The sequence below is a fragment of the Passer montanus genome, unplaced genomic scaffold, assembly GCF_014805655.1.
Source record: "Passer montanus isolate IOZ18808 unplaced genomic scaffold, ASM1480565v1 scaffold1, whole genome shotgun sequence".
NCBI classification, from domain to species: Eukaryota; Metazoa; Chordata; class Aves; order Passeriformes; family Passeridae; genus Passer; species Passer montanus.
The window spans coordinates 1,610,630-1,682,718 of record NW_024356504.1 but is presented as its reverse complement, the minus strand read 5'-3'; the positions used below and the strand labels follow the sequence as shown (position 1 = coordinate 1,682,718).

Sequence of the window (72,089 nt, the reverse complement as noted above, 5' to 3'; positions counted from 1 at the left end):
ATGTGGCTACATTCTTTCTCTTTAAGTAAACAGTGAGCAGCAGAGTAGTCTGTAACCTTTTGGAAAAAAAATCACCATTGGAAAAAATTACTTAGTAGATGGCTTCATGCAATTGTGGCTACAATTCATTATGCCAAAGATGAGAAATAAAGAAAATAGCACAGCAGTCCATCAGACCCTGCTGAGGCAAACACATGAGAATCATTACACATACACATACACTCCTAAAATAACCTCAGAGCCTAGCTTCTGGGTGGGGAGGTGGTAAATTCAAATTAAGGCTGAATCCCTGGACAAAGTCCATCTCTGATGTAACTCACTGGGGGCCCCTGAAACCATCAGAGCCAAGTAAGCAGAGCAGTCTGACAGCACAGATGGAAGATGCTGCTCTGCAGGCAGGTGCAGACAGTGCTAGCAATGTCACCCCTGCCTATGGCTGAAAGGATGCCAGCACCGAAATGCAGACAGGCTTTTGAGTACCTGTACCTTGAAACATTTTTCATGATCTTCCATCTCTGCAACATATTAGAGCTCTGAGTAAGCAATAGCTGCAGACAGCAGCTTGCAGTCTCAAATCCAAATTTCCTTTTTGCAGAAGGTGAATGCTTTTCTCAGCTAAGTCTTGAACAGACTTTCTGCCGTCTTGCCTGGAGTTACAAGTTCACCCATCAAGCCGAAAGAAGCTATTAATCAAATGTTAATTCCACCATTTTGTCTCAATGCCCACCAAAGGAAAAGAGCATTATAATGTACTTTTTTTGGTTGTTGTTTTGTTATGAAGAGGCTTCAGGAAGATTCCATACCTTCTAGGATAACCCTTGTTCTCTGTATACTCCACAGCAATGTCAAACACATGGCAGCACTTGTAATGGTGAGGTTATCTGGGCATATATTCACTAACACCTCTGTACATAGGAGATCTTTGGAACACCTTGTATCCAGGAGAGAACTAAGATGTTAAAAAAAGTGTGATGGACACATTAAGCCTGAGGACAGTTTAACTAGCATAGGAAGGCTCAATAGAGTTATATAATAGAGTTATATGATGCTGGCCAAAGTATTTGCTTTTGTAGAACTTTCCAGATCACTGAAATGTATATTTTTGATCAGACAATACCCTTAAGTAAACCAACCTGTTGCTGCCAAATAGGACAGGTAAGGACTGGAAGACATGACACAGCTGAAACACTGCAGAGATACTGCCACCTGTGTGGGCAGCCCCACCTAGACCTCTATTTTTTATTGTGTCAGGTGCAGCAATTTAAAGGGTGATAGGCAAGCAGAAAAAAAATATTAAAAGAAAATATAAGTGATTTACCTGCAATTTGGCATCAAATGATAGATATGGAAATAGGACCTAGGTGTCTGGCCTCTCAAAATTCTGTCCTCTCCAGCCTACCTTTCAGTTTTCTTGAAGTAGGCCACTGAAATTTTTTTCCTCTCTTCCATATATTTCTGAAATGGAATGAAACCAAAGAATCAACACGCAAGAGTCCCAAGACGTCATTCCTGAAGAGAAGGACACCAAGTCCTTGACAATGGTCTAGTTTCTTTCAACACAAGAAAGTTGGAAATAAGTGGAGAGTAATTTTTCAAACTCTCTTCAAACTGCAGAGAAGTAAACTTATGTCCCATCCCATTCCATCTCTACCCTCCTCAACATACAAAATATATGTCCTTCTGGTGAAGAAGCCAATTGAAAAATCCACCCAGTGGATTGCATTACTCATTTTCCTGCACAGAAAAATTAGGAGATTTAAATTAAGGTGACAGTAGTAAAAACAGCTGTTGGAAATGTTACCAGGATGTGGAAGTCAGACAGGTAATGCCACATCCAAAGGTTCTCATATTTTATTGGTGATAAAAGTAACACCCCCAAGCCCACTGTGGAAAGTCAGATGCTTGGAGACAGTTTTCAGCCAGCTGCCACTCTCATCCAAGGCAAATGCTTTGATTGGGAAAACAGCTGCTGACATTGATTTTTGCAGTGTCTGTTGTATCAAGAACAATGTCAGCTAGGAGTGAAAGGACTACCTTGGAAGCAAAATTATACATCTCTTCCTTTTCCCTTCATGCTTTCCTTGCAAGGGTGGAGAGTCACAGGAGACAGCCACAGCCACAGCAATTACACTGCAGAGGCCAACTCCTGGCATTGCTCCAGAGCAGAGATGCTGCAGCAAGCTGTGGCATGGTAAGTGGTGGCAAGTCCTTGCTCTTCTCTTCCAGGGAAGGGAAATGGTCTTGCCATTGCCTTGCCAGGGCCCAGACTTCTTGTCTGACAGCTGCTTAGTGTCTGGAGGGATGTTAATTTTATCAGCAGGTTCTACAGAGAAGCTAGGTGGGTGATAGTGGCCAACAAAAGGCCAGTGAGGATAGGCTGGTTACTCTGCCTATCTGCTGAGTTGTTTAAAAATGTTTCACTCTCTGAACACTCATGTAAACAAACAAGATCTATGGCAACAATAAACATACAGAGAAATTTCCTTATCCTATTCAATTTCACCCAGATGCCTCAATGATGCCATTTTAAAGAGCTGGTAGACAAATTCTCTGCACCTCACATGGGAAAATGAAAGACTAACATATAAAAGAATATTAAAATGAAACTTATAAACATTTCATAAAATAAGTAAATAAATAGAAACTTGACATCTGCTAACTATTGTCGCTCAGTTGCTAATTTTGAATTTGGCAGAAATTTCATTTCTAGAAGTATTTTGCTGTATTTTTACAGCAGTCTTACTCAACTCTGAAGCCAAATAACTCATTTCAGTCAGAAATGCTGCACAGTGTGGGGCCCATTGCCTCTACTTGCAGTGTTTGTACCTTTCTGTTTCCTATTGAAGATTTGCTGTCTCAAAGCAGTTCTGGGTCTGGAGCTGCAGCAAGTAAGCTTCATCCAGAGGGCTAAAACCCATCTGAGCTCTTTCACTGAGCAGCCAGAGGCAGCTGCAGTTGTTCCTCCTGGCTTGGCTGCCTATTCTTGCAGATATCACTGCAGCAAGACAAACAGCCATGGCTACTGCTTCTTGCCAGCACTCAAAGAACAAATTACTCTGAAACTTTCATATATATTACTCAAGTCCAACTCAGTTTTTGCTGGATGACTTTCATGATCTGTCAGTTTCTTCACTACCAACACTTCATAAGGTGAAATTCACTCTGTGTTTCTAGTTATTTACTTGGCTGCTAAAAATCAGACACACTTTGAATGTGCAAGTAGCTGATACTCTTTCCAAAAATCACTGATCTCTCAGACTAGGCAGATATCTGATATCCCCATTCACAGAGATTTTCTATGAACAGTGAATAAGGGGCGAGGCGTTTGACTCTGCATCTTTTCCTTTTCAGTTGTGATTTGAATTGCTTTTGGCAGAATCCCTTAAGTAATGTGAATGTGTCAGATATTAAAACATAAAATAAAAATCAGTAGAGCCTTCCAATAAATTACAAGCACATTAAATACAGTGCTGGCAACTCTAAAGGTCAGAAACACTGTTTTCTGTTGAATGCTTTTAACTTCCAGGCACAGAAATCCTTCTGATCCATGCAGCTCAACACCTTAAAACGTGGCAGGAGAAATATCACAAAAGTAAATTAAATGACAAATCATTTAATTGGCATTTGCCAGAAGGTAATCTTCCTGCTAAATGCAAGTTTCACCCTTTGGACAGGACCATATTAGCAATCACTGAAATCCCAAGACAGGAACACAAAACAACTCTCCACTTTGCTAATCAACAGACAATACCGTCAAAACTGTCAAAAGTCAGGATTTTGAGTAGGTGAACATTCATATAAGTACTCATGGGATTTTTCACAAACACAAATTCCCATGGAAGTTAACTAGCACTAAGCACTAAATGAGACTTTCTAATGCAATGAGGGATTTACCTGCCATTTCAAAGTGCCCGAACAGCTTTCAAACCTAAATAAAGTCCCCTGTGAAACAGTTTTCCAGAAGTGACTCTGGGTTAGTTGTAAACTCCAGTTCAGTTACAGTGCACTGTGCAAACTGAAGTTAGTCCCCACAGGACAGGAACTGCTGAAAACTCTTCACAGGGGATTTGTGCCTGTTGAGGTGAGGACACAGCCCCTGGATCATATCCTCAGCTGATGTAAATCAGTGTCCATCTGACCTTTCCAAGGTGTGCCTTTATGTGGTTAAATGAAGGAGTTCAGAACCCAACATTTGGAATCCATATATTAATATTTTTATGTAAGGTCAGGCTTGAGGGATCCATGTTCCTATTAGTAGCCACTGAAGAAGAAACTGGAAACTAATGTTCCTTTCAGTGTTCACCTAGCAGCAACTTCTGCTGCAAATTCATCTTCCAGCTTGATATTACCTAAGCACTTCATTTTGAATTGATTTGTAAGTTTGTGTGTATTGTCCCCACACTTGAAAATGGCACAAGCTTACATATTCCTGCACATAAAGAACATGTATATATGTTTTTGAGTTTTTTTTAATTAAAGAGAAAATGCAAGCCTTTATTTTGTGACTGATTTATCAGTTCCTGCATATTACTATGCATTTCTTAGCAGAAATGTGGGGGTGGGTTGCTCATATATAAGCATAAATGCAAGTATTCCCTATACAGGAGAAGCCAGACACTGGTCATTTAGATAATATCTTTGTAGAAGTGCAGATTAATTTTTTTATAGACATATTTCTTCCTGTCCACCCTAAACTGAACTCCCTTAAACCCTCATTGTAGAGCTACTACATGCAACATATATCAAACATTCCAGATGCCTGAATTAAATATAAAATGTAAAGCTCACCCGGAAACTTTCTCACATGAGAAAACGCCAGGGAGGCATACACAATGCCCAGCCCTGCTTCATGCTGCAGACACTTAATGTTCCTCTGAGAGACACAAGCACAAGGCCAGTGTGCCCTCCAAACACCCAGTGAAGCCTTTTCCCTGGTTTTCCCAAGGCCCAGTTCCTGCTCACATGAATGGAAATGCTTTATAACTATTAATAGGAGTGAGTTCTGTATCACACTAGCACCTCTGAGGACATACTGTACCAGGTGCTACACACAAAATGAGTAGGAAAGAGACAGCTCTGCCTGGAAGAATATATGTGATCCTTACAGAACAACCAAACCAACAAATCTAGGTAAATGACCGCCCTTTTGAACAGATGTACTTGAGACACAAAAAGATCAAGTAAAAGGAGACCAAAATCACACAGGAAGGCTCATCAAGTCCAGAACTGGCTATTCCTTCCACTGCACGAGCTGAACAATTACTTTTACTGCTTGACTGTGTAGAAAATGCTCTTCTACATTCACCTCAGGTGACGTCCCAAAAGGTGCTGCTTTGTTTGCTCAGACAGTAGTCTTTCACTAATTAAAATTAACATTTCAGTACCAGTCTGGTAATTAATTACAGAAATAAGTAAATAAATTAGATGGCAAAAATGTTATCATCTTTGAAATTTTTTTTTAAAAACAATGCATTACCAAACACAATAACTGAACACAAAAATCCTCTCTCCAGGGCAAAAGTACACCAACTACTCCAAATCCTCCTCAGTTATATGCAACAGGGGCCTCCTCCTTTAATCACAGACATCCCAGATCCCAGTCTTTAACTGAGCCACAGAGAAGTTAGATGTGCTGGAAATGCTGAAATGACCGTGTTAGTCTGAATCCGTGACATTTTCAGCCAAGTTTTGATTCTTAAGATCACAAAATAACTAAAACTTTTTTCTTCCCAAGCATGCTGCTAGTACAAGGGTTTGAGTCAGCAGGAACACATGCATATTTTTCAGAGGGTAATTTTTCCAGTGACTTAATGTCTGAATGAATTTATCATGAGACATGGAAGTGTCATTAACATTTGCCCCAAGCAAAAGAGTAGCTTTGAGTGTGTCCACACACATTTGCGTCATTCCAGCTACGGTTCACTACCTTGAATACTCATTCCACCAGACTGTTTGGTCCTGGTAAACACAGAACAAGTTTTCCTGGCTCCTGTACTTATTAAACCAAAGGATCATTTTGCTGACAAGTGTGTAGCTGGTGTATTTCAGAACCCCAGAATGCAATCATAGGTGATCTCTGAAAAAGTCTCTTTCATACAAGATCACAAACCTGGCTGGCACAGTAAAGAACAGAACTTTGGACTATATAAAGCCTTTCAATAAACCAGCAAAATATTTTGAAGATGGAAAGAGTGAATCTACAAGAACTTTCCAAAGCTGAAAGGAAGCTATGCAGAAGGTGATTTGAAATGAAATTCTCCTTCCTAGGAATACTTAACATCTATGCCTTACTTACAAGGCACTGCTGCATCTTTCCAAACAGAAAATGAACACAACTGAGACATTTCTGTGAAGCCAAGTTTGTCAACTTTTCCCAGACCAGGATAATTTTGTTCCCATCCAATTGCAGCCAGAGATCTGTTCTGCATCAAGTGCAGATTCTCCCAGAACCTTCCCAGCGCTTTTCCCCCAAATGTCAATGGCATGCAAATGAATTCCACATGCAAATGAGCAGCTCGGTGAATATGACAAAACTGTCCTGTTATTCCAGTTCTGTGACTCAAGAAAAACAAGGCAGCTACACTACCTATGTGTTATCCTTTATCCAAAACCCCTGTTAAGCACATAGTGCCCAGATGCAGAATAACGCACACAACCTGATCGTGTCCTAACCCAGGAGCTCACTTAGTGCAAACCTAGGATTTATCACTGTGTTAGGTGGAAGGTAAAGGTAGCAAAATCCAGTTTCTAAAAGCAATAAAGTATTGTATGAGTACTGATGATTCAGTTTCTTCACTCTGTGTGAAAGCCCGAATAGGTTTTGTATGAGTTTATATCAGGGTATTGGAATACAGAATTCTCCTCTCCCTGCTTGCTAAGAGTCAAGTACTGATGGTTCCAGTAATCTCCACAGCCTTCCCCTACAGACCCACAGTCACGGGCTGGGAAAGTCCAACCTCATTGCCCCCACACCTCTCCATATCAGAGACGTGCACCATGGAAGCTCTGTCACAGTCCATATACAAAGCATTTCATGACAAAGCTTTAAATACTTTGTGATGTATCACATTATGAACTAACACTTTATTGTTTAGTTGTACCAAAACTTGTGGTACATTAGAAGCAAGAAGAGCAATCTCAGATCCCTCTCTTGGTTCATAGTTTTAACTTCTATTGGATAAATGTGAATAAAGAGGCTGTGGATATATCAAGAGAGGACAGACCATAATTTTTTTAAGGAGACCACTGTCAACACCAAATGATGAAAATTTTGAAAAACTGAACCACTTTGTGCAAGAGTTTTAAAAACTACTGGTAATTTATATCTAGATTCTATTCCAGAAACTTTACAGCTCCCCCTGTACAGTAAGTACACACTGTACTTTAACATAGTGGGCTTATAGCTCTTAGCAGTTTAATAACATACATTCCCATTTCACAGAGTTGTGCCACTGTACACTGCAAAAATCCAGATATCTTGTGTAAGCTCATGCAAAAAAAATTTTTCTCCTGTCATCAAGTCCTTGCAGGAAACTTATTGGGTGACCCATAAAACACATCCTATATACAAACAGTGCTCTACTGATTTCAGTAGGCTGTCAGATAGACCAAACATACTGACAGTTCTCACAGTAAGAACATTAATAGCATGTAAAACTGAATCACTCTGCCCGTTATAAAAATCCTTCAACACTAGTGTTACCAGTACCAGCCCTTCTCTTAACTAATCTAATAAGTTCCTGCAATTAGCCATTATATAATTCATTTTAAAGAACAATTTACAAGGGCAGCATTTTGTTTTCCATCTAAATCCTCAACAATTATTAAAATTTCAGTAATTCTTAGATGTTAATGTCACCTGTTTAGAACAAACATCATCTGCTAGGTGACAGAGACAACAGAGTTAATTGTGTTGCTGCAGAACTGGGGCACAAATTTTACTAAATTAAGGAATCTCAAGCAGCTGCAACAATCATAAGGCTCAAGAGCAATTCCTGTACTTTAAGAATGCAAAATCTGTGCCAAAGTATCACAGATCACTGGACTTCTGCCCATCCTTCTCATAAGAATTAGTAAAAATCCCACTGCATATGTCAAAGTTATAATTGGAAGTGGGAACCCACAGAGAAAAATGTTCGTGCATCAGTCTGATTTAATTTTCGTGTTAGTAAGAAAGATGTCATGGTCCCAGTTTGTATCTATGTAATACTGTTACAGAAAAAGCAAATATTAATATTTGCTTTATATGATTCAGTTTGAAGAAATCCTCAGATATCATGATCTAGAAGTTCCAGGAAAACATGTATTGATTTCAGAATAACTTAGCTTAACAATCAAAAAGCTTTTGCTTCCTTCACCTATTGTTTTTTAGTAAAGGTTAAAGGTTAGTATCTACTCAAGGATAAATCCACTGCAGCCACAGTATCTAGCTGGAGTCCCCTATCAGAGGCTGATTTAATAGAGAAGATCTGAGAAGGTTGTCTCTCCCCCTCAGCTCCTGTCACAGAGGGCACATATTCCTAGGACTGCTGGTGGACATGCCACAGTGACAATGCACAGCTCTCCTGTTCCTGCATCCACACCAACCAATGCACTTATCCTGGGAAAGCCTCCTGCCCCACAGACCCCCGTGGGAGTGGCCCTGCCACAGCTACACAGCGATCCAGTTCCATTTCTCCACACAGAGGGTGTTTGTGTGCATCCAACCAACAATCCCTGTCTCAAGTCTCATCAGGAGCCAAGGACTCTCCTCTTCAAAAGAACAGCTCAGCTGGTAATAAAAGCTGCTTGGTCATCAAGTTCAAGAGTGAGACATCAATCCTAATGGTCTCAGAGACAAGTCTGAAGCACTCTGACTGCCAGGCTGTGTTAAAGCATTCAGCTCCATATGGCACAGTACAGGAGCAAAGCCTCTCCCTCGGGAATATTTGGAGCCTGCTGTGGACAGAGCGCTGATGCTGCACATCAGTGAGGAAAACACACTGCACTGAAAGCTCTGGGTGACCTTGGAAGAGCTTCGTGTCCCTGGGGAGATGCACAGCAGGAACACATCTCCCAGAGACCACAGCAGGATATATTTGGAACTATAAATACAACCTAATGTGAAGACATTATAATACTTTTTTTTTTTTGTAGCTGTTAGGAACTTACTTGTATCTCTAAAATCTCTTGGGACTGTTCTTCCACTAGCCTTGCAAAATGGACAGGAGCACTCTCCTCAGTTACTAGAAAAACAGTAGGAGCAAGCCAGACTAAAAGAGGCTCTTGATACAGACTGCTGGTTAATCATTTGCTTGTTAAATTAAACATGTAAACAAAGCTTCATAGCAGAGATGCTTGTTAGGGAGTATTTATTAGCTCTTTTATGTTTCCCTTCTTAAAAGGTCTTTTATTTTTCAGAATTGTATCTCGATGCTAATTTTATTACATTCAGCTTCAGCAATATAATCTTGTACTATAAAGCATCACCAGTGGTTATGCAAGGAAAGGAAATTAAGAAAGAGCTCAAAGGCAGATATATGTCTGTTACAAGGTTTGTCAAAACCATGCAAGTCCTGACAGATGCTGTGAGTTGAGTGGCAATTACACAGAGCTGAGATAATCCCTGGGTAAGCCTGTGCAAAGTAATCTGGTGAGCCCACCTGCATATGGTCCTGTTTCTATTACCACCCTAAGAAGCAGAACTGAGGATGGACTTTTGCCACCCTGTGGTTCCTGTACTTTGATGTATCTTTATAAATCCTGTGCCTGGCTTTTAGTGGCAACTTTGCTTTTTCTGTCACTTAATAAGACCCACGCTCAGTAACTTTAGAAATACTGCAGTTAAGAAGATATAAATGTTTTGACGTAATGGTCATGACTACAGATGAATTTTTTTTTTTAATTTCAGCAGCTGAACTGCAAATGTGCTCAAGTGAGGAAAACATTTAACAGTGGTGTGTCAAGAGGATAGCTTAAAAAATTCCCACCAAATGGTTAGGATTGAATAAGTACATTCCAGTTCATCAAAGTGGAGAACAAAATAACACGCAGTTGTCATTGATGCAGAAAGTTGGAATATGCTCTCTAAAATGTTAACTACATATAGTTCAACCTAAAATTCTTCAGCCCACCCTAGCAAAGACTGCAAGGTAAGGTCCTTTTCAGTTATAACGCTGACTATGCCAGTATGACAGATGTTTCCTGTCCCACTGGCTCCATTACTGCTTCATTCAATTTCTGTGTTTCCAGAAAATGTTGGCTAACTGATAGGTTTTAATCTTTCTCATTCATGCTATTGTCTCTGTATCAGGCCAGTTCAGATGCCTCCAAATTAGCTCAGAGCATTAACATTCCAGATTCTTCATCATTTCAACAAGACTCATGCATCATATTTTCTTCTGTGAGTTCTCAGAGATGATTTGAAGATGTTTTTCTGTTTAACATATGCTTGTGACAAGAGCTAGATGCTTTGAGATCTCCAGTACTTGCTTCAATTTTTCCTATTTTCCACTTCAATTTTCCAAATAAGCTTTTGGAATTGTCACCAGGAGGGAGGATCGAGGAAAAAGCCCCATAACTAAGTGCTGAGCTCACTTCACCATATGTGAAGTTGCAACTAGAAGCCAAGGCATTTTTTGTATCATCTAATCTATTGCAGAAAACACCAGAAAATGGAGGAGCCAAGGACTTACCAGGTACTGGGCCAATATGAGAGCACTGAAGGCCTATCCCAGCTGTCAGCAAAAGCATTGGGAAGACTGGATCTGGGCCTAAGGTTTTAAAATCTGAAGCTGGAAGGGTCTTGCCATAACAAGAAAAACATAATCTCTATTTCAACACTAACAGTAAACTTTTAAAATTGCTCCCAACATAAACAGCCTCATGAGACAAAGTTTGGTGCCCAGGGAAGAAGCTGTGGTAAAATAAGACTATTAAACAGTATGGAATACAGAGTTCTGTCTCTGTGTGTGAGTGTTGATCCATCAGATCACATAACAGACATAATAATGACCTTGGACATTTTTGCAGATGATTTGGATGGATCCTCTACTTCTATAGGAAATAGAGCCTGGATAGCCCAGATATTTACAGCTCTTTGTTCAGCAATGCCTTCTGTAATCTTATTCTGTTTAAATAAGGGGACAGACAATCACAGAGCAATGGCACCAAGCAGCAAGTAAAATAATGTGTACCTGTTCACAGGACCCAGGCCTTGTGGTACAGCTAGACAAATTCATAACAGATTCTCATACAAAAGGTTAGACTTACACACAGCAGAAACTGGTGCAGCTCTTTATTAGGAGAGCTCATAAGGACTCCTTTATGCTGTCAACTCTCTCTAGCCAATGCTATAGACATTTAAGGTGACTTACAAGGATATCAAAAGGAGTCAATTCACTCTGATTTCATGGCGTTTTAACGGATTTCATTTGGCAGTTTAGGGGAATATGAAAAGGTTGCAGCCTTCTGCAATAAATAATTAAACTGAGTAAAGGGGAGCACTGTTGTTATGAATATATGAACTGTCTATTAGAGCTATACACCCCTACAGAAATGAGGGAATATTTTTGGTCAGTTGAACAGGGAAGTGGAAGGCAACAAGCAGAAAGGCAGGTAACAGCCTAAGAAGTAACCATCCAATAAGCCAACAACAGGACTCAGGCCCTCACAGACAACAACATGCACCCAATGAGGACACACACAGCAGAGAATAGTCTATGTCTAGACACACAGGATAAACACTGTACCTCTCATGTTGATAAAGCCCCATCTGGGATCTCCTGTTTGTTTGGGGGTTTTTTTTATAATCTTTTATTGCTCTGCTTTCTAGTACTTTTCTCCATCTATATACCTTCATACTAGAATATGTATTTAGGAAATTTTAGTTTGGGATTCCAGATACTTCTCACCTGACCATCATTACATGCAAAATACATTGGTCTTTCACAGTTAAAATCTTGTGATATAGTCCTCACTGAAATTGTCTAGCTTTAGCTTCCTAATATTAGATGCTATATATCATCCTCTACTAAACTAAAGGCTGCTAGAATTACCTTCCCCAGTTATATATTTGTTAGTAGAAAACAAGTTCTCTCTAAATTAAGACTGAAATGCAGTAAGTCTTAAACATTTATTTTCTACATGTATTCCAAGTGTCCAACTGACTTTTCAATGCATGGACACCCAAGAGACAAGGCAAGTTACAATGTGGAATGATTTTGCTAAAGCTGTTTATAACTTTAATGTCTTCTCTACAACCACATGATGTTCCTTGTTTATGTGTCCCACAAGCACTCCACTGAGCTGCAGAATTGCACTGGGAATGCACATGCACCTGCTCATTCAGATGGCCCCCAGTCCCTGCCAGGGTTACTGTATGCAGTGCTCTGGTAATTTGGACCAACATTCACACCCTGCATTTCCCTGTATAATCTCTTCCACCCCATTAGGTAACAGAATGACACCTGTACATCTCAATCCTTGCCAAATGCAAGAAAACTTATATGGAAAAAATGTTCTAGAGCAACACAACATAAGGACTGGAGATCTAACACAACTCCTACTTAATTTCAGCATTCAGTCACCTCCACCCCTTTATCTCTTCTTGCAAGCATGGTGAACTCTTGAGGTTTACACAGGGAGTCAGAAGCAGGCAGGAAATCAGGATGTCCTTTTCCAGGGGCTGCAAGGCCTGAACTAGTCCAAAACCAATCACTCCACCATATTACCTACGTGTTGTTATGCAAAAGCAATAAAAAGACAGAAGATCTCCACATGGAAAAACAAGACCTGGGATTCACTTAACAGAAAGATCTAACTACCAAGCACTAGCAGAAACCCCAGGTGTTGGCTGCTGCCAACACCTGTCAGCACCACTGAGATAACATTTGTTTCACACATGTGCTGGCTTGGCAGGCACCTGATTTACATTTTCACACTTTGTATCAGCTTTCTACACACTTGCTTTCTAGCATAGTGTTCATACATCAGACACCACTGTGGTCTCATTTTTCAGTGCCGTCATAGCTAGATTATTGCAGAGGACAAAACTCTTGTCCTGAAGTACACCTGCATCAAAACACAATAACCTTCAGGTAGCATGAATTAATGACACACAAATTTTAGGTTAAAAAGCCATTAACCTGTTAATAACCAAGGCTATTTATTTTTAACTTCTCCTTACTGCACTCTAATAATGAGCTCTGTAAAATTAAAAACAGTAACCAGTAACTATGACTTCACTTAACAGAATTGCACCCATTCCTAACAGTCCTAAATTTGGTCCAGAAGCCACTGAACTCACTAGTCCCATTTTCTCAAGTGCTAAGGCAGGATAGATATGTGTCAAAACCCTCTCTTTTTAACAGCTTATGGTGAGCTGGCCTCCAATTACAAGTGCCAAGAAAACTGTAAGGTATGTGTTTACCTGCCCTGAAGAATGCAGTGGTGGTGAGAATGCTTTGTGTCATTTGCAGCTCCATGGGCAAAAATGATGGACTGAACAAGCAGGCAAAGATATTTCTGGCAAATCTCTTAACTGAAGTTAACACTGCTTTTCTCTACATAGGATAGATATGTGTCAAAACCCTCTCTTTTTAACAGCTTATGGTGAGCTGGCCTCCAATTACAACAAGTGCCAAAACTGTAAGGTATGTGTTTACCTGCCCTGAAGAATGCAGTGGTGGTGAGAATGCTTTGTGTCATTTGCAGCTCCATGGGCAAAAATGATGGACTGAACAAGCAGGCAAAGATATTTCTGGCAAATCTCTTAACTGAAGTTAACATTACTTTTCTGTGACCACTAGAGATGTATCACGGAAGGAATGATGCTAAACACTTATGGACTGTGGCTTACTTGCAGTGACTAAAAAGTATTAATTAACTGCAATAAGGCAGAGGCATAAGTCAGAGAACATATAAAATACAGGACCACATTCCTCAGAAATCTTGGTCTAAACTGACACTAGGACACAGAGAACCCAAGGGGCAAAATGATCTATCTCTTGCAGTGATTGTAACAGTACCAAGGTATTTTGCCATTCAGACCCTGTCCTAGTTTTTCTCCAGAACTCTTAAGTCCTACACTACAGACAGGTAGGGATGTTAGGATTTTTCAGAGGCATCTGTCTAGTGTTATCAGCAAAGCACTTCTGAGTAATATTTAAGCCATACATGAGTAACTTAGTTGTAGCTATGATTGATAATACATAACAGAAAATATTAGCAACTTTTTCTTACCAAGTAGCTCTTAACAAAGGAGGCTCCAAATCTGCATACGGGGTGGTCAGCAGAGCAGTGCAGAGATACAGCAGATTGCAAGAACTGCAGCTGTATATCTTGAGTACAAAAACCCTGACAGTCTCCTACAAACAGAGATGTGGAACAGATTACTGAATAACATCCAGACAGATTCCCAGAGAATTACACAGACAGATCTCCAATTGCATGAGTTCCTGCACAGCAGCGTTTTACTGGGCAGCAGCAAACTTCTGGGCCCTCCAGAGTAGCCTGATCTGAGCATTAGATTACAAACTCTGGGAAAGGTTGTCACTGACCAATGAAAACTGTGTCCTTCCACCAGCACGATGGATGTTGCTGTCAGGGCTAGTAGGGAAATTTCTCATGTGTTTCTACCCTTGTGAATAAGGTTATTCTTATAAGAAACAGGTCTGGAAATGCAGAGAGCTGCACCCCTATTAGCTTGCATGTCTAGTACAGGGATTAGCCCAGAAGGCTTAGATATTTGTGTGGAGTTTGCAGTGGATGTTTATAAGAGATTTGTTACTCTTTCAGCTTTTCTGACGGATATCATAGCTGAGGTGTTTTTTGTAAAGCAAGCAGAATAACCTAACCTGTGAGAGAAACCAGCGAGCTCTTTCATGTGCTATTTTCACATGTGACTGTACTCACATGAAGGTATCCTTAAAGCAGTGTGCAGTTATGACTCAATCCTTAGCCCACTTGTTTTGTTAAAGCAACAGAGTTCTAGTAGTGAAAGTGTTGGTACGGCCAAGCAAAAGAAAAAGGATGAGTGGGACAAATGAGAGGAAAAAGAATAATCGAGCAGAAAAGCTTGGGTTCAGTGGCTTCCCTTCAGAGGCACAGAATCAGGAGTACAGGAATTGGATGCTGCTCCAGAGGCCTCACTATAAGGAAGAAATCTATATGTGCCCTGCTAGAATGGTGTATGTTAGTAGATTAAACAGTTAATAAATTAATACTTTACATCTCCCTCTGTGATGCTAGGGCCAACAGACTCTCAGTTGGATATAACTGATATTAGAGCTTACAACTTTCAAAAGTCTCTTAATTCTTAGCACAATTTTGTGATAGCAGTAAGAAAGTTCTGAAAACATCTTACCTGGAGAGAAAATGGAATTTTACTTAAAAACAAGAAAGGAAAATGACTACAAATCAGGATATAATCATGTTATCAGTCCACTGTGTGGTGGGAAGGGTGGCCTTTCAGACTTCACACTTCTCTTGGACCCATGTTTTTTAGTAAGTCTGTTACAGGATATGGACCTATTTCAACAAGCACAGAGGTGTTTTCTGTACACCACCACACATCTTGCAACCCAGACTTCAGACAAACAAAAAAAAAAAGACTGACCTGTCACTGGCTGGTAATGAGAGCCCAAATTTGCCAAGCTATGTGAGAAAGTCTAGCCCTCGGCTACAAAGCAGCTCCTGGCAGGTCAAGGAATTCTGTTTTGGGTTAATCAGCTGCTTCCCAAAGGAAATGGTACTGTGACAGTCACAATGGAGGAGTAATTTTTTGTGCATGTAGGCTCACGTCCTGTGTGACTTGTAAATTTATTATCAGATTTCAAACAAAGTTGACAGAGGAATGGGCAATTCAGACTTAAGAGGAAATAGGCAGCTAAATAGAGGACACTATCTTCAGCATCTGGCTGAGGGAACAGCTTTTGACATCAGAGAACATAGTTGGAATGCTACTCTTCTAAATTTGCAACTATAAAAAAGTCAAAGTTTGCATAAATCATGAAGCAGGAATCTATAGAAACCAGATTTGTTACTTCATTTGCTCTTTTTGTTCTGAAGGAAAAGTTCAAAGCTTGTCTGGATGGGATACTATTCCCACATTGATTTGTCAGTGGTACACAAATCCCATTACTGTATCACAGCACATATAAAACAGGGAACTAAATGCTTCCCCTAAGTGATTGAATGGTAGACAACAAATATAGTATTTTGCTTAAGAAGTTAAGAGGTTACTTTGGTACAAACACTGGAGCAGAAAAAGATTATTAAAGTATTCTTGGCACCAGCTTCCTTTCTCCCTTGAATGGTTGTTTTAACTCAGTTTTCACTTTAACCTTGCCCTTCAACTTTATGGAATTTCATTGAATACAGAAGAAAGCTTTTTCTTTGCTGCCTGTGCTAATGAAATCTGTTGGTTTTGCTCACTCTGAGATGTAGGTATGTCACCCACAGAGGATTTTGCTGCCACCCTGACAGCAGATATTGCTGTCAGTACAGCTGGACTCACGTTCCAGAAGTGTGTCATACAGAGGCATCTAATTATAACAGAAGGCTGCAAGCTTTATAGAAATAATAAATTCTACAAGCAAGAGGAAAACAGGAGCATTGCACAAAGGGCTGAGTAAATGTTACTTTGCTGATTTCCACCAGATACTGTGTTTCCAGTGCTGAAAGTGCCATATGCCCTTCAGACTGGGATGATGCATCTCAAGCTTGGCTGAAAACATGTCAGAACCCTGATGGCTTTCACCTGACTGCAGTGCTCAGGGTGCTGCAGTGGAACAAGAAATCTGGAAGCATAAGGGAGAGATTGTCATTCTGCAGTCTTTAATAATATAACATTTTAAATTTAATTTCAGGGTTATAAAACAACCTTGAGAAAAGGCTTTCAGGTCTCAAACTGGAGTTTATGGAGCTGATGTGCTTTACTATCATTCTCCTAGTGTCAGGGGTAGAGCTTAAAGAAGATGCTGAAAAGCAAAAATATTATCCTGTCTCCTGGTCTCACTGATCTCCATTCTCCTCTAAGTCAGAAGATGCCAGTCACAACCCCAGACCTATGAAGTTCTGGAGAATTTCCTGTGAGGAAATTATTTTGGTGGGTCCTGACTGAGTGCAAAGACACTGCTCTTGGAGAATCTGTGTTCTGTACATAATTAACAAGATGAAAGTAGACACAGAGTAAAGCAAGTCATTAAAGAGGACAAATAGGCTTTTTTCACCCAGGTTTATCCCAGCACAGGAAAGGATGTGAGCTGTGAAGTGTTTTCACTGGAGAGATTTGCATCAAACACCCACTACCTTTCCTTCTCCAAACAAATGATGAATCCAACACGGCCACATATGGCACACTCCTTTCCTAATTTAACTCCTGTATGGTTGTCTCATGAATCAGGTGCTCTGTTGAAAAGATTGTGCTTTGATGCCGATGGAAAGGACTGAGATACAGAGCTGTTCAGACACTGGCTCAGCTGAGAATTTAAAAGAAAACCAAACCTCTAATGACACACGGGCTTTAATTTGCCATCCAGCATTAGACACGTGAGCAACTCTCTCCAGTTCTCCACTAGGGCCAGGGACAAATGGCAAACAGAATCAATCCAAGGAAAAATGCAGTCTTTCTTTTGCTTTAACCAGCAATTTCAGGAAATGCTTAACCTTCTTGCAGTTTGTACAGAACAGACATTTATTTAAATAACAGTAGAGCAACAGTATAGAAGCTGATTGGAAAAACAGACCTTGATATTTTAAACTATTTAAAAAATTACCACTTACAGCAGTTAGAGCTCAATGTCCCAACAGCAGTACAACATATAAAGCTCCTGTCAAATTATTTCTATCCAGCATGAGTTTTTGAACTGATACCACTAATCATATTTTAGCCTCAGTGTAAGATAATTTTTGCAGAACTAATATTATTTTGCTACTAAAGACCTTTTCAAAATAAAAAGATACCTCAGTCTAATTATCTTAATGCCATACAAACTCTAGTATCAGTATTGACCTTTTTACTTCCTTTAGAAATCACAATCAATATCCATCCTGCAGATTAATCCCCTAAATTGTTTCCTTGTCAAAGTGTCATGCTTTTTCATTAGTGATTATAGCTAATTGCAATTCTCTCCAATCTGCTATGCAGCTAATTATCGAAAACAGACTTCACTGCCTGAGTATGCATGTTGTCTCTGTTATGTGTACCATCATAATTTGTATCACCATAGTACTTAGATGTCCCAAATGATGCCCTGCTTTTCATCTGCTAGGTGCTGTACAAACACAGAATTCATCTAGCACTTCAGTATCAATAAAGCCACGTTCACATCTGAGTGCCCTGGTGCTTGGCTCTGAGCACACGTGCAGAAAGCACTGGATGAAAAGCAGACTAGTCAGTCCTTACTGTCTGGAGGCAGGAGGGCCATACAAATGAAACCATTTCATCCAAGATCATGAAAAACTTCAGAAGAGGCAGAAACTGAATTTGGAATCTTCGGATCAGTGAAGATCAGTTTTACAGCTTCACAAATAGCTCACTTTCAAGCATTTATAGTTCATACATGCCACAGTCCAGACTAGGAAAACCTTAAACTGAGTTGTGATAAGACAGCCAGCACTTCTTAATTACACAGTCAAAATACAGTCCTGGTCTCCAGAATATACTTGGACTATTTTCTCTCTAAAGAGAGAGGAAAAGATGGGAAAGAGAAAACCTGCTAGCAGCAACATGGAAAGAACCTGCTGTATTTATACATTTTTTTCATGTATGTGATTACAGCCAAGAGAAGGGCAGTGAACTGACAGCATTATCCCCTTCATATCAGTGGTGGGCAGAGAGCAGCAAGCCAAGATTCTGAAAGGAGCTCCCAAGCAACTACCTGAAACAGCCATTTTAACATCCTCCTGAAGAGGCACAGAGGTGAATTACAAAACACAACATTCAGGAAAAATATTCCCAAAAACCAGAATAGGTTGAATTTTAAAGACTTTGAGAAAACTCACACAATCATTTCAAGGCACAAAGTAATTTTAAAAAATTAAATGGAAAAGTTCACCTGAGATAAGTGTTACTGCTCTTTTCACACAAAGCAGGACAAAAGCAGCAAGACTTGTGGGATTCTGATGGGAAGGGAAATTTAAACAAGAAAATATTAAACTGTTCTTCTTGGGGAGTTTAAATTGGTATAAATTGGAGATGGAAAGTGATTAAGACTGCAATAGATGCTGATGAGATTTTGAAGGGAAGCAGATTCTCTGATATGTGCTAAGCCAGGCCATGGCTTTATGAAGCAGTCAGCATCATCCAGTGTGTAATTCATCAACATTTCTGGCTTCTTCAGTAAGCTTAGGGAATTTTTGTCAACATTTGTCTGAATTTCCCACTATTCTCCAATGACATTACAGCCCCAAGAGATGGGCCTACTAAGGGCCCCAAATCTCTGCTTGTTCATTACCTCCATCATCACTGCAACTTGCAAACACACCCTTTCATGCCAGAAGGGGCTTTTTTCATTACCATCTGCCTTCTCTCCGTCCTCTTTCCTGGCTTCTGTACCACCACCAGTGCACAGAAAGTTACAGTTTATGGTGATTTATAACCAAAGGAAATTCTGAAAATTATTTGTTGACTGGCACAGCAGGTAAGAACTTCCTGAAGAAATTTACTCAGGTAATTGGACTGTTGTAATCAAACCATGTCCTCACCTACTTGTGCAAGTTTATCTGTCAATAAATGATCAGTAACAAAGTTAATCCCCATTTTTCTACAGTTAAAATGGCCAGAGCTATTTAAAAGACTTCACATTCAAATATTGCCATATTATGAAACAGTGCTATAAAACAGAAGTTATTGATATATACTCCTAATTACAGCCAACCTAAAGACCTTTCTGAGTGGAGATTTATATAATTATTACCAGATTGCTCTTGTATTTTTATTTCAGTAAGTCACAGTGCTGTTGCCAATTCATAAAGCAGCTTCAAGATCTGTTTGTGCTGAAAGACATTAAGATATAAGGGCAAGAAAATATTCACTAAAGTTTAAGGTCAACAATATGTCATGTGAAATATATACTGAAGTGAATTAACTGCAAATACACCACATCAAATATTCCAGGAGCTTTATTGTTTATGCCTGTTTAACTTTTATAGATATATACACACACATATATACACAAACACACTCATAAACATATACTTCCCAAAAAAATAAACTTCAGATCCCTGGCAGTATTATCAACACATTACTATTCAGATATTGCATGTACCTCATTCTTTGGCCTGATAGCTATCACATGAACTTTGAAAGAAACAGACTCCTGTTTCTAATTAATAAGAACATAAAAGTGTTTATGTAGGAGGAGAACCTAGAGAGTTTATTACACTGAGGCCTGTCCAGAGCCAGTGTGGTTTTGTCATGTGCATGTTAAAACTGACACGGCCAAGTCTGGTTACAGCCCGTAGAGCATCTGCAAGTCATTGACATACTTTCAAATGCTGCAATGATAAACACACAGCTCTGTGAACATCTGATGGCTACATCTCAAAGTGAATGAAGAGAAAGCATTCAGAAAAGGAGAGGATAAATTGCTTGAACTGAATTTGGGGAACGGTGGGAATCAAGAGGAAGAAGCACAAAAGATATTTCTAAGGACCTGAGCAGAACTTATTTTGCACTCCTTATTCTACAGAGTTACTCCTGCCACATTTAGATGGTGGAGACATAGCCCAGGGAAATATGGCTATTCAGACAGATAGGAAGTGAGTTTGCTTATCACACAGCTGCCTGCCTGACCTCATCATAACTCCCCAACGGAAAGCTCATTTTGGGCAGAGACTGATCCCAGCACAGATTTTGTCTACTCAAGACCAAACTTCTGACTCCAGCCTGAGCTAAGAGTTTATTTCCTGTCATACACTGGACAGGGCTCCTTCTCAGACATTGATTTTAATTACAAGAATTAGCCTTACTAGCAGTCACAAATCAATCACTTCAATGTAAGTATTATTTAAACATACCCAAAGAAGTCCTTTTTGTCCGTTTTGCTTTGAAGTTAAGAATTTTTCACTCTTATTTCAGATTTCTAAGGAATGAGAAAAATGTCCAAAGTTGGATCTGCATTCACACTCTCACTACAGACAACTCCAATGAATAGTCTGGGTGGTAGAATTCTAGTTTAAGGTCTTTCTGAAATAGCTTGGGGTGTTGGTGACCCTCTAATCTGCTTTATCCATTCATACAAGATCTATTAAAGGACTAACAGGATGTGGTGTAAGTTAGAAGGAATGTGTTTGGACAAGCACTTTGCATTATGTACTTCTTGGCTGTGGCTGTCAGCTTCTTTATAATTTTTTTTTCTTTTACAAGCAGTAAAACTACTCTAAATTTTCAGTGCATATAAAAACCCAGTAACAGCCTCCTTTGAAACACAGAAAAATGTGTGTACTTGAAAGAAAAGTTTAAATTTGGAAGTTCTACAAGTTTTATTGGTACTTCTGACATTCGCATCAACAGAGACCATCTGCTTACTCCTCATTGGTGACACCTCTTCAGAAAAGTCAGGTGATCTCTGTAGAGTTTCTATTTAGTCAAAAATTTTCAGTATGTTTTTAGGTCTGGATTTATACAGTCTACCCTCTTTAGCTCAAAACATTTCCTATTAAATCCAGAGGACAAGTGTTCCAGTCAACCACAGCCATACATGCAGTAAATGTACCACCAACCCAGACTGCTCTAATTTACAGTGGTAGAAGTAGGGATGAGGAAAAGTCGGTTAGAAAACCTGACTGGTTTGAGGATTATGTAAGCAAAAATAGCTGCGATTTCTTGCCACAAAATAGCAATTACAGCCTGGAGGCCTGGCTATAAAGTCCCAGGACAACGATGATAGATGGATTGTACTGCCTTCATGCTTTTATCACGGGACTAAAAAAGAGAAGACATTGTTTCTGTTGTGTCTGCTCTCTCATATGTCCTAATGGCCACATTTTCCTATCATTTGACTGCCACAGTGAATGTATGTCCAGTTATGGGTATTTTTCTCACTCTTTAGACAAGATCTAAATCTTACAGCTGAAAGACAAAGAGCAAGATTAATTATGATCAGGAAGGTTGAATCTGCACAGATGAGCAGGAATACATTACCTGAGTTAATGTCTTCCTCATTGTTCTGCAAATAAAAAAACTAATCAATAATAAACGGCAAACAGCTACAGAAACCACAAAAGTATGATTCCATAATGGTAAAAGAATGACAGCCCATATACTGGGTATTACTGTCTGCTCAAGTGCCTCACGGTGGATTAACCTGAGCCATTTCACTTTGTGTTGATGATGGAGCAGGCACACAGGAGTTTACTTCACATTTCTGATATGCAGGGACCTTGCACAACCTAAACTCACATTCACAGAATCTCACTTGCAACCAGTGCAGCAAAAGCACTTCACAGGATCAGAGTGAAAGATACCCAGAGATATCAATGCCCATACAGGTTGCTTTGGCAAGAAGAACAAACATTGCAGAGCACACCTTACTACCATTCTTCACTACATTCTCAAATGACATCATTGCTTCCTATGGTGCCACTTGTGATTCCTGCAGGTATAAGCAGGAGTAGACAAAGGTGGAAATTGTCTGGAAACAGTCTTGAGTGAAGCAGTTAAAAAAAAAAGGGGGCAAACATGAATTTTTTTCAAGTAGTACAGCAAGCAATTTTTCTTAAAGACAGCAAAAGTCACATCAAATAATTATTCTTTTAACTAAAAACCAGTTGAGATCACTACTGGGAGGAGCTACCATCCATGCAGACAAACAGGTGGCCCTGAGTGGAAGTGGCATGTCAATGGGACACTGTCCTTAACACAGGACACATGACACAAGGAAGTTTGCAAACAGCTGGCTTTTTACATACTTGTAGGCACATGTGGGCAGAACAAGCCCACACAATGTTGGAGCAGTACTGTAAACCACTTCTTCTGCAAAACAACAGTTCTGGGCATCTGGCCATGTGACTGAATACAGGGATGAGTCAATCCTAAACCTAGAGATGCTCAATAAACTAAACTAAACTAATGAAAGGGTTTACACACTAGGGAACTTGGATAAACACATCTGTAAAAAATTTAATTTTGTTAAAGATCCAACACCTCTAGAAAAATACTTCTTACTCTGTTTACTCCTAGGTAATTGCAGGCTTGATAGGAATCCTAAACATCTTGGTTAGGAAAGTGGAAAAAGTACAGTGACTGAAATGGCAAGAACTGACCACCACTATCAGCTATGCCTGGTATAGAGAGCATTGCAGCAAAACACAGACTTCAGTTGCCCAACAAGCAAACTACTTCTTCCTTTTGAAACTGTATTTCTGGTCTCAAAATATATATAGACGAATAAGCATTCAAAAGTCTTAGAAAGATACATAAAAGCTTAAAGAAAATTATATAACCCATAGACAAAATGATATAAAAGTCCAGTATAAAAAAACTATGCCTGAGGCAGGGAGGGAAGTCACCCATGCTGACCACTTGAAAGTCAGGATATTGGCTTTGTCCAAAATAGGCTGGTTAGTGTAAATCTGTGATTTCCACTACTATAGCTACCCATCTTGTCTATTTTTATGTGCTGTGCAGTCTATCAAGATTCAGCTAAGTACCTTCTTTTGTCTGGCAACTCCAATGAGGATAGGATTAGAAGACAAAGACACGAGCTTGATTTTTTAAATTACTCTCTAGTGCCCATCAAACAAGTGTCCCAGTTATACTAAACCTTTTCATACCATCTGTGACCCACAAACTCTTCTGTGCTTCCACAAAGGTGCACAAGTATATCTCAAGCAGACAGACTCATTTTTGTACTAGGAGGTCCAAGGTGAAAAAAGGTGATGTCATAGAAGTATCAGCAAAGCAATATTATGCTTGAGATAGGCAACTGCTAAAGACCTGGAACAACCTCCTGTTAGAATTACTGGGAAAAATAAAAAAGCCAAACAAAACTCACACTCCCCTTTCAACTAGTTTAATAAGAGAGTCCCATAAGGTTACAACACAGCCCCTTAGCTTAGGTGCCAGAGATGAAGTGATTATTCAGGAGACAACTTCCAGCTCCAGGTCAATAGTCTAAGCCATCCCTCAGTGTTCTAAATGTCTCTGGGATGAAGAAGATTAATTCTGAGAGCACATCTGGCAACTCACTTAGCTCAGGTTGTGCCACCGCTGCTCTCTGCACAGCTTTGTCACTGAAACTGGGAGATGGCCCCACAGCTCTCTCCAGTGCTCTCCTGCACGAGGAGCCAGCCACAGCCACAGCAGCCAGCCAGGCTAACCTGCACTGCTGTTCAGAGCACAGGCACTGCAAACAGGATGGCCAGAACCACATCCTGGACATCTGTACTTTCCCTTTGCTAGCCCATCTCCACAATGTGCTCTACCATCAGTCTTGAGCTCCCATTAGTAACCCGTTTTATTTAACTGCTTAGAGCAGAAATCAGAAAGTAATACTCCCTACAGGGAATTTTTCCTAATTTAGTGAAATCCTGCAGGGACTCAAAAAATCTGCACTAAAATGAAGCATGCCCTGGAGTTTTCAAAAGACTAGCAGAGTTTGAGAGAAAACAGGTACTCTTAAGCTGTCACTGCTTTTCTTTGCAGAGATCAAGCTTTGTGGAAAAATGCAACATTTTGATTTGTGAATCTGATCCAATTTTTTTAACTGGGCTGCTGTTCAAAGTAATGTATTAAAGAACTTCCTCACTTCAAATTATTTTCCCATTTTAGCTCTCTGGAAGTAGATGCTCTCCACTGACCAGATTTGTTATTTTGGTTATTCACTATTTCCAAAAGCAATGACATGTTATTCATTTAAGGGGCTCAGTTCTCAACTCATTATTATGCAGTCACGATTAAATCAGTCAATCATTGGTGTGAACTTGAAAACTTCAATTTTATTTTTAAAATGCTGTTCCCAACTGCAGTATAGGCAGTTTTTGGTATGTAACAGGACATTGCATTGGCAGTATGGCAGAATTTAGCCAGAAGCTTTTTGGCACAGAGCCCCTCACACCTCTTGCCCTTCTCCTGGATTAGGCATATTTCCTGGATGATCATTAGGCACATACAACTAATCTCAGTAACCATCTATCAAGAATTGAAAGAACTGAGCTGGCTGATACACACAGATTTCTTCATAAATCACACCAGTCTCAAAGGCATTGCTTGCTGAGCAGTTTTAGAAAATACATCCTGAGTACTTATACGTGGCTTTTGGAAACTAATGCAGTATTTACAAAACTGTACTAATAAGACTAACAGCTTTACTTCGTGCATCAAAAATGCTGAAAACTGGCACATCAATTCTCAATATAACAGCTTAAGAAAAAAAAAGCCACTTCACAGAAGCTAAACTCTGAAGTCCCAGATGACATCACAACATCTTGAAGGCCAAGCCCAGGACCACAGAGTACAGAAGCACAAGTCCCTTCTGCCCTACCCAGAGATCAGGGGCTTGGACATGCAAAGTTGTTCAGATATCTTCTGAAACTTCCAAGAGCACCTAGCCCAGCTTTGTACTTAAGAGAACAAAACAAAAACCAAAACCACCCTGATTTTAAGGCCCTATCATGGGTGAGCACATCTGAAATATTTGCTACCAATTATCAGCTTCAGTGACCTGTACTGTGTAAGACCAATTTCTGGCCTCACAGTTAAAAGCTGATCTGAGTATTGATATATGTTTCTGTCCAAAACAGGTGGCAGACAACCACACTCAATTTTCCAGCATGGGCCAATCATGTAGAATCTGAGGGTCTGAGCACCTATTTGGTGCAAAGAAAGCCTGTCTATTATTTTTTATTGATTTTCACTCTATGTAACCTGGACAGAGATGATATTGAAGAGCAGTTGCATGTCAGAAGCAATATAGACTCAAATCCTAGCATTTACCTAGAAACCTCATCCTAGAAGCTCATAGATGTGATCAGAACACCCTTCCAGGAAATGGCTTCACCAGACTGCCCCCGGTAACTTGAGAAGGCAGAACTCTGCCCTGTTCTGGCACAGCAGCTCACATAAGGACATGCTTTGTGTTTGTAGCAACACAGCTTTAAAAGGCACTAAGTTGATGTACTGGGGATTTATGTACCCCCCAAAAAAGCCAGGACTAAAAGCAGAAAGAAGAAATTATGGTCCAAAACACTTTTGCTTTTTTCCAAAGCCTAAACTTGCAACTCAGCTACAATTTCCCTGAGGAGGTAATATCATGTTTGCACTGCAAGTTTTGTCTAGAAGAGATAAGTGATGGTTACACAACAGTGCAAGAAATCTTCTAATCTACCTGATACCTCTAAAATTGCTTCCCTTGCAGCCAGCCTCCAAGACAGAAATAAACACTGTTGCCACAACTATGAAGAAAAAAAAGTGCAGCAGCAATAGTTATAGAGGGTTGAAAATCCCTTTGAAGGTCCCAAAGCTCTGTCCTATGCCCAGAACTGCTCTTCAGGCACTGTGTGGGGGCCATGGGCTACTGCCCAGAGCTCAGCACAGTCCAGTTGCTCTGTGCTGCTCACACTACACAAACAGTGTGAGAGAGCTGGTGCCTCATAAACTGTTTGCTTTCATGCTGAGCAGGCAAAGGAAGAGCTTGCTTTGTGCTTAAAGAAACAAGAAAATTTGGTGTTATTAATTTACTAGGGTTAACTATGCTTTCAGTGAGCCACTGACTAGCTTCTTAAAAAACACAGCAAAAAATATAACCAGAACAACAGAACCCTCTTCAGGATGGCATTGTGCAATTTTATACTTTTAGATTAAAAATGCACATTGCTAGAGATATAAAATACATAAACACAGCCATAAAACCCTTTTTCTGCTTGTACCTCTAAACCTTTCTCTGGGTTTTAAAATGGAGGACTCCTCCTTTGTTTTGAGCACATTTCCTCTGCATTTCATAAGGTGGGGGCTCCCTCTTGCTTGAGAAGGTTCTCTTTATAGAAAGTTAAACAATGAGTTTGGAAAAGTTTTGATTGATAATAGCTTGCATATGGTGCTACAGAAAAGGAGTCTATTTTAAGGCTCCTGCTTCTCCAAGAAGGGATTCTAAAGAGGCACCATGTGTTCCAAGCTTGCTGGCAACACTTGAGCCTGCTCTCAGAGCCTGTCTCTGGAACTGCTCCCTGGCTTGTGATGGAAACCATAATCCTGACAGCAGTGGAAGTACATTTTATTTCCTATGCTTGTGAGGCTCTGAGAATACAGCAGCAGTGGTGTGTAACACATGCTGTTCTGGGGGAGATTCCTAAGAAACATTCATTCACTGGTCTCAGGTATATGAATACAGAGCCACAGATGTATTTCTTCCACACATAAACCCAGGGAAAAGGGAGAGACACTTGGATGTCTACTTTCCTCCCCACTGTTTGCTTTTAAAAAATTATTTAGAATATATTATTACAAGGAAGTACATTTTAGCTAAAGAGACATTTTGCAATCTATTTGACTCAACTGTCTGAGAAACGAAACTGCATGAAACCTTTTATACTAAGATGAGTCTTCAGGTCTTTCTCACTTTTCATCAAGATCTAATCCTAAAACATAATGTTAGGGGCATCAGGCACAGTGGCTTTCAGATAAGAAGCTTGTGTTTCTGGCCATAATCAAGAATTCCAGGAATTTTTCTTTCAGCAAATAACAGGCAGGAAGGACATAGTGACCTTGCAACATTCAACCTGCATCAAGAACTGTCTGCCAACTTAAATCTTGCCTATGATTTCTATGATGACACAGCATTTCCTTTTCTAAACAGTTGCATTGCTTTGTGTAACCGTTTAGGGTATTATTTACAGAACGGTGAAATAATTCCTATCAACTTAAGTGATTACAAAACTTGCCAAGAACAAAGTAGGATTATCCTCATCAAATTTTATAAGAGAAGAAGTACTAGCTTATCATTATTTAAATACCCTTTTGTAATGTCTACAGCTATGACAAGTCACTTGAAACCAAACTGAAAAACATGCAGAAGGGGGGTTTTGCTTACAAATTCTCTGAATTAAATATGCTTTCTATAAATATATTATCAGCACTGTTCATGTACAAAACCATTTGATCATGGTAACAAGAGTCCTAACAATTATCTGTCATCTGTGACATGTCACTTGATAATGTAGATCATAGTGTCTCTGTTTTCTGCGTATCTGCAACTATGTATAATGGAAGCATACAATAAGTTTAAAATACTATCAGTTACCCTTTTACATTTTCAGTATAAGCTGAGAAGTAAGAAAGCACTAAAAAAAGTTGTCTGCTTTACTTACCCCAAAAGGTTTTTGACATAATGATCATCAAATGTCAGAGGTTCATAAGAAGACTTTCACTGTGATGGAAAAAGATAGTGGTTATCAAAACAGCAAACCACATTGCCTGGTTTTGGTTAAACTACTTCAGTGCTTGCATACTTCTTTCTAGCAGCAGCATGAATTAACTGCCATGGAATTTCATAAATATGCAAGGCCAAAGTTACCTCTAAGGTACAACAAAGATTATTTTGGCGTAAATTAAAACCACCTGAATTTGAATGCAAAATAATGAAAGTGTCATGTGCAAATCCACTCATCCAAAGTTCAATATTTTTGACATTTCAAATCAAAGACTGGATTGGAGCCTTTTGTCTGACTCAAAGAAATGTTTTACTAAGGATATTAACTTCATGGACCTCATAATGCAGGTAAGTGAACAAAAACAACTTGTCATTGGGCAGTTCATAATGCTAGCACCATCATTCACATCAGTAACTAGAGACATTCATGTTCCTCAGTCTTTTAAGTGATGGGTGACTGTGCAGTATTCATAGAAACAGCTTCTGCTGGGAACATCAAATGCATTAGGCAACCTTGGCAGAAGGGCAACCTTCTCATCATAATCCTGTGCAATTAATCCTGGCATTGTGAAGGATTGTGAGATTGATGTCTCTCTCAGGTCTTGTCATTTTAGAGATATTTAACATTGTGATATTGTTCTCACCCTTGTGAGAGCTTGTCCTGGTTAAACTGTGACAGAGCTCTTCCTTGCTCCTCAGTAAAGCTTCCCTTTTCCCTTGTGGCACAGAGGTATTTTGCAGATCCAGGCAATTTCCAAGTGCCCACCCACAACTCCTTTCCCTGGATACTTCCAGCTCCAGGAATGATGTTTACTAGAAAGGCAATTCATCTCCCTCGAAGAAAACAGGGAGTGGATAAATGCTACCACTAGGGAGCATTTCACACTCTTCATAAACAGTTAATTCTAGTCAGTGCATGCAGACTCACAAAATGCAACTGCTAAGGAAGAGCATATGCTTTCCATACATAAACAATAAAAACTTTCTAAAACTGTCTTGCAAGATTGTCTTTCTTCTTCAGCCTGAGCCAATGCATTCTAATCCCAGGGAGTTGTCTGCCACAAGTGATGCTGCATTTTTCCTTGCAGCCTTCTGAAGCAGTTTCCTTCTCTGTGAGTTATGCTTATCACATCCTGTGCTTCATTATGTTTCCAGGAAAGGCTCCCTAGCATAACCCAGTTCCTCTGAAGCCCTTTTGCTCCATTCCTTTCCTCTGCTGCTTCATCACATGAAGTACAATCACCTCAGGGAGAAGAGATATACCATGGCTGCTCTGCCCCACTTTATTACAACCCCAGCTGGTAGAGAGGCCAGAAGAGAGTCTGGGTATTGCACAGCTTGAAACTTCACATCTCAAAACCGACGACTTCAGCTAATTGATAGCTTCAAACCAACACTTCCATCCAACTGTTTCTCTGCAACATCCTTCCTAAAGCACTTTAAATGCATAATGTCCAGGTAATTAATGTACATAAAAAACCCCTGTATCTGCCTTGCAGAAAATAGGAGATTTTATTTTTCATGGAAGTAAAGACAGTAAGGTAGCTTTTGAAGAGAGACCCCAAACGGATTTGTCACCTGAGAGGGCAGCACATGGAGCTCCACACAGAGATGTTTACTCAGGCAGCCAGGAGCTGCCTAAGTCATCAAGATAACCCTCCTAACAGTCACGTTAACCAGCTGTAACATTCCTAACAATTTGATCCCTGTTACCTTAAGCTATTCAAAATACACAACTTCTCAGTTTGGAGCCTGGCTCTCTCAGTCAAAACTCCAGAAGTGCTAACAAATTTCAGGTAACAGACTGGCTGAGGGTTAGGAATTTATTCTTAAAAATTCCCTAGATTACTTGTTAATTCCCCCAGCCTTCCACAGATGTATGCAAGCATGTATGAGTAGAGGTAAAGCACACAGATTATATTCTAGGGCAGGAACTAAGCTGGTCAAGAGGATTTCCTGTTCGTTGAAAAGATCCAGTTTCATTGTGTAGTTACTTCTTTGTCTAGTGAGAAGTAAATTTCATAATTGTCATTACAAGTGTAATACTCTAGACAGGGAAATACAAACCGAGTCAAGTTAAACACAAAGGCACCTTTTTTTCCATTTGGACACAGATCAAACATTTTGAGGAACAGTCTGCCATACAAGAACACCCTTCTACACTCCATTCTTCCTAACAGAAAAAATAATGTTTGGGTGCTGATCTTGTTTGTACTCAAGGGACTATTATGAATTCTGGCCTTGTCATATGGAAGATGCAGCGTTAGTAAATAGTGGGAAGATTTGTTAGTGGTTGGGGTTTTTTTTTAATATATATATATATGTATAATATATATATATTGAAGGGGAATACTGAGAGACTGTCAGTGTTCCCAGTGCATTAAAATTCTCCTGAGTTGTAAGGAATAGAAAGGTTTCCCTTCCTAAGTCTGAAAAATGCACACAGGGTAAACTACTATAAAACAGAAAAGGTGGAAAAGTTTAAGCCTCAGGAGACAGCAACCTGTAGAATTGCATTTAGATGGTGCTGACTTACAAAGTACAGTTTGGGCAAGAATGTCACCACCTCCTTGAAGAGAAAAGGAAAAGGAAAAGAGAATCTCAGCTGCCAATGCACAGATGAAAAGATCTGAGGATGTTTTTTTGTTTTCCACAGGCAGGGCTGGTCAGTTGGCTCATGCTTGTGTAATGTCTCCATCTGCAAACATAAGTAAACCCTGCTATCGACTCCTGAGATTCTCACCATACCTCACGTGGATCCTAAATCCTGATTTCCTACAAGCATGTGAACTAGGGACAGTCTTGGTGGCACTGGAAGACACCATCTTTGTTTTCAATATCACAGGGAAGAGCTTTCCAAAATGTATCTTTAATGAACATATAAACTCAGAAAGTGAGAATAAAACAAACCAAAAGCAGTCAGATCTCAGAGTTTAATTCATTAAACAAATATTAAGCCACTGCTATAATTTTTACTGTTTCTATTCAGGAACACTGGATCAGAACAACTACAAAAAACTAAGGGGGAAGATGAGTATGTAATTTCAGGATGCCAGCAGCTATGCAGGTGATGGTCTCATGTAACAAGACTCATCTGGGGACAGGAGGCTGCCTAAGCACTGGTTCTACTGCAGAGACAGGCTCCACAAGAGAGAACTGCTGCTGAAAGAAGGCAACCCAGTACTGCAGGGCTGATCACATGCAGAGATGCAATAAAACTGGTTTCTCACACTTTCACAACACTAACAACTGATGAGCCAGAGCAGTATCTGACCAAAGAACCCAAAAACCTCTAAGCACTTGTATTTTAAGCCCAGCCTAGCAGTTTCTTAACAACTAAAACCAACAAAGTAATAGAGGGAATACGTAGCCAACAGTGGGGCAAGAAGGATGAGTAAACCTTTCTTTGCCCACAATAAAGGTGTTTTCAGCAAGCTGCACTTGAGAGCACTGTAGTGAGTGCTGCTACGTGAGGATCCTGGGGAGAGGCAGCTCACACCGCAGCAGTGCTCCCTATGAGGGTGAGCAGGGTGAGCTTTTATCACTACTGGCTATTTTCTCCTTCCTCTAAGAGGCACAGCTGTTAACCAGATACATGAAGCAGGAAGTCCTTCTACTTTCCTTTTCTAGTGCTTTGGGAACAGTTAATGAGAAGTCTGGGTCAGAGCTTATAAATAATATGAAACTTAAAGTAAGCTAACAAATTCCTGCAGGAGAGAGCTTTCAAGAGAATGAGTGCTGTGTTTCTTCTTTTTTGGCAAATAGTACAGTACACAATTTGATTGCTGAACCAAAATACTCTGTGAGTTGCATGGCAATTCAAGCTCTGCCTCTTTTCATAAACAGCTTTCATGTGCTTTTCCTTTCCTCTCATCCTAGCTGCTAGGAAGGCCTGCCTATGGCCCTCTGCATATCCCAGGGAACTGGTAAATAAGAGAATGATAATGTAAAAAAATAAGCCACTGATACTTAAGTCTTAAATCAATATTAGAACAGGAAGCTTTAGTCTAGTGTATAGGTCAGGGTAGTATTTGAAATACAAACACTGGACAGCTTGGTTCATGGAGAGGGCTGGCTCAGCGAGCTCTGCTGCTCTGAGGAAAGCAGGATACAGCTGCTCTGTGCTGTAGATACAGCTCTGCTCCAGGCTGTTCCCCACAGAACACCACAGAGACTATTTTACTGTTCCAAGACCACAACAGAGTAGAACAGGCCAGGTTTCATGCAAAGCTGGGGTTTGGACTGCACTCAAGAGAAAAGAGGAAAATCATTGCTCCTGCTCTGAGACAAAAGCCACATGGACAGTAAGGCTCAAAAACATGTTCCTAGCAGTACTTAAGAAAATGTATCAAACTGGGAAACTGAGGCTCAGATTTATAAAAGGAATCTAAACCTGGAATTATAAAGTCTGCAATGTGCCAAGCACTGTGGTGATAATTTTGATTTAAAAAACGCAAACAAACCAAAAAAACGAACCCTACACAAACAATAAATTCCTAGAAATTCACAGAACTTAAAAGCAGAAGTGAAACTCTGTAATCCATGGTACTTCTATGGAATATTTGGTAGCACTGGGGCTAGTACACACAACAGCACCTTACCTTGTTGAGTGCCCAGGCTCATCAGTGAATTGCAGAATATTCTGAAGCACACTGAAATCAAAGAGTGATTTGTAAGAAGTTTTGAGTCATGTTTTTTTTCATGAGCTGTCTTCAGTGATAGACAGCTGCACTGCAGAAGTCACTGCAAAACTTTAGGTACTGGGGCTTTTAGAAACAGAGTCCTCAGGCCTCAAACAAGCAAAATGCATACTTTAAAAGCAAAAATACTGGCAGGGAGGCTCTGACCCCACAGAAACAGTATTAACCTGAGACTGAAGAACTGTATTCTCCCATTGACTTCAGCAAGTGAACCTGGATATAGCTAAGAACTCCTCCACCCAACCCCATTTCCATCTGTAAATAAACATAATAAAATGCTCTGAAAGTTGCATGCAAAACAGGTTTTTAATTTCTCAGTGGTTTAGAAAGACCAGTTACCATGGCTGGCTTACAGGGCAGACATACATGAACACTTCTGCATGAACACAACACCTTTTTAGGGGTGATAGATATGTTAGGTGTCTGCACCATATCCTCACTGCAAATACACTGAAGTGTTAGTGCATGAGATGCACTGTTAAACCACTCTCTGTGATCTGGTTAAACAGTCATAACCAGGGAAACATCAAGCTGTGTAGAAAGTAAAAAGGACAATAGTTCTCATTACATCCAAGAACTAAGGATGAGGAAGATGAGCAAAATTGAAACAACACTTTAAAAAACAGGATTATTGTGCCACCACATCATATATTTACAAGTGCTTTCTGACCCCTCTGAAGTGTTTATGCCTTATACCCCATGGGGACTTTGCTACCTTTTATTTTAAAAACTGCCTAAGAATGCCCACACACATCTCTACAGTCCATGGTTTAAGAATTCTGGTAGACCCATCCCAGGATAATCTTAACTGTGCAGTAGCTTGCACAGAGCCTGAAGAAACTCCATACAGCACAGTCTGCTCTTGCCTGGGTAGACAAAACAAAACAAATCCCTATCTCTCATCAGTGCTCTCACCAAGGACAGTATTACTACATTTTCAAAGTGACTTTTCTTCCACATTTATTTGGCTTTGCTTATTTGCATTGGTAGTAATTGCCATTAAGAATATTAGGACGGAATATAGCATTGAGAGTAACAGAATGTGAATAATGGAAAGCTATTCAAGTAAATGATAATAACCATGCTACATTTAATCCCCTAACACATACAGTGTATTCTTTTTAGGAATTTTGATCTGCATTTAGGACCAGACATACAAGTATCTACTGGAAACATGATCTTTCTGCACAATTTCTAGGGGGAAAAACAAAAACAAGAAGAGGAGAAAGTGAAGCACAGAAAACACAGAAGCTAAAACTCAAAACCAGAGCTGTTTCACAAACTAACAAGAAATTAATCCAAGTTAAGCTGCTACAGCAGACTGTACAACTAATGTGCAAGATGCATACCAGAGAACTTTGAAAGAAAAAAGGCATGTGAATAAAATATGATTCAATAAAATGATTCATGCTGAAATGACAGGATTTTAATTATGTGCAACTTCAGCCCTGAATATGAAATAGGAAGCACCTCAGGCATTTAAGGCTCCAATAACAGAAGTTACACATTTATTCAGTTATTTACTTTATGAAATATTAAGTTGGATACAGCATTTGGAAAAAAAAATCATAACCATCAAACCCAAACCAAAACATAAAAAACAATACACAAGCAAATCCACAAAGACCATATATTTAGATGTGGTCTTCATCAATAATCAGGACTACCAGCTAAAGAGTAACTGAAATAGCAGCATAAAGCCACTTTCCTCAGATACCTGAGTGTTCCAAACAGCTGTAGCACCAGCACAGACACTGCAATAGTGCTGTCAAGACTCCACAAGGAAAGGCAACAGAAAGGTGGGCAAGAAGAAACAAAATATGTGAAAGTGCATATGTGGATTTCAAAACAGTCTTGTTCAGGGCTACACTGGGAACAGAAGAGAGCTCATACACTTGGGAGAGGGATGTATATCTGGATAAAGGCTCCAAAATTGTTCCCAAATCATTCAGGAAGAAAGCAAGAATGGTAAAGCAATTACATATGGTGATGTTCACAAAGAAAACAGGAAATATAGTCCACTGGGGAGAAATATAAAAGACTACTAAAACAGGCAGCCTGTTGTGAATGCAAACATGAAATTAGAAGAGAAAGCTATTCAAAACTCCCCCACAACAGCTCTTCCAAACCACAAAGCCTAGCAAACCAGCTAAGAAGCAAGCAGGCAACACTATGTATCTAAATGAATCCTTTTAAAATCCTCTTTGCTTTGTAGCTCATTCCACACCCAAATGGTACTGGGAGGGTTTTTAAAGTAAATGTCTAGTGAAAGTTCAAGAAAAATTTAAGCAAAAAGTAAAGATCATGTAAATATAAGTTAAAGGGTCACTGTTTTAGTAAAGCAGCAGGGAAGCTAAAGCAAACAATTAGGTCTTTTGTGCTCAAACAATTGGCTGGATTAGTGCTTGAATGGACACAGAAATTTTACGTATCAAATAAACTGTACTGAGAGTTGGGGTATCAATTTACATATGAAGAATATGACAAGAGATCAGTGCAGGAGGGGGTACACAACTGTGACATGGTACACTGGCCAATTTTCAGAATCACTGGCATCTAGACAGGCCTTGACTTCAAGTGACACAGCTCTGCCTGTCCCAGCAGAGACATGCAGACAGGCAGCAAGATAAGAGCTCATGAAAATCTGAGTACAGGAAACTAGAGCTGGCCTTTCTCTGGCATTTTTTGAATGTCTGAATCACCAAATCTTTTTTTAAGTAGCTTTGGGCATAATCTTTGAAACACAGATTTTATCTTTTTTCTGGGCACAGGATGAAAGAAATAATCACTTAATGCACCATAAAGAAAGCAAAAGGAACAAGAAAGAAAGGAGTGCATACTGAATATAGTAAAAAGAGTAGGCATGCACAAGGTTAAGAACAAGGGGAGAACAAACCTGTGGTGGTAATGTGTGATTGGGCAAAAGAACCCCAGTTAAACAAGGAAAGAAATCCCTACTGGTCACACACAGGGTCAGAAATAATGCTGGGGAGAAATCTCAAGTACTCGGTTACTATGCTTAACAGAAGAAATTAGATCCTACAAACTAAGCTTGAGAATTCTTAAATATGAAATTAGAGTTAACTATTCCAACACAGTGGATAAATACAGCAGGCTCATCTGCAGCAGCATGCTCAGCTCTGGTTAGGCTGTTAGAGATACTGAGATTTTTGAGAAAAGACTATTAACTGATTCTGAGACTGCAATGGAATTAATGCATCTGTGAATGAGTGTCAGCAGCTCATCTTCTCAAATATCCCCTGCTAGATCTGCAAGGAAAGAAGAGTGTGACAGTAAATGAAGTCACAAAGGCCATTTGACTCCAGACTGAATGTATCCCAGTCTCATGAGAAGGCAGTGACTACTGCTGGAGAGAAATAATCCCTGGTTTTTGTAAGTGAAGGCTTCAGCACAGCTGTCTTCATTTTATAAAGTGTTCCAAAGACCTTTCTCACAACTGAGGCAAGTCACTATAAATCCTCTAGAATTTGCTTCTTCCTGATACCCAGGACACCACCCCAGAAACCTACAAGGAATTCTCCTTGCCTCAGGTACGAAGGAGTTCTCTAGCCTTTTATCTGAGAGAACAATCTCTAGTCAGAACACAAACCTTCTCATAATTTATTTTTCTCAAGTTTTCTAAACTTACTTTCATTTCAGGGCTGCTTCAGCTTCTGCTCTAGGGACAGAATACATAGAGCTTCCCTTTTCTATGAATCCTGCATTACCACCCACCTTTGATCCCCTTCCTCTCTACTTCTGCTATTATAATTTCACAGATTTTGCCAGGAGGAACCATTAGATCACTTAAGCAGATCTCCAGTATAATGCAGGCACTAACTCTCACCCAGTTACCCCTGCTGAAACCCATAAACTTCAGTGAAATGAAAGCAAGAGATTAAACTGTACACTGCAGGAGATCCTGCAGCATGAGCTGCACTGGCAGTAAACTGGGCAAAAACATATGCAAACGATTCCATCAGGAAACAAGAGCCTCCACTGCAGAAAAAGTCAGTCAAATGTTACCAATTTGGCATTAAAACACCACTTCTTTCCAACACAGCATCTAAAAGTAGAACATGAAATATGTAAAAATGACTGATATTCTAATTTTCCCTTAGACATCTATGCTATGTCTTATGTACTAAACACTTTCTCTAGCCTTGACTAACTGCTGGTGTTTAGGAGAGAATAAAAAACAAAAACCACCACAGAACAACATGAACAAAAGAAAAAGCCCTCCCTTCCTCACAGCAGAAATTATGCTAAAATTTTATTATAATTACTGTCTTAATGCAGCTGATACAAATTCAGACTTAACATCTGATCTGTAGATTTGCTTCTGAAACTTTTAAGTACATACACAGTAAGTTTACAATTCAAGCCACAATGGTCCTACCATGTTTACAGGTACTGGTACAAATGCTTTACCTTCTCAGATAGAGGGCTGGAACCTTATGGCAAGATAGAAATCATCTTGCCTTCATCCTTGGTGAAATGCCACCTCCTCTGCACTTGTCTCTGCTGTCCTGCTCCCTTCCCTCATGTGCCTCTTGGCACTACAGTACCAAGCTCACTATGAAAAGCCTTGTTCTGTGACAGCAGAGGAGAGATGAAATGGCACAGAAGAAAATACATCATGTCTAACTTTAGCTTCCCTCTATTTCTGATGGAGTAACTTCAAAGGCAACAAAGAAGTCTGCTCCCATGAAAATGCAGAACAGTTTCCCCTGAACAACTTCAATAGAGAACTTTATACTAGGAAAAGCACACACCACTGAAATCAGACAAAATACATTAAGAGAAGCATTGTGATTAAGAGAGTGTTTTCAACAGTGCTGCACAAGTTCATAGTGACTTACCCAACATCTATCCTATGGCAATACTATAAATATCCAAAAGGCTGGGCATACCAGCAATGGAAAATGAAGGTAAAAGACAAGGAGGGGAACTCCTATGAGTTAGGGTAGTCAGTACTTACTGTGCAACAGCATTTGCCCCAGGTGCTTTTCCCTTAGAAGAACAAAAGCACAGCTGTGTAGGCACTGCTTGCTTTTTTAACAGCTAAATACCTCTTCCTGTGTCTACATGTGGCCCAGTGCCTAGAGATCAGCTATCACACCCATGCACACAGGAGAAATGAAACTAAAAGCAGAACACACTCTTCTATCCCATCTCTTTTAAGCTGTGAGCCATCATGTCATTACAGCCTGGGAGGAAGGAATCTCAAAACCCCCACCTGCAACCAATAGAGCACATGGGCCAGAAATCAAGCTTAATCACACAACAAACAAAAAAAGCAGGGCAGCTGTGAAGTTTTGAAGGAGTATGATCACTACTGTGATAAAAAATATGACTTTTACTACTAAACAGATTTCCAGCCATAAGACCTCAAAATAATTAACTAAATATAACCCAAAGTGATGATAAAGTCAAGCTTGAACATGCCTTAGAAACTGGAGAAAGCTGAATGTGTCCCTTGAAGTAATCAGACAATGCTGGGACAGGAGGCAAAGGAACCACAATCAACATGATAAACGTATTTCAAAATGTAAATATTAAAAATTAGCTTTGCTACTGTCAGCCACAGAGGTGCCTGTGTGAATTCACACGTACAGCACATCTTTCCCACATTAAGAATGCAGATAAATTGCCACTTTAAAATGGGGAGGCACTGCAGAGAGAACACAAGACACTATCGTTGACTCACTATGAAAGCAAGGAAAAATATCAAGATTTTTTAAATTAAAAATACAAATCTGAATTATTTAAAAAGCACTTAATGCTTCTACCATTTTATCCTTTACCCCACTTACAGTCTCATTAAATCAGTTACTTCCCAGCCACAATAGCTTTGTGACCAAGGCCATCTACTGGTGAGTGGGGTGTGTGTACTAAGGGAAGGTTTGTTGGCCAGATTTAATTAGTGCTTGTCGAGATTTAGGCACATGAATTGAAATTGTGCCAGGTAGCTGTCATGAATTATTAAATATGATCACAATTTTGGGTGAACAAATAAAAAATTAAGGCTTCCCAACTCCACGTGGACCAAAAGAACCATGATGTTGCCCAGGGGAGAAGAGTGTGGTGCTTTAAATCTGCATCCTGTTGTAGTCCAGACACCATGTCACCTCACTGCTCTGTGCAAAATTAATCAGACATGTCAGTGCTGCTAATAGAGATATGAATTTTACCCCCAAAATCACTACCAAACCTGGTAACATTGTTTTCAGTGGGGTCTAAATAGAAACATTTGTAGGTTAAAACTGCAAACCCTTCAAATGGGGATTTTTAATGGGGATTTGTTGGCTGCATACCATAGTTCCAATTGTACTTGTCCCCAGGCATTAGGCAACAGAAATGGACACCAGGCAAGGAAATTGAAAGGAAATTAAGCACATCCATATCCTTACACACTGTCATTTCCAAGGTAATGTCTGAAACTGATCAGCAAGGGAAACTGGGAGCAACAGCAAGCTATGACAAAGAGATCCCCTCACTGTTCTACTGCTACCTGCTGAGCATCATTATTCCCACATCAGGAAGATGTTTTTAATAAGACACTTCCTTTTGCTCTTTTTTTCAAAATCTGTAACACTTCAGTTAGCATTATGATTTTTAGAGTAAAATATTTGAATTGCAGCACTGGAAATCCCCAAATTACAAGACAATATTCTCCCCATCTTTGAGATGAAGGAAAGTTAACCCTTTACTCATCCTTTTTGCCATAAGAATTTCCAGCAACTTGGATAGCATAGAGAAATATATTCATTAGGAACTAGCTTGAAGGAACTAAAATAATTTCTTTTTGCTACTCTTGGATGGCAACATAGAAACCAGAAGTTCTTGTTTTGCGTGAACAAATGACACAAGAGAAAATGTGGATGCCATAAAATGACAAATGCCCTTCAGTGGTCACCACTTCAGCCTGATTAATTGCTCTGATGATCAGATTTATGACAGAGAATTTATGGATGGCAGGTAAAATGAGTCAAATCTTCCACATTTGTCCATTAAATGTTGGGTTTGGGGCTGGTTTGTAAAGGTTTTTCTGGAGTGGGGTGGTGTTTTTTCTTCTGAAGCCAGTGTAAGACTATAAATCCAGTTTAATTACACCAGTTTTATTCAGTGTGGGAGAATACCATTTTCCAATACAGCAAGCTTAGTAATTTATATGCCTTTCTGATTTATTTATGGTGCAATAAATCCATGGGTAGTTCTGTGTCTGTTGCAGATTTGCAGTCTCCAGGATAAGTTTTTAATTGAAGATCAGAAGTGGGGAAGAAAACCCAAACCTCAAACTGCTGCCCCTTTTGGCTCCAACCCACAAGACATAACTTCAAAAGAATAAAACAGTGCATGTAAATTTCCAATCACACCTTTTGCAGCAAAAGTGTGTTATCAACTAGTTGACAAGCTTTAGATGTTCCTCTCATTAAGTCACTGGATCAAAAGAGCTGAACTATGGAAAATTTAATTTATACCTTCAATTACAGTTCCTATGAATCACAGTAATTACACTTAACACTTTCAAAACACTGCACTAATGTCTACACCATGCCTTGGTAGAAAGTTAGCTTTATATTTGGAAATGATATAGGAGATGAAGAAACCTGTTATGATCTCCTGTTGATCTACACAGAAAAGTCTACAGCTACTTACACCAGGATTGTCACATTCCAGAAACCAGGTAAAGTGACAACTAGGAAATTGTTCAGTTGCAACATCTAACTGTAAGGATTTGGTCATTACTTTAACACACATTTCAAACAGAGGACTTAATTTAACTTCACTGTCAGTTCCCCTTTAAATTCATGATTTTAACTGATTTTTCTTTCCATAATTCTCTAAACTTGGAATTGCCTATATATTACTGAATTGAATGGAATGGTTTTTTTTAATTTTCCAAAACATATATCTGTTTGATCCATCTTCCCAGCGCAATGCTAAAAGCTTTTTCTTTCTCCAATCCTGCAGCAAATAGTAATAGCAGTTCTAACTTTCTTAACCTCAAATATATTCAAAAGCAAGATTACCTCAAAATGAACTGCTGAGGTTAGACAAGCTAAGAAGTCCATCTACCTCTATTTCATCTTGCATATTATTCATTTATATATTGTACAGTCCCTAGGAAAAAAAAAGAAACATAGGAAAGTAACTCAGAAAGGCCATCAGTCATTTAAGTGTTGTTTATTTTCAAACAGTACCATTTCTTGTCAGAATGTAAGAAATTGGCATATCCATTACACCTGCCTGAATGAAACTGTGCTGTCTAAATGCCTTGGATGAGCACTGGAACCAGTTAAATTTCTACCAGCCTGTTCCAGGGAAAAGGCTTTGCTGTAACACTGCAGCACAGTGCAAGCTTCAGAAAGAATTTTTTGAAATCATACATAGAAAATTTGTCCTACTTTTGGAGGAAAGGGCAGGAAGGGGAAAAAAAGACCCAAAAAAGCCTAGTATTTGTTACATCAAAACAATTACAGTGGTACATAAAAAGGCTGTAAGAAGGCATTTATTCTAATAGTCTTGGATGTTCAATCCGTGTAATAGTCCAGTCTGGTTTTGCTCCTTCTGTAAACTCCCTTTGGAACCTGAAAAGGGAAAGATAATAAGTGAAGAGTTGTTAAGATTTACTTGACCTTCAAGAGCTACTAATATGACAAGGAATCACAAAGAAATATTTTACTTCAAACTTATTGCTTAAAAGCTACTTAAAATTTAATGCTTATGCCCCAAAATGGAAGATAAAAATTATTTCCATAGTAAGAAACAGAATGCACTGACTTCAGAGCATTTTGGTTCAGATCCCACAGACAGGATCAAGCAGCAACTGTAAAGACCCTGATATCAAGAAAACACTCAGCTTTCACAGCAGCATTATGAATAATTTATAGAAGATTTTGATCTGTAAATAAAGGGTTTCATTTAATGGGATGGTAAGTGAAGGGAAATCACATGGTCCATATTCTACTTGAAAATTTTCCTCTTTCCTGAAGTGTAGTTTAAAAGGCAATATATTTTCAGAACTATATCAAAGATCAAGTTAACAGTAGTCCTGAGTCTCCCCTATCTAAAGACAAGCCTGAGCTTCAAGCTGAATTCTCATGTTCTCAAATAATCTGCATGTCATGGACAAGAGAAGTATACTATCACTGCTTTGCAATCCTGTGCAAATCCACTCCTGCAAAGTGGGATTGGGAAGATATTTGGGCTTAAAAGGAAGGCTCTCAAGGTTAATAGAACCTCAGAAACCTCCAGCTCTAAGGAAGATGTTGAATTCAGCTAAGGGATGGATCCACAACAATCTAGCCAGGCAAAAAGCACTGGTCTCCTCGTGTTACCTTTGTTTCAGAGCTCCTCATCACCTCGACTTCACATTTCAATTTCAAATGTGGGTGTAGAAATCCTTGATCATATTGCATTTATCACACAAAAATCCTCACTTCTCCCAGCTTCTGAGAATTTTATTTTCAATACATTTTGCCAACTGTACAGGTATTTTCTGCGCTGCTATGACAAGAGGGGTATTTAAAAAATTTGGCCCTAAAACCAAAACTGGAAAGCTGGATGAGAATTAACTTAGATTAGAATCAGAGTAAATTAAAAGCACTGGGTTCTGCAGTGGCACAGTGGGACTGCCTACCCCACAGGTACCTCATGGACACGGGAAAAGAAAGGGACAAGCAAGCTTACTCATAGTTTGCTGTTAAAAGATGTTTCTTTTCTTTTGTGTTTTCATCTCCAAACACAATCTGGAAGACTTTGGCTTCACCTGGTACTTCATCAGGTAGATTAGCACCATTCAGATACCAGAAGCACATCAGGATGCTAACAAACTTTCTTCCTGTTGGAAATAAATCAAAACTTAAGTGAGATCTCATGTTTCTCACCAATCAATGCTCCTATTTGCTACCTACCATATATTCTAGTGAGACCCTGGAAGAACAGCTGACTTCAGCCATAAAAATATACAGGATAGAATAATGAGTGATAAAGTTATTTTATGCCATACTCATGGTGTTTAGCAAGACTAAAAATACACTCTAAAAAAATATGTATTTTGAGTGTGGTGTCACATGTAAATAATGAAACTGTATAAAAAAAGTTGGTTCCCACAAATTCCAAAGATAACTACTGATATAAAAAATGCATGCAGAGTAGTTCAAACATGGCAGCAATATAAGAGGGGAAAAAGAAATTCCTGTTTCCCAAACCAGGAAAAATGCTTGTTAGGTCTGACAAATTGAAATGCTCAACTGAATACCCAGGGTTACACCCACATATCATCTCCACTTGTCTGACAGTGAACAGAGCACACAATCCCGGTATCCAACCAAAAGAAAAACTTGTTTGAGCTCAGCACCAGCTTAAAAAAAACTCAAACCAATCAAGGAGTCCTAGAACAAAGTGTATTTAGTGACAGAAAGACTAAACCAATAAAATTTAGTTCATTAGCCAGCCTTCACTTTCTTCTTGCAGGATGCATTGTCATTGTTGAAGCAAACTACTTTTAGCATATATTAGAATAATTGTTTTTGAGTGGTTTCACATTGCTGAGGACTAATAATATAAAATTCTGTACAAAAGAAGAGGAATAAGCAAAACCCAAACAGAAGTCAAAACAGTACCATGATGTATTAACAATAATCTATCTCTGGTTTAAAAGGAAATCAATACATTTTAATGGATGAATTACAAATTGAGAAACAAGGGATGAGAAACAGTACTCAAAATCACATCTGCATGGAAAATGTCTGTTTAGTAGCAAACCCAGGAAATAAGACTGCTCATTGCTGAAATGTTTTAGGATTCTAAACATACCATCATCATCATAGTAAATGCGAACATCTCCTTCTGTTGTGTACATGATTGCATCAATGTCAGCTGCTAAAGCATCCCTGTGGCTGTCAGGGAGCAAAGAAATCTTTTCCTTCAGCACCTGAAGTACCTAAATTCAGAAAAACTGTCACTTAGTTTTTCATTAGGAAATTTAAGTAACAATCTATTTCTACTGCAGTTAATAAAATGAGCTGTACTGCTAAAACATTTGACCAACACATGTAGCAGCTAAAATGAAACACTGGGAAGTTTGGGCATTCCTAAACCACAATTCAGCAGCATTGAAGAAGGTCCATTTACTGCTCAGAACAAATGAAGACCAAGCATCTTAAAAAATGTTTAGAAAAGGTACTGTCAAAACAGCAGCAGCAACACAAGCCATGTCAGGCAGAAGAGCCCAGTGAAGCTTGCTCCCACAATTACACTCTGCCTTCTCACCACTGAATTCTCACTGTGAGCAGGTTCCTAAGCTTTGGATTCAGTGTCTTTTAGCTCTCTCTCACAAATTTCTTTGAAAATCAGTTTCATTACCAATGAGTTTATCTTTGCCGTTTTGCGATCCACACTCCATTTAGAACAAGTTTAAACACTTGCAAATCAGAACTGACTGAAAATTGTAATTAATGTCCTTAGGAGGCTCACATCCATAATTATCTAAGTGTCCTATGATCCACACAGCTGTGTTAAGTAGAAAATGGTGGGGTGGAAAAACTGTACAGAGGTAGCACCCCAAACACCACATAAGAAAGTCAAGTCACAAGAAAGGACGAAACTGCAAAACTTATTTTTAACTAATACTCATTTTTTACCCTAACTTGATCTTCCATTTTCGAGTAACAAACAAATGCAGAGGTTACATGGAAGCAAGAGCCAATCTTCACAAGGAGACACTGGTTTCTAGTACATTTTGCAGGTATGAAATTCACTGGCCAAAGAAATGACAAAGTAGCCTAGGATCACAGCCTCATCTACTACATCCTTGGCTTACATGAAATCTCTGCATCAATGTAAACCTGAAAAATTTACAGTGACCAGAGCAAGTCCTCTCAAGAGGAAGCAGAGGAGAAGCCCTTTCAGAACAACTGCAAGAAACAAACTCACGTTTTATTGCTATCTCTGTTCAGAGAGAGGAGGCAAGACTGTTCAGAGGGGATGCACTAGAACAGCACCAGAGTTTTTGCTGCAAAGGCATGGGTGGCAATAGGACAGGCCATGCTGACATCCTGTAACAAGGCAGGCAGAGACCTGCAGTGTCTCCTCCACTTGACTCTGATGCATCTGTTACCTCCATGCCCTGGGAAGGCCAAGACAACTTCAGCAATTAAAAATTCATAAAAACACAGAAAACACAGCACTGATGTTTAACCAGGTCAGTCATATCCCTGAGACCACGACACAAGACTAAGGCCTTCCAGCCAAAACCAGGAATCAGCTCCATGATCTGATGGGGGTGGGAATGTATCAGTGCAGCTGGGATGAGCACAAAGCAGTTTCTTTCTTCACACAAATTCTGGAGCACAGACTGAGTCAGCTTCAGCCACCTGCCTACACCTAGAGACACACAATTCCACCTGCCATCCAGAGCCCACTGCCTTTCCATCCTTCCTGCTACACCAGCAATCTTTCTGGCATTTGGTCCTTATGCTCAACAGCTAAAACATATTTTATTTTGCTTTAAATACAATAACTTCAAATCAGGTTTCATGCCTTGAAATAAATATAAAAAAGCTGTAGGACAAAAAATTGCCCACCCTATGTCACATTACTCTGTTTTTGCCAAATTAAACCAAACTGGCAACTTGTAGATAATGACAGGCTGAGTGCATCCATGTCACTTTGTAACAGACAATCAACTGCTCCAATAGGAGATGGAAAGCATTTACCTCTGCTGATACAAGTTCTTCCAGCAGGTCAAGTTTACGCTGAGACAGCAGCTTTGAAACAACAGAGAAGGCCTATCAAAATAAAACAGAAACAAAACCAAACATAACAAGTAACTCTAGGTTGGCTTATTTTTCAGACAAATCCATAAGTATATGACAAACAACCCAAACAGTCCATGATTTAAGATTTCAATATTTGCAGAGGGTATCACCACTGAAATGTAATCCCTTCAGCATTACAAGAGTGATTTCATGAATTGATAAAAACATACAAGTTCTTTTCAATTTCTTATTTAAAACATCAAAGCCTCCAATAGGTGAATTAGAAAAGGAAAGAAAGCTTTGCAATATTTTGCATGTTGCTTTTACTCATTCTGATAATTCAAACAGTCTTTCCCTGTATTTTGTCCTCCTGCCCTCTTTTCCAATTCATCTTCTGGTTTCAGTCAAAACTGATGCTGCAATTCACAAATTTTCTTTAAAAATCTGGTTTAGTCTCTAGACTTGAGGGAGCTCAACTCTCTTTTCTCCCCTCAATTCTGCAGGCATATTGACATACAATTATGCCTCTACATATTCAAGTAGTGCACTTGTGAAGGAAAGTGTATTTAGGACTCTACACCAAGTAAAAACAAACAGACACCAAAACAAAACCTCAGAAAAACAGGCCAAGGTAAAACACGTGGTTCAGCACATGTCAAATTATTTGTTCGAGGTTTTTTCCCTCTCTTGAATTGATCCTAACAATTTTAACATTCTGTCCCCTGATGTGTTGTTTTGAGCTGTTTTGGTTTTTTTTTTGGCAAAAGTAAACATAATAATAAAAAGTTTGCTAACAGATAACTCTGTAATTTTCATAAGACTAACTTTGAGATACTTCCCTCTCTGACACATTCTGCTGACAAGGTTTGGGCTCATAAATTTGGAGAAATAAATATATAAACACCAGCTCTATGCCTGTCTAAGCTTGATCATTTCAGGAAAACCTGCTAAGAGGAGACACAATGCTGCTTAAAATCTCTATAACATTTGGAATAATCTTCCTTCATGCTGCTTTGGGGGATGGCTTAACCAGTTCATTTTAATTGTGGAATCTGGGAAAACAAATTCCTGAAGGAAAGTACAGTTCTGCTTATATCATTTGCCTTGAAGCGTGGTGCTTGGAGCCAGCAGGGGGGCTGGGAATGTGCTGCTCCATGTATTTTACACACAGCAGCACATTCGTGCTATGATGTCCACACATAATAACATCAGGCTGGACATCAGGGGGAACTTATTCATGGAAAAAGTTGTCAAACATTGAAATGAGCTGCCCAGGGAGGTGGTGGAGGCATCATCCCTGGAGGTGTTTAAGGAAAGACTGGACATGGCACTGATGCCAGAAAGTGGTTGATGAAGTGGTGTTTGGTGACACGCTGGACTCCACGCACAACACGGACACAGAGCTCCTGGAGTGGGTCCAGCAGCAAGGATTAGGCACTGGAGCATCTCTCCTACAAGAAAAGCTTATGGAACTTGTTCAGCCTCAAGAAGAGATGGCTGAGAGGGACCTCATCAATGTTTATAAATATTTAAAGGAGGGGAGTGACACCAGTATGGACCAGGGTCTGCTCGGTGGTGCCAAGCAACAGGACAAGAGGCAATGGGGCAGAAACTGATGCACAGGTAAGTTCCACCTGAACACAAGGAAGGACTTCTTTACTGTGAGTGTACCAAGCATTGGAACAGACTGCTCAGAGGTTGTGGAGTGTCCCTCACTGCAGACATTCTAGACCTGTCTGGACACACTCCAGACCCATGTGCTCTAGGACGACCTTGCTGGAGCAGGGAGGATGGAGCAGATGACCCACTGTAGCTCACTCCTACCTCACCTGTTCCGTGAATCTGTGACTATGCCCGAAATCTTCTCCAGCCTAAGTGGTTCTATAATTCCATGAGAATAGCCGAGCCCCCGGCAGCCCCTGGGAGGCTCAGCAGGACCCTTCCCCTCAGGCCGGCCGCTCTCCTCGCCCCCAGCCCCGCTCACCTGCTTGGCTCCCCGCGTGAACTCCTCGATGCTGAATTCGTGGTCGAAGTAGAGGCGGATGAGCAGGTAGTAGAAGCGGGTGCGGAGCCAAGCGAAGGGGCTGCTGATCCTCACTACCACGACACGCCGCTGAGGGCCCTCGGTCCCGGATCCGGCGCTGCTGGCGAACCGAGCGCTGAGCTGGGGCGGACGGGTCCGGGCGGGGCCCGGCGGGCCCGGCGCGGCTNGGAAACGCGGCCCCGGCCCCGGCCAGCGGTCCGGGCTGCCCGCGGCTCCGGCCGCGCCGGGTCAGGGGACACGAGCCCCGGTCACCCCCGGAGAGGGGCGGCCTTCCCTCTGCTGGCCCTGGTGGGGCCGCGTCTGGGTACGGTGTCACTTCTGGGCTTCATGTGTCACCTGCTGCAGGTGACCCTGCCGTGGCAGGGGCTGGACTCGACGCTCTCCAGAGATCCCTTCCAGCCCTGACAATTCCGTGATCCGCGGCCTCCCGGCCCTTGCCCAGAGGACGAGGCAGGAACGCTTGTGCGCGGGCTGTTCTTTCCGGGGGAAGCGGCGGGGCGGACGCGGTGCCCGCGGCCATGGAGCGGCGGGAGCAGCGGGAGCCGCAGGAGCAGCGGGAGCCGCGGGCCGCGGCCGTGGAGCGGCTGGACGGGGTGACGCGGGAGCGCTTCCTGCGGGACATCTACCCGCGGGTACGGGGCGCTCTGCCCGGGAACCGCCGGGGCGGCTGGGGCTCCACGGCGGCACAGGGCAAGGCAGGAGGTGTCGGGGACCGCTCCTCAGCGGGCGCAGCTGGGGCAGGCCAAGGCCAGGGTTTGGGTTTGGGTGCTCCTGGAAAGGTCCTGATGCTTTGAGGGGAATGGGAGTTTAGGATCAAGGTCCTGTAGGCAGGCCCTGTCTGCTGTCTGAGCTGCTGGCAAGTTCCGACAGGTAATCTCTGTAAGAGTCCACTGCATTTGGCAGTGGTTAAAAAGTTTTGTTGCTTTGTCATCTTTTGTTTTATTCCCGTCCTCCGGCCATTACCCCCCACCCTCCGAGGTCCCAATGAAAATGAAAAGTGTCTTTCTCCTTTTTGTGTGCAGGCTCGATCAAACCTTTTCATGGTTGTGAGCAGCAAGGAACCTGGTATAGGTGGAAAGAGCTTCTCTCATGAGAATATAACAGCATCACCACAGCTCACAGTCTGCACCTTAACTTCGTGGGCTTTTACGTGTTTTGTGCTAAGCCTTGGCTAGAAGGATTAAATCCATTCCTTTGTCTGGCTGGATTCCTAAATGGCCCCAGCACAAAGTGTGGGCTATAATTGTCTTTGCCTCTCCATATCCTTAGGATGCTTTTCCTTAGGAAAGAACACATAGAAACAGTGCCATAATTTGCTGCATTTTGTTTCAACATTCAGCATTTGATTCACATTGCTTGTGAACAGATTATTTGTAACCTTGTGCAGTGGGTCCTGGCATTCAGCTGACTTGTTTGCTTCAATGTAATTTGAAAAATTCATTCTGTTTTTTTTTTTTTTTTTCTTGTGTTGGATGCTGTGATAATACTGAATTTTGTTGTTGTTGTTCCTTAGAGAAAGCCAGTAGTGCTGACAGGACTGGAACTGGGTGCTTGCACCACCAAATGGACAACAGATTACTTGAGCCAAGCTGAAGGATCTAAAGAAGTGAAGATTCATGTTTCTGCAGTGCCACAGATGGATTTCCTCAGTAAGAACTTTGTGTATAGGTACTTCACTCCAAAGCCTCTTGTATTTTAAAGGCATGTGCTTGTAACTTACAGACATACAGTGCATCTGTCTGGAGCTGAGGGTGGGAATAGGAAGATAGTTTGTGAAAACATTACAGTATGTGTCAAAGGGTTGTCCTAGATTTCTCCCTCTTCTATTAATTCTGCACCCTGAATAAATACAAGGAAGGTGAAATGAGGGGCGAAACAGCACCTTAAAAATGATGTCATGGAGTGTTGTAAAGGTATTTTGCCAGCACACTCTTGTAGGAAATTTGAGCCTGGTACTTGCAGACGTTAATTGAAATTGAACCAAAACACCCTTGTTATCTACACTTGATGACCTGGATTTTGCTGTAGTTACATGGTGCATTCTCAGTGTTATTGAATAGTGACAATTTCTGACTCACTGTGTGTCTGATCCCCTTTGAATGCTGGTGTGTGTGTGCCAGCCATGGTATTCCACTCCAGAAGGGGTGTAACTAGTTAAAACCAAGCTCCCTTCGAAGTTAGCATGTGCAGCTTTCAGAATGTTCAAACCACTGGATACCACACGTTTCACCAGCTCTTTAATCTTGATGTGGGCCACAAAAAACCTTATCTCCTCTGCAGCTTCTCTTATGTAGCTGCCAGAACATTTCTCCTGGGTTCCTCTAATATCAGTCATTGTGTTGTCCTTCAAGGGTAAATGCCTTTATTTTAGCAGTCCTTTGTTTTCTCCAGGTGGGAACAGGATGTGCTCAGTGTGTTAAACTTCTAAGCAGCTGGGAGCCTGTGTTTACAGCCACAAGTCTCTGAGTGGAGCCTGTTGTTCAGGGGATAAACACAAATTACAATCATGATGCATTCTGCTCACTGCATAATGAACTATTGAATCTCTGAAATGAGGGTGTACTTGACTAACTTTGCCTTATCTCCATACTTCATTTTCTCCACTCTGCTTTGGGGTGTTTTAGTGTCTCTTGCTGTGAGTTCACATACAGCTTTTCTGGAGTCTTAGTTTTAGCAGGTTTGTAGACAGCCAAATGGGCTCTGATGCTCTGATGGTGTTTCATTAAAGCAGGTGTCAGTACTTTCACATACTTCACTTGAAATTCAGGAGGCTTTGACCTTTCCACAGCAAGCCCCTCATTCTAATCAGAAGGGACAGTAAGTAGAAACAATAGAAACTCTGAGGAGTTAACATGCAGTTCCATTAGTTTAAACTGATGAACATCAGTAGTACTGCAGTTCTGTTGTGAGTTGCATGCTCTACCCCTGTTTTTGTGTTGGTTCTGGAACTCATCCAGCCAGGTTGTGACGTGCTGCAGAAATCTAAACGGTTTTCTGCTGGTTTAGCTTTGTAAGCAGGTTCACAGAGAGGTCAGATGAGTGCCAGTGCTACTGTAAGGGGGGAGATGGGGTGATTAGGGCAGATAGCAAGGGCAGAGCTGTGGTAGCACCAGAATGCATCAGTTTAGGCTGTAGTAGAGCTGTGTTCTCACTTTCTTCAGCAGCAAACCTAAATGGATATGATAGAACAGTTTGGCTGAAGTTAGAGCATTGGGTTTTGTTTGGTTTTCCAAAGACTGAAATGGGTTTTGTATCTGCCTATTTCAAACAAGCCTCAAATGTTTAGAGAATTGGTTTAAGTACTGTCAGATGTAGGTGCACATTCTAGTAAAAAAGATAACAGGATGCAGAAAAATTTTACTTGAGAATTTTACTTTCTTCTTAACCCTGGGTACTTGGTGATTGCCCTGAAATGTGATGTTTATATGCATTATCCAGTGACACTTAGTGTGAGATGGTAACACTGAATTCATAATAATGAATACATGGCCTGTTGCTGATTGTGCTTGGTTTGCTATTCAACTATCAACTGATACCAAAATCTGTAATCTGCATGAAAAGCTCCCATTATGTAGATAAATATGTAACACTTACTGACTTCAGAAGGACCAGCTCTAATGCCCAGTGACTCTTCTTGAATCTTCTGAAGTTGTGTTTAGTAAATTTAAGGAAAACTGCGAAGAAACATTTGAAGTATCAAGATGCCTGTGTTTTTAGGAGCTGAAAAAGCATATATATTTTTTTTTAATCCATATAACTGAAATAAATTTTATAGATGTACAAATGCAGGTAGTTGTCTGTGTTCCTGCACAAATTCATAGCAGAAAATGCATAGATACAAATATGTGCATCTTCCATGTTGGAGTTTTCTTGATGCTGAGCTTTTCTGCAAATTTATAAAAATGTACAGTAAACAAGCCTAAAAATGACACACTTAAACAGATAGGAAGTATTGCCACGGTTTGAGTCTTAATTTGACTGTGAAAAATGTTTTGTTCTGTGACTCAGACCTTTCAGAACTCCTAAGCTGAAGAGGGGATCTTAACAAAGTGTATGAACACTGATGGAGCCGCGTCCTCTGTGGTCCACGGTGACAGGACAAGAGGCAATGGGCACAAGCTGAAATACAGGAAATTCTGTTAACCCCTTCAACACACACAGACACACACTGTTTTACAGTGAGGTTAGTCAAACAATGGAACGAAAGGAACAGGTTGCCTAGAGAGATTATGGAGTCTCCATCCTTGGAGATCCACAGAACCAAACTGGATGCTGTCCTGTGCAAGCTGCTGTAGTGAGCCCTGCTCTTGGCAAGGGGCTTAGACTGGAGGAGATCCAGAGTGCTTCCAGCCTCAGCTACTACAGGATTCTGTTTGGATGTATATTGCAACAATTCACTAAAACAAAGAAGTTTCTAAGTGTAGTATTTCTGTCTTCTGAGAACTCTTCAAACATCTGCTCAAACACTGATTAGTCACTATGTTAAATTAAAAAAAATAGGAGAGCAGCCTATTGCATCTTCCATTGCACTTGATATGGTAAGGGAGCTTATTATAAATCTGGAGTTTAGACTGTGTGTTGTTACACTGATTCATGGTATAAATTCAAATATTTGTATTTCAGAACTCTGCCTTTTGATGTATTTGTACGAAGAGCAGCTGAAGTCAAGCACAAGGAGTACTTTCTTACTGAGGTAATTTCCTTAGTGTCACAGTTGCTTCTGTTACTTATTTTGCTGGTATATGGAGAGAAAAGTGATGAATTGTAATTTGAAGTCTTACTTCAGTAAAAAAGTTGATCTTTAATTAAACTTTCTTGTGGGTTGATGCCAAAGGAAAAATGTGAGAAGTAATTCTTAGAAGTTTTTTTTGTATGTGTGCAGTGTGGTTAACTTCATGCTGTTTCTCTTAACAAAAACTGCTTGCATGAGCAAAAATTCCAGTATGAAATTTAGAAATCAAATCTTGCTTTAGAATAACAACATATAATTTGTGTGTTTTGCAAGAAAATGTCATGAAGATATTTTAGAATTTTATGACTATCAAAATACAAATCCAGATATATTGTAACATAATTTGTGAGTGGCAAACGTGTGGTTATCTCTACATATCAGTGTTCAGTGTAGAGATTTTTCAGATAACTGTGATTGGGAAGAAAAATAGTTTTGAATGTAGACATATTTTTTACCTTTTATGCTGTATAGAATGCTGTAAGTTTTGAAGCCAATAAAAATAGTTTTCTCCATTAAAATACTGAAGAACTTAAATTATAATCTGTATTTGCTTTGAGTCTGTTCAGTAACAGATGCTGAAGCAGTTGACCTGTCTCCTCACACTTTACTCTTCTTTCAGTTAACTTATTTTTCCCTTTTCTCATGATGAGCTGCAGGGATCAGTAAATGGCAGTATAACAAAGTAGCTGAATTTGTAGGTGCCCTTTATTTGTATAATATTTTAATGAAATTCTGCATTAGATAAATGAGAAAATACAAGCTCCTGTTTAAGTGTTTTGGTAATTCTTATTAAAGAACCCCAAACAATTATCTTTTTGTGTTCTCTTCAGGATGAAAAGTACTATTTGCGATCAGTGGGTGAAGATGTTAGGAAGGTAAGTTACTGGAGATTACAGTTCTATACTGTAAAGTTGCAGTTTAGAAATATTTTTTAAAGTCTGTTGTCATCCAGCTTACTTAGGGTCACGTGGTTTGTAAATCTGAGTGGACTTAGGTCAGAGTACTTCAATGTGTCTAAAATAGTTGCTGTTGCATGGGAGCTGAGCTGATCACTGAAGAGAACATTGCTAAACTGCCTTTCTTTACTTTTGTTCTAAACTAATATAAAAGGATTTATGCTGATCTCTTCCACTTGCAGTGTGATTCCTAACAGCCATGATTAAGAGCAGCTCTCTAGCTGTCCTTATTAATGGCATTTGGCAAGTCATTGCTGAAAAGCATTGCTGATTTCAGGTGTTTGCCAATGCTGAAGTTCTAACCACGTTTCATAGGATTGGAAATGACCATTTAAATGTGCACCGAGGGTTCTCTAAGGGTTACACCCTTTCTGTTTCAGGATGTTGCAGATATCAGGAAGCAGTTTCCTATTTTAGCAGAAGATGTTCATATTCCAGAGTATTTTGAGAAGGAACAGTTCTTCTCTAGTGTCTTCCGCATCAGCTCAGCTGGACTACAGTTATGGACACATTATGATGTAGGTAATACATGGGTTTAGAATAAAATGTTGCAGATGGCATTACAGAGTTGAGAGAAAAAGGTGCAAATCTCTGTCGAAGATTAGAGAATAATAACAAACTTCACATATTTTTAAACAGTAAAATGAACCACATTCAGTGGTACAGTGAGGTTTAAATGTTGCATTGCTTAGGCATAATATATTAACTGGGTTTATGTCTAATTCCAGATTTGTAAGATTAAAGGGTGTTTTATTTTGTTTCCCCTTTTTAAACTGTTTTGAGTTTCAGTTGAAACTCTGAAACACAGTAATTTTAAACATTTTTGTCTTCAACATTGCTTTCCTTTGTTTTGTTCACTCTATTGGCCAGATTAGGATAAATTCTAGTTGTACAATACACTTCCAATTGTGCAATGATTGTAGTGGTTTCTGGCTGCAATGCAATAGATTCCAAATAAGACTGTCTTCTAACACTGTGCAGTGAGTTCTGAATAAATTTATTTATAAGGTAATTCTTAACATATGAAGGTTTTATTAATACTCTTTTTTTAAGCTAATAATTAGATCAGTTGAAGTCTATATATTTATTTCATCAACCTTTGGCTGACATTTCTATTATTACACTACTCACAGGTAATGGACAACTTCTTAATCCAAGTCACAGGGAGAAAACGAGTTGTTCTGTACAGTCCTCGAGATGCACCATATTTGTATTTATCAGGTATGCATGTCACAGGTATTTATATTTATCAGGTATGCATGTCACAGGTATCTAGATCAGCATTTGGTGATCTTACGTTTTCAGCTCACAAGTGCTGCACTGTAGAAAATAATCACTAACAGATGACTTGCTATAGAAGGAGTAATTTGTTCCTTTAACTCTGATTCTGTGCGCTTTAGTCAAGGCTAAGGAAAACAGCAATTTTGCCTGATTATTTTCAACACCTAACTGAAGGAGTAAAATGTTCTGTCTGGGTTCAAAATAGTATTTTAGATGTCAGGAAAAGTGTTTTTTGATGTTAATAAGGTTGCAGTTACAGAACAAATACAGTCAACAGGAGAATATCTCTTCAGTAAATGAGGGGTGCCATCAGGTTTTCCTGGTTTTGAGAAATAAACCAGTACTAAATTTGATTCAAGAACTGCCATCTCCAGCAACATAATAATGCTTTGGTACTGTTGGAAGAGTGGGAATATTTATTCAGTGAAATTTTCCTAGGTACTAAATCGGAGGTGCTGGATGTGGATAACCCAGACATGGAGAAATATCCCCTTTTTGTGAAAGCCAAGCGCTATCAGTGTGTTTTGGAAGCAGGAGATGTGTTATTTATTCCAGGTAAGTAGTCAATAGTTCCTGACCATGGCACGGTATTAAACAGTCTTGTTTCTAATTTGTGATTTCTGGAGATGGTAAGAGATTACTAAAGCATTTCTCTGTTATAAGTAGGAGCATTGAAAGATGTTGGCAAACCTAATTTACTTTTTCCAACTGTACAATTAACTTGAGAAACAGTATATCTACTTACAAATCTTACTTTCCCTCAAGTGTACACTCTATGCTCCTGAATTTGTGTCTTAATAGATTAATACTCTAAACTTGCCATCTGAAATTACTTCAGTGACCTGAGTTTTTTAGTGACAGAATTTGAGTGAAATACCATTTCTGTTCTTCTGTAGCTCTGGCACTTGAGCACTATGAGGCACATGGTCTGATGAGAGTTATGGATGGTAGAGTTCTTGGACTTTCTAAAGATTAATAATTGTCTTTGGGGAATGGAAACATAAGTCCTAATAATTGTTCTGCAGAAGCAGAAAGCTGCTCCTGGGCTGACATGACATATTCTGGTAGTCAGGAAAAGGCATTTGAATTACTCCTATTAAACTACTCCTCCTTGTTACTGATTTTATTTTAACTCATTGTCAGCTTGCAGCAGATAAGACTTATCCTGTCACTTTTACTTTATCTGGACAATATAAACAGGTCAGTAAACAAGAAGGTAATAGTTTTTTTAGAAGTTATTTTATAATAGTTTCTTAGCCTTTGACTTGTTACTTAATTTTGAACTTACCTTTATGTTTCTTCCTAAATAAACTTTTGGTTATAGTTAGATATGTCCATACAGTTATATGTCACACTGCTGCTGATGTCAGCATCCCTGTTTTCTGTTTATAGAGTCCAGATACTTGTTTGTCTTTGCCAGTGGGTGAGCAGAGTCAAACTTGAGACACACTTGGCTCTCTTTAAGACTGAATGGAGAGTATAGGGATTTTTGAGTCCAGAGAATGGTGCTTTGTTAGCATCCTGCAGTGCATATCACTGAAAAAAAAGATGTTTTCTGAGGAATGTGTGTGGTTATTATGAAGAAGGTAGAAACAGCCCCTCTTCCTAACCTGAAAGAAGCTTCATGTTGATTTCTCAAAATAAACTTTTCTATGTCTTCAGCCCTTACAGGCAAATAAGATGCAATAAACACATTATTCAGACATTTAGCTTCATACTCAAATATCCTAAATATACCATATTAAACTGATTCTTTAAATGTCCTCAATGAAACAAAGATGTCTTGGCTTCCTTACCACAGTCATGACGATTCAGCTGAAAAACCTCATGCCTTCATTATGAGAAGATTAGCGACTTTGCCTGAGTGACCTGGCTGATGCTGGTGGTTTACATTAATGCCTGGACAGCATGTGCAAGGTTAGGGACTAAGGGAAAATAGATACCTGCATTTAGAGTGGAGGAGAGCAAGGGAAGGTGTCTTTCTTTCACTCTACACATGCTTATCCTTTGCTTACATTTGAGTCCCTCTACACTTTAGCAGTTGTTACTTTTATGAGAAGTTTTGGATCAGCATAAATGTATTGAAAAACTTACTAAATTTGGTACAATGCAATACATTCATGTGGATATCTATAAATAGACAAAAATGCAGTAGTTGAGGCTTTTCCTCAACTAGATTTAGTTTGGGCAATTCTGCCACTTGCTTGGAGTCACATGGAAGTTTTGGACAGTCATTTTTATTTTAGACACTGTTCTTTCTACAGCTTTGTGGTTCCATAATGTGATTTCTGAGGAATTTGGAGTGGCACTGAATGTCTTTTGGAAGCACCTTCCTGCTGAGTCCTATGATAAGACTGACACTTATGGAAATAAAGATCCCATGGCAGCCTCTAGAGCTATACAGATCTTGGACAGAGCCTTGAAAACACTTGAAGAACTACCTGAGGAATATAGGGATTTTTATGCTCGGAGAATGGTGTTACGTATCCAAGAAAAAGCCTACAGGAATGATTATGGATAAAGTAAGACACTGCAATTCAGCAAGGTCCCTTGCAAGTAGAAAATTGTATGTTAGTATGGAAACTGTCCATATGTACTTACATACACTTTCTGTGAGACCAATAAAAACTGTCAATAAACATTCATCTCTAACAAAGTTCCTCTTGTAGATTTTCTTCCTAGTTTTTCACGTGCAGTGAGGTCACAATCTGCTTGATCTGGAGATGGTCTCTTTTCTACAGTGAGACAGACATTTGCAATACCTCCATTTACAACTGTACTTCATGTGCAGTGAGGTCACAATCTGCTTGATCTGGAGATGGTCTCTTCTACAGTGAGACAGACATTTGCAGTACCTCCATTTACAACTGTACTTTTTTGGAATGTTCTACCTAAATTTTTCTGAACAAAAGTTTTGGTATGTGGGCTGACAGCATGTATGCTTAGAAGTACTGCACCTATTTGTGAATGCAGCCTCACTAAGTTTTAGTTTTATGAAAGCCATAGTGGTTTCTGAGGAGGTCCAAGCAAGCCATTGGTGGTAGCTGTAGTGGTCATGGTTTCTTTTTAAGTGATAAGCTGGCAATTAGTGTAGGGAGTTTCTTCTCCCCCTTGTAGTGAGACAGAGTGGGTATGGGAAAAAAAGCAAAAACTAACCATGCCAGATTACACTTAGAATTGTGCAGGAGCTTGAGTGCAATGTAAATGATTGACCCTTTTCCTAGCTCAATAATGGGGGGAATACTGGGGGGAATATCTTCTCTGTCACTGCCCTAGTGCAGTCAGACAGCATTGCTGTTCCTGCAGCTGTGGAACACTTGGCACTAATATGCCCACAAATCCATTCAGATTTGTCCTGCTGTCCTACTACAGTCCTAGTATCTGCAGTAGAGTTCATAATTGTGGAGTAGACACAAATCCTATCGGGGGTGTTTTGTTGCCATATGAAAGGGGGGTTTGCATAGCATCTTTTGGGATGGAGCCTGTTGTTTAGGCATTGTAGAACAGCAGATTGTGATGCTTACAAAAGCCCTGTGAAAGGTGGGATCTGACAAAAAAAAGGATAGGCATTGTCTCTTTGAAACACCTCTGATGTTACTACTTGTGCTGTTTGGGGAATGCAGCATTTATCTTACTTAGGTCAGTCTGTTACTTCTAGCAATATTTTTTGAGAATTGTAACTTGTCAAAAGCCCTTAGACAAAATAAATGTGTAGTGTTAAAAAAGTGCTGGGAACAAAGCTTTCCTCAGAAGAGCAGGAGCTTGAACACTGTGCAGATTATTCTTCTAAACCTGTTCTTCTTGGCAGTTCCACACAGTGAAAATAGTCTAGTACCATGTGAATGGGCACCCGGCCACCTCAGTGAATAAGCATGAATGGAGCCAGCCAAGCGGCTCTGACGGGCATCATTGTACGTTCTGAGGGTAGAATTTAAATTTGGGATCACAAATAGGTCTCCCAAAATTTCTGTTCAGAAAGGAACAAGGATTGCTTGTGCATACTGCTGAGACAGAATCTCTCTGCCTGTTAGGCTGGGGTAACCTCTTGGCTTTGTTGTACTGGCAATGTCAAGCGCCCGGTCTGAATTGCAGAGGTGAACACAGCATATTCTTTGTGTGTTAGGACTGAATTGAGAGGTTCAGAGAGCCTGCAGGGCTCAATGAAGCTGTGTTCCAGCATTGTGCCTGCACAGCCATCCCTTTAACTGCCAGCAGCTTCTCAAGATACTGGTACAGAGAATTACTGTGCTGAGGCCTCCTGCCATTCCTTGGGTCTCCGTTCACAAAAGGGAGGTGTCACCTTGGTATTCTCAGGCCCCCTCAACACTCAAGTGTAAATTTTATCTTCATGCTGCCCACTTTAAAATGAAGCCTTTATTTCACTTTGAAAGAGTTTCTTCAATTTGGTATTTAGTAACTTCTCTAAAACAGTTGTTCTGATATGCTATAAAAGAAGAATACAAGCATTTTAAAAATGTATTTTCTTAATTTGAGTATAATCTGACTAGTGAAAAATATGGAAGTTACTGTGTTAAAAAAGTAAGTGCTTTGTAACAACTGTGCAACATGGTGTGATGCAGGCAATAAAATGATGAATGAATGATGAAAGCATTAAAGGAATAACTTTCAGATAACATAGTAAGACATTACAAATAGGCACAGTTAGAAATCCATCACTGAAATCACACAAAGAATTAGAGCCACTGACATTTTGTGGATGTTTGTCTGTTAGAGGTCTTGCCACAATAAAACAGATGTTGTGTTAACAGGTATTAGAAAAATAAAATGTTGTCTTCATGAATCTGATATCTTCCTGCAAATGATACCAGTGTCAAAGATACGCATTCTGAGACAGTAGCTTTTACAAGGGATTCTCTAAGTTGGTGTCACTGAATAACCAAACATTCTGGTGTTATTTGAAGGACGGATGAAGTTTTACATTTTCTTAGTTACCCAAGTTTGCAGTAAAACTGTACATTAAGATCTCCTGTTTTACTTTGGGTCAGACTCTACAGTGGGGATAGATTCTGAGCCCTGTGTGTAGGAATTTCTGGGAGCAACAATCTCTCCTAAGTGGCAGCTCCCGAGAGCAACAAGAGCAGATGAGTTTGTTTCCAACTGTTCAGGTCTGTTCCTTGTCACAGATTGAAGCCATTAAAAGAACTGCTCAACCATGTCAAACGTGCAGCTCCACGTGCGGTGCCACGTTCATACAAGAATGCTCAGAAGCTGCTGCTTGCAGTAATAACACAGATCATAGCAGTGGACAGTTTCTGCTGTGAAAAGTTATACTTCACCTGTCAAGCAGGACATGAGTTGCTTTAAACTTCAACCACAAAACCCTAATGTATTTCTCATGATGGGGAATGGGAAAGAAGAGCTAAGCACATGCTCTGTAAGGGATGCAACAGCTTTGTCTGACACCCAGGCTTTGGAGTATTGCTCAGAACATCAACTCTGGTGTGGGAGAAGAGCCTCAGCCTGCCCTTCAGCACTGGTCTGTCTCTTGACTGGTTTTTATGTCTTGCAGCAGTGCTTTCTTCAGAAACAACTCAGCTCTGAAGTGCCAAGTTTAACAAAAGAAACTAGCAATCATGACAGAAAGTGCTCTTTTGAGAGCCTACGGAAAGAAAGAAAATTTATTCTGAACCTTGAAGTAATGGCACTGTGTTCCTTTTCAAGTACATAAGGTGTTAATACACATGAATTAAAACCAGATCATTTATGTTTCCCCTTTTTATTACCAGATGCTTTTCTGGTCATTTGCTTAAGTAGAATTTGATACTTCTTGGGTCACTTGGAAACATGTAATCAAGCCCTAATGACAGGAAATGACAAAGCCATCACTACCTTATAGCCCACACTGCACTATGTTCAAAATGACTGCCTGAATCAGTCTTCCATGGTTTTCACAGTGATGTGGAACAGCTAATCCAGTGCAAGTGGGTTTTTTTGTCAGCAGGAGGAGTGAATTATGCTGTTGATACTGATAGAATGAAGTCAGCCAGGAACACTGTGTCTGGCACTGGAAGAGGTAATGCCTGTCTGATACACAGGTGTTATATGATCTTGCCTTACTGGCTCCATGACTTCATGTTACTTTATTCCAGTTAAAAACATTCACCCTACCTCTGAACAGATTTAAGAGATCAACAACACCAACAGAAAGGAAGCTTTGGTCTTATGTTCTCCATCTGCTATATTCAAATGTGTCTTAAATTTTCATCAGGTTATGATCATTAGAAGTAATTTTTTTTTAATTTACTCTACCATCCTTACAAAAATGAAATGAGATTTCAATATAAGATTTTAAAGGATTGTGAAGTAACTTTGAAGGTAATTTAAAGAGGCTGTCTCTTATGGATTGCAGTCTTGAGACACCTGCCTTTGCTTTTGTATTGCACAAGGGCACCAGACACATATTTGTGTTTGTAGATTCTGCAAGGCTGGGATGAACACTAAAGTGTCACTCACAACAGAGCACACACATCCCAAAATTTTCATTGTTAATAAATTCTTTCTTGTATTAACTGATAAGACCCCATGTAATTTAAAATAAGCATTCAAGGTTAATGAATGGGTATACAATTAACCTCAGTGCTTCAAATTTCAGTCTGTACTAGACAACAAACATTGGTTACGTGCAGAGATGAAGTAACTGTTACTCCAAAAGAACTTCCAGGGAAAATCTGAGTGCATGCTCATGCACAATCATTTTTATCTGTGAATATCCACAGTTGTAACAGCCTAACTCCTGAACTTACTTAGCAGTTTTATTTAAAATAATTTGTATGACTATTTAAATATATAGCACTGCTGTTACTTATCTCTATCAGCAATGATCTTTGTTTAGGAAGATAGAACAGCTTACCATAAAAGTGCTTGTGCAGGGAGGATTTTATCAATGGGAGGACAGAGAAAACTGCTCCTTTCAGCCACATGTTAAGGATGGTACCCTTTATCATCTTCCAAAATTAGGGGCCAACACTGATTAATGCATCAGCATTTGCAGAGATGTGAATAAATCAGTCCCAGATGGGAAGAAGTTTATCAAACTTTTTAGCATTTTAGATTCACACAAAATAAAATAATTTCAGTCATCTGGACAAGTTCATAGAATCAAGCCTTGCTTTGAAAGAATTTAGCAGTCACAGTCTAGTACACGTTAGCATGTCTCAAAATATACCAGAAACAAGCATGTAATACCAGAACACCAGTCATTACTGGGTGGTACTAAGGACTGTGGAAGGTTGCTCACTCCATTAGAAAACAGAAGTGTCTTGAACTACACCACTATAAGCCGGAGAGCCACCTAACTTTAGGCACTTACATCTAAGTTTATTAAAAATTGCCTTTACAGTTAGTGTTGAAAAACGAGCATATGCAAACTATGACCCATTTTATCCTGACACAGAAATGTTCCACCCTTGGCTGCCTCATGCCAGCTTTCCTGTGTTTGTGAGATGCCAGTAAGCTATTTTAAAATTATGGATGCTGACTACACAAATACAAAGCATCCTTGAAGAAAAGTCATCAATTAAATCTGATTTTTAAACTAGTCTCCACAAACACCTGATAAATCTTAATCCACAAAACTGCACATTCCTTGTTTAATGGTTTTATACTCACATCAAAGTGGTTTCACCCATTAGAAATAGTTTATTTTCTACATAGTTTGCAAAATTTATTTTTAGCATGCATTGTAATGAATGACAGAGGCACATTCCAACAGAGTACTACAGCTGTTTAAAGAATGAAAAACAACCAGTCAGTTTTCCCTCCACAACACGAGGTCTCATAACAGGATTAGTTTTACAACAAAGTGCCTATTCTTCAAAGTAATGCAGAACACTTGAGCCTATTTAACAGTTATTGTAGGCAGCCTCCATCAAACAGGTTAATATTGTTTTAACAGGACAGCCATCCAGAAACTTTTGAAGACAATGTCAATATTTTAATAGCTATTTCCAAAAGCTTGCAGCGATGTAGTTCTGATGTTTTGGCAGGCACAGAATTGTTTAGAAATTGGTCTCTGATCTGCAGTGTTATTGGATTGGGCAAGTGTTAGCACACCCAACTTAGCCTAGTCAGTCTGAAACTAAGGGAGCAAAAGCAATAGAAAGTTCTGGGGGTTTTGTTGGTTTACTCATTAAAATACTATTTTGTAAATGGATGGTTAAATATATTTCAAGCCATTTGTAGGCTTTCTATAAAAACCACTTCTTTAGGTGACCCATATTTCCTTTACAGAAAAAATTCTTCACACATGCCGCCAATGTTATCCAAAGGTCCATAAAGGGGAAAAAATGTTCCTTGAAACACATTAAAAGTTGTTATAAGCCTATTAAGATGGCAATCAACAAATGGGATTGAATGAAATCTCCAAGAAACAGCCTCCAAGAAATTTAGTTCCATAAAAAAGCAGATGGAACTAAATTTCAGGTTCTTTACAGTTTGTTTGCATGTTGCACTTTGCTTCATCAATTACAATAGATTTCTTTTTATGAACTAGGTACATTAATCTAATTATTAGCAATAGAGTTCTCTTTCAAATTGTAGGGTCCACACTGTATGCATAAAACTTTCTATCACCCTTAATATTTTGAGTGTTAAGAAAATTTTCTTAGGAGTACAACACACTTTCCCCATTATTCAGTGATCACTGCTATGCACAATTTCTGCCAAAAGTTGTCTACAGGGAACCTTGTAAGTTTTAATGATGTCAACAGAAGAAAGTTCCTTTCCACAGTGTAAGAGTCACAGGAAACAAAGAGCAGGGCAGAGATGTCACCAAGCCATCAAACATAGAACCAAAGTTCAATAAAATGCCCTTTTTCAGAACTTAGCCACAATTGTTTGTGTAATCTTCACAGTGTTTTGCTAACTTGCTTTTGTATTCCTATACTTCCAGGAAATCCAAAACCACTTGGAGTTACTGGTTCATTGTTAATGGCTGCAGCTGTCTTTAAGAATGATTCTAAGCTTTGTAGCTAAATGGGAAGTTACTTGCAACAGTAGAAAAGTTCCATTAATATCATAATTGTCCATCTTTCAGTATTTCTTTCTTAAGTACACTCAGGTTTGGTGTCTGAACCAGGTTACATCTTGTGTATCAAATCTGGCTGGCTTTCTATTTAGAGGAATTTTTTCTGTAGGGAAAATTAGGCTCCAAAAATAAGGTTTTTGGATGGCTCTAGAAGCAACTACTGCAGAACATTTAAAGGAGATAATAGATATTAAAACAGAGGCATTTTGAAAGAGCTACAGTCAACACAGTCTGAATTTTTTTAATGCAACTTGTAATTTATGGCTTGATTAAGAGCCACATCAATGCAGCAATTACCAAGTAAAACCTTGCCACCCAAGGTAGGGATGTCACCTCTTGATGTGACAATAAAGGTATTACTGCTGGTCCTTACAGAAGTTAGCAAAGCAACAGCAAGGTATATTGAAACATGAACAAGCTACACACTAATCAACAATCCTGGTTACTTAACATAGCTACATCACAATTTTTAAGCCCCCAGGTGAAATGGCTGTTCACTAGCAGATACTACACAATTAATTAATCAAACTTTAGAGTGACAGAAATGGCAAGGTGCACATAAGGAAGAGAAATGCATTGGCACTATTATTCCAAAGGTGAGTATTTCTGACTTTGTTCCAAACAGGAGAAACGTTACAAAACTGGAAGATTTAATTACCTAATTAAACAGGTCTCCGCAAAATACATAACTAACATTTTTCTTAGAATCAATTTCCTTAAGCCAAAAAACTAACCTTACATCTCTTATTCACAAAAAGCAATAATTTTAGCCCTGGAAGCCACTCAACTGAAGTATCTACACATCTGAAATTCCCAAGTACTTTAAAGTCCCATTAAATGCAGTATATGATATTAGACATCCAGGACTAAAAATTCTGCCAACGGTTTAAGAATAAACATTCACATTTAACAAAAAAACCCCCAAAACATGTATAGGATTGTTCTTCATGACACTTTTTTTCCAGGAATCAAAAAACAACATCTGTTATAGTTTTGGGGTCCCAATAAGCCTTTTTAATCTACACAAATTTATATATGGTATCTATTAGCAACACAGAATTGATTTAGTATTCTGTTTAGAAAGCATCTGCTCAAAGCTGAAAATCTAGATGACAACATTAACAGAGTTAAAAGTGCTTCTACAAAGAATATACTGTTCATATACATACAGTCTCAAAATACTTCATGAACTCTGAAATGGTTGTCTAAGGAGGGAACTTCATCAGCAAAATGCAGTTGATCATTTATTTCCACCCCAAATTCTTCAAGTATCTGTACAAATTTCTCATGCTCTCTCCCAATCCATGACCTCATTGTGTCAAACACTTGGTACGGTGTAACGTGGGCATGAACTTTAATTCCTGTCTCTGCAAGTTCTTTCAGCACTTCAGGGTAAGTAACCCAAGTGTTGCTTCCTCCCGAGTGACCACCATCCAGCCAGTAAATTGCTTTTATGTTTTTTAAGAAGGCATCTGTATTCTTGTCTTTCTTGGCTTCCTTCAGCTCATAGAGCAGCTGGTTCAAAACCACACAACCTTTACTGAAGCCAATCAAAGTAAACGATGCTGCACCTACAGCAGAGGGTACCATGACGTTCCCAGCAGAATTATTAGAGCATTCACAATCTCTCTCCCTTTCTTTGGACGAGCAGCCATTTGTTGTAGGAACAGACTGCGGCTGTGATTTACAAGCAGCTATTTTTGCATCCTTGCTGACACCGTGCACGTTTTTCTGGGACAGCAGAACATTCTGAGAGAGTCTGAATGCATTAACCAGCAAAGCGTGGAGATGCCTGAAAGCTCCAAAGTCAGTGCTGTGCTCTGGTGCTCCAAACATGTTACTTGTCACAAAATTGTCGTAACAACTGAATTTGTGCAGGTGCATTCGAGAACACTTTATGACCCAAATAAAGCTGTTGGGGAACCGGCGAGCGAGTATGGTAGCAACATTTTCAAAACTCCAGTGCTCCCACTGAAAGTTTTCTGGGTGGCAAGACATGATGTCATGATAGTTCTGAAAAATTAAAAAAATAGAAAAGATGCATTACTACATTGTGAAAAGATTCAGCTCCAATGTACTCCTATTTAGAAAGGAGAAAAGAGTCCCTTTTGACAGAAAGAACTGTAAAAATCCCCATGCATTAGAGGCTCCTACTTTCCAAGTTAGCAGAACAAGAAACACATAAAAGAAACAGGTATATTTTGACTTGCTTCCTTTAATACTTTTACCACATATTTTTAATACCCCCAAGATCAATACAATGAAGTCAGCATATGAAAATATTCATACGTTTTGTTGACTTCACACATTGAAGTATTATTCAACTTAGTATGACACACAATTTTACTGCATTATCTCTATCTAAGGAAATACTCATTATCTTACTACAAAACAAAAACAGACTTAAAACTTTATAGCAAGTTTTCTGGATTTTATACAGAAACAATAATATCCTCTCCTCTCATTCACCTGCAGGAAATTTTTATTGCCTTGTTCACCTCCAAAGAGGGCAAAGATGGAAAGAAATTAATCCCCAAGTCATGAAAGAACCTCATGTCTGAAATCTTAATGGCAAAGAATACCAGTTCATTTATTTTACTAAGAAATAATGAAGCCGTACGCAAGAACAGCAATCAGACAAATCTTCATAGGTTATCCCAATCCTTAAAATAAAAACACACAAAATTTTGCATCTTCACCTGACAGAAGGGAAAGCCTTTTCGCTTGAAGAAGAAGGCACTAGCCCTGCTTTTGAGAAGCAGTAACGACAATTGAGATCAGCTGGCTACCAGAACATGTTATGTTAGAGTGGTCAACCAAGTGCTTGGGGACAGCACTTCAGAGCCTCTGTAATTTCTTGCCAACTCCAGAGACCACGGGACAGGCTGAGAAAGCACCAGTGCCTGTTGAGTCCCCAAGGGGCAGTGTCTGGGATGTCCATACACCTGCATAGTGCTCTGCCTGGGGAGGACAACCGGGACCTTAGGGTTTTGTTGTCCTGTCTCCATTGGCATTCCCTGCCACACTTCCAGACACTGCCATCCCTGTCACTGTCACCCTCAGGCAGCGCTCTAGGGCTGGAGTGACTCCAGAGAAGGCAGCAGTGGGGCTGGTGAAGGGGCTGGAGCACAAGTGCTGTGAGGAGCAGCGGAGGGAGCTGGGGGTGTTCAGCCTGGAGAAGGGCAGGCTCGGGAGGAGGGAGCCCTTATTGCTCCCTCCAAGTCCCCGAAAGGAGGGGAGCCAGATAGGGTCGGTGTCTTCTTTCAGGCGACAACAGGACACAGTTTTAGGTTGTGCCAGGGGAAGTTTAGGTATTAGGAAGCACGCTTCGCAGAAAGAGTGACTGGATATTGGAATGGATCGCCCAGGAGGTGGTGGAGTCGCCGTCCGTGCAGGAGACTGGACACGGCACTCAGCGCCAGGGTCCAGCTGACGCGGTGCTGTTGGTCACAGGCTGGACTCGATGATCTCCAACCTCAGTGAGGACGCCTCTGCTCCCCTGCACTACTGCTCCAGCTGAGGTTTCCGGAGGGCCGTTCCCGGCACCGCGATGCTCCGGGAGCCGGGCAATGCCCGCCCGCACGGCCCTGCCGGCTGCGCCGCTTCCCCGCTCCCGCCCCGCCGCCGGCCCTACCTGCACGTCCCCCGGGAAGTACACGACGTGGTGCTGCGGCGACGGCGCCGGGCCGCGCGGGGCGGGCGGCGGCAGCAGCAGCAGCTCGTTGGTGCGGTGCGGCTCAGCGCCCGGCACCTCGCCGCCCCCGGGCCCGCCCACCGGCCCCCGCGGAGGGACCCGGCTGGGGGCGCCGCACGTGAGCCCGCCCCGCGATGACGTCACGCGGCCGTTCAAAAGGCGGCGGCGGGAAGCGGGTGCCCTGAGGGGGCCGGGCCGGCGGCAGCGCGGGGTGCGCGCCTGCGGGACTTACGGCACCGGGAGGCGGGAAGCGCGTGCGCTCGCGCCGCGCGCGCGGGGCGGCCCCTGAGGGCCGGGCCGGCGGCAGCGCGGGGTACGCGCCTGCGGGACTTACGGCACCGGGGGGCATCTAGCGCTCCGCGTGGGGCAGTTAGCTTCCAAACCGGACGGTATGTGCCTCCTGAAGGTGCTGGTTGTATTAAAGAAAAAGTAAACGAAAGGATAGCTTTGAAATATCTGGCTTAGGTTACGCTGGTTCTGCCGCATTGGAAGAAAAGTTTTCACCTGCGCTGGTGAGAGCTCTGTGTTTTACACGGCAAGCAAAGCAAGGAAACAGAGCCTTTAGTTTATTTCTAGGCATTCACGGTCCGTTTTTCTAGAATTCTGATATTTCGCATATTTATTCCTTTATTCTCTCGTTTTAGTCTACTTTAAAACACTTGTATGCAAACCTAGAGAGCTGCTGAATACCAAACCTGTCTTCTGTTAGCTGAGGCGCTCAAGAAAGGAGAGTTAATTAAGCACTAATTGCTTAATCAAGTAATCAAACTATTGACTGGTTTCTTGTTGGAGAATTCAACACGGAAATGTGATGACATTAAGGTTATTTGTTAGTGTAGCAAGCTGGAAACCAGCAGAATACTTGAGGGTGTCTTATTTGCGTTTATAGGAATAGCAGAAGTAAATTAAAAAATTTAGTGATTTAAATTTTATAGGGGTTTTTTAATTAAACCAGCTTTTAAAAAAATCTTTACTAACTTTTTTTTGTATGAAAATTATCTTTGATACAGTTACAGCTTTTTTTCTCAAAGACTAGGAAAAAAATCCAATTTTTGGTCACCAGATGATGGCGCTGTGCGGCGCCATTTGGAAATTCCCTGTCAGAACAAACACTCAGGTGCTCACCTTAAAGTTTTCCCAAGCTCATCTTTCGTCTGGTTTGAATTTTGGAGATATTGTTGTAGGATGTTTTCCTGATTTTTTTTTTTCCTTCTGTGAACATGCCCTGTGATCTGAGTGGAAATTTTCACAATGCCTCTGCTAATGAAGAGAAATTATTTAGGAAACAATCTCTAGCTGCTTCATTCAACTGTTTATTTCAGTTAATGGAGACAGATTTTCTCAGTCCAATATTGAGCAGTTCAGGTCCATGCTGACACTAAAACTTAATTAGGTGGGGTAATGGAACGTTCTCACTTCTGTTCCCTATTAGGTACTGCTGAAGAGATGCTAGATAAGGTCTACTAAATGCATATGCATAAGAAGAAACTAGTGCTCTAATAAGAAGAACTAGTGCTCTCATAAAAAGCAGATAATTTTGAAAAAATGTCTACAGAAATAGAGGAAAATGGGTATTTGGAAAATATTTTTGAAAATCTGGATATTTGGACTTTAATTGCTAAGATTTGTTTGCACAGGCACAGTTCTATTATGATTACTGATACCTGATGAAAAAGCAGGGATCCACTGGAGAGAAGTGGTTAGGTGAAAGAAAGTTTTCATTTTAGTACTTATTGTTGAGAAAAATGAATAATTACAGTCACTACTGTGAAGAAAAATCTGTGCCCTTCTCCTCTGGTGGCCTATATTCTCTCCAGTGGTTTCTGCAGATGAGAGATTAGCTTGCCCAGAAGGGTTTACAGGCATTATTCACATTGTGGGATAGTTACAGTAACCAAAGGGCATGCTGGTACTTCTCCCAGAAATACTTGTTTAACTGTGGTGTGTTCATGATGCAACTGGGACCAAGTAACTAAAGCTCTAATACCTAAGGTTGTAGACAGGCTTCCATCTTCATCCAAAATTCTACACGAGCCTTATAGGAGAACATGGAAATTAGTCCATGTCTTAGTCAGAATTCAGACACACACCATGACCAAAACTGTGAAATGGACTTTCTTTTCATTATAGGAAATAATGGTATACATGGCCTTTTTTTCCCACTTAAAATAGGAAGCACCAATTTATTCCTAATCTCAAGAAGATCCAAGAAATCTTCTGTGACATATTATAAATTTTAATGGTGACTGATTGCGCTGAGTTTGCTTCCAATCTTTGTCATGTGGCTGTTGCAATACGCAAGTGGATTCAATAATTGAGTGTATTAATCCTTACATATATCACCCAATGGAGGCATGAAATACTGTATTTTTGAGAGGCCTTTGTCAGCCTTCATGTTTGTCCTTTTCTCAGTGATGCTTCATGTCTCCATTCTTCTATTTACTAATTCTTTGCTTGCTGTGCTCCCTATTATTGTAAAAGGAAATACTTTTTTTGTGTGTGTGTGCTGCTCCTCTTACCACATCTGCTCTTCTTTCCCTGCAGCCCTCACAGTTTTCATATACAGGATCAGTCACAAGCTGACCTCTGAGCTGCCAGTAGAACAGCCTGTCCTGCATGTGCAGGGAAAAACTTCTCATTTTTCCCTCCTGTAGGTAGGACAGGGAAGTGAAGTATATAACATTTTTTCAGACTTTGCAGATGTTTACCCATACATCTCAGGGAGTTTGGCAGAAAGACTGTGTATCATGGTTGATTAGCAGTGATGAGAGACATGCATATAAAACCTAATTCCTCTGGAGAGAACTAATGGCTTTTTCACCTCTTCAGTGTCTGAGCTCCCACATAGACCCTTGGGGCTGCCTGCAGGGTGGTTAATTCGTTTAACCTGTCAGGCAGCCAAATCTGCAGATTCTGAGTAGAAAGGACACACAGCAAAAGTTGTCTTTATTATACTCAAGACAATTTTTCTGAAATTGGCTGTTTCATTGCCTTTATAGCATGTATGCTAATCCTGATCTTTGATTCAGGGCATATATAAAGAGGTAGAATAGCATCAGGTTCTATACATTTTTTAAGACCAAGAAAGCAATCTGTAGTTTGTTTTAATCATAGCGCTTAAACAAAAGCATTTTAATAGGTGCTTCACCAAAAGTTTAGGTGAAGAATAACTATCTGCTGATGTGATATCTTTAGCCAAGTATTTAAGGTATTTGAATTTCTATGTCTTCATATGTAGGAGATGCAACATTTCAGAAGAACATGCTACAGAAAACCACACTTCCTGCCCAACTAATGTTCAGTGTATATATGCACATATTTGCATATCTGTGTATTATATTTTAGTTTCCTTTTCAATAATTTTCAATGCATATGTGTTGAAATTGCTAGTTTGCATTTTGGCAGAGGATTGGAGTAGCTGTGAAAACACCTGTTAAATACTGATGGGAAACTCCTTAGCAGTTGATATCCACCTGTGTCTGTCACTATTGAGAGAAAGTGCCAGGCCTGGCTTGTCATTCTTTCAGGTACAGTAACACCCCCAGGGCTGAGCTACCTGCATCTGTGCTGAAGGGTGCACAGAGGAATTCTCAGTGGCTGCACAGTGATGAGAGCCTGGCTCTTGGCTTGTAGTTCTATTAGTGGCAACAGTTCAAATGAAATTACAGCTATTATGCTGCATTATAAGTACTAAACAATTTACTTCTGCTGAAATTCCTACTGACAGCTCTGCCTGCCAGCATCCATCTTTTGTGTGGGTATGAGATATTCAGGAGATCATAGTGGAGAATAAATCACTCTCTGGGCAATTAACTGAGTTGTATGAAAGTGAGAATAAAAGCTTTTCAGCATGAAAAGTAAATCCATGTTTCTTCTATGTCAGCTATGTGGAAAAGCTGCTAAAAAACAGAATATAGAATCTTGTTTTGTTTTTTTTTAGTGCTGAAAAAAAAATCAGTGTATAAAGTATTTGGAATCTACAGTACTGTTTAAAAGACATTTTTCTCTTTTCTATTTCCCTGTGGAAATTTGTTTTGTTTAATCTAGATTCTGTCTACCTTTCTAAGACCTTTCTATCAGTCATTTTCAATGTGTGTGTAAGTGAAGAGTAGGACTTCTTCTGGAAGAACTGGGAAAACTGATGAATTAATAGATTAGGATTATTGAAATGAATGCTTCTACTGAAGGAAAGCAGGGCAGGAATTCAGCTTTTATACAGCTTTTATTCAGCTTTTAGAAAATGTTTTTGAACATAATAGGTTGAAAGTTCAGTGTGGTGGCTCTGCACACTGGGGCCTGCATGTGCTGTCTCTGTCCTGCCCAGAAGACACAGTGAGTAGAAAGGGCTGGAATTACTTTAATAGAAAAATTAAGAGAAAAGGGCAGGAGTCCCTAAAAAAATTGGTAGTTCTGTTGTTCATGTAACAATGACAAGTTTCAGTGCTTTGCAGTTTACCTAAGTGTACAAAAACCTTAGGATTTAAGGAAGCTCTGTGTTGCCTGGTGTAAGTCAATACAAA

General features: G+C 40.0%; 3 protein-coding genes across 3 annotated transcripts; 1 reads left to right on the top strand and 2 right to left on the bottom strand.

The window, feature by feature from the left end:
- Positions 1-41,223: 41,223 nt before the first annotated feature.
- MAIP1 (matrix AAA peptidase interacting protein 1) lies at positions 41,224-48,380 on the bottom strand. Its single transcript, XM_039696777.1, has 6 exons — positions 48,197-48,380; positions 47,801-48,072; positions 45,775-45,846; positions 43,874-44,000; positions 42,746-42,896; positions 41,224-41,643 (listed from the first exon to the last, which is right to left on the bottom strand). The coding sequence occupies exons 1-6, from the start codon at positions 48,378-48,380 to the stop codon at positions 41,565-41,567; spliced, it is 885 nt and encodes a 294-aa protein (XP_039552711.1). The 3' UTR covers positions 41,224-41,564.
- TYW5 (tRNA-yW synthesizing protein 5) lies at positions 48,188-57,485 on the top strand. Its single transcript, XM_039719038.1, has 8 exons — positions 48,188-48,492; positions 49,374-49,528; positions 52,484-52,553; positions 53,423-53,467; positions 53,929-54,066; positions 54,682-54,769; positions 55,268-55,384; positions 57,094-57,485. The coding sequence occupies exons 1-8, from the start codon at positions 48,379-48,381 to the stop codon at positions 57,348-57,350; spliced, it is 984 nt and encodes a 327-aa protein (XP_039574972.1). The 5' UTR covers positions 48,188-48,378; the 3' UTR covers positions 57,351-57,485.
- Positions 57,486-62,415: 4,930 nt separating this feature from the next.
- Positions 62,416-67,628, bottom strand: CUNH2orf69 (chromosome unknown C2orf69 homolog). Its single transcript, XM_039700981.1, has 2 exons — positions 67,510-67,628; positions 62,416-65,888 (listed from the first exon to the last, which is right to left on the bottom strand). Exon 2 carries the CDS (start codon positions 65,871-65,873, stop codon positions 65,049-65,051), a length of 825 nt encoding a protein of 274 aa, XP_039556915.1. The 5' UTR covers positions 65,874-65,888; positions 67,510-67,628; the 3' UTR covers positions 62,416-65,048.
- Positions 67,629-72,089: the final 4,461 nt, after the last annotated feature.

What these genes read in the sequence shown, in the direction of transcription:
- TYW5 (XM_039719038.1), top strand. Translation starts at nt 48,379, where the DNA reads ATGGAGCGGCGGGAGCAGCGGGAGCCGCAGGAGCAGCGGGAGCCGCGG. An exon ending in AGGAGTACTTTCTTACTGAG is followed by an intron (nt 52,554 to 53,422) that starts GTAATTTCCTTA and finishes TGTTCTCTTCAG; the next exon opens with GATGAAAAGTACTATTTGCG. An exon ending in TGGGTGAAGATGTTAGGAAG is followed by an intron (nt 53,468 to 53,928) that starts GTAAGTTACTGG and finishes TTTCTGTTTCAG; the next exon opens with GATGTTGCAGATATCAGGAA.
- CUNH2orf69 (XM_039700981.1), bottom strand. Translation starts at nt 65,873, where the DNA reads ATGTCTTGCCACCCAGAAAACTTTCAGTGGGAGCACTGGAGTTTTGAA.